This window comes from Pipistrellus hanaki (assembly GCF_964339955.1).
Source record: "Pipistrellus hanaki genome assembly, chromosome: 18".
Lineage (NCBI taxonomy): Eukaryota > Metazoa > Chordata > Mammalia > Chiroptera > Vespertilionidae > Pipistrellus > Pipistrellus hanaki.
In genome coordinates, this window is record NC_140520.1 from 36,765,847 (window position 1) to 36,836,827 (window position 70,981).

The window sequence follows — 70,981 nt, forward strand, 5'->3', positions numbered from 1 at the left end:
TCTCTGATCATTGATGTTTTTATCTCTCTCTCCCTCTCCCTTTCTTTCTCTGAAATCAATAAAGATATATATTTTTAAAGGGTGTTGGATTTTGTCCAATGCTTTTTCTGGATCAATTGATCTGATCATGTGATTTTTGTCTTCCGGTTTGTTTATGTGATGGATCACATTTACTGACTTGTGAATATCACACTAGCCTTGCATCCATTCAGGTTTTTTAATTTGGGTGATGGAGGCCATCTTCACTGAGAGACCCGCTGAATTTCTTTCCTCTCACTTAGTGTCTTTCTTTACTTCCTGATCTTCTCATACACTTCATTCCTCTTTTGTCAGGGTGAAGGACATGAAGCAGATTTCCAGGCTCATCCCTCGCCTGTGCAGGTGGCTGTTCATTCTCAGAGCAGCTAATAGCCAGTCAGCCAGGCTGGGCTGAGAGAGGAAGCAGAGCATGAGAAGTGACAGCCGTCCGTGGTCTGAGTCCGACCTGGATCTGGAGTGTCTCTGAAAGTTATAATCTACGTCAAAGAAAAAAAAAAAAAACAGACTGTAATTAAGAGAAGGGAAAACCATAGGCTTTTACCCAAAGTATTATGTTTTCTATGTAAAGGAAAGCATTCCAGGAAATGAATAAATTGCAAGTCATTGAATAGCAGCCATCACGTCTTACATGACGGTGACAGGGCTTCTGCTTGTTGCTAAGCACCTGGCCTTTACCCAACGCCTGGTTTTTAGCTGGAAAACAGTCACGTGGAAAGAAGACTGCATTGCCCGCCCCTTGCAGCTGAGTTGGGCTGTATGACCACCTTCTGGGCAACCAGCGACAGGAGGTGACCTGGGCAACTTGTGCAAAGTGTCTTCTGGAGAGAACATGGCTTCTGCCCCTCCCCTTCCTGCTGCATGGATGTGGGTGCACGGTGGGGAGCAGAGGTGGGAAGCCTGGGTCAGCAGATGCCACCCCTGCCTGGCCTGCTCCACGCCTGGTTTCGTTGCTGTGAGAAGAGAAAAAGACCTCCCTATTGTAACCACTGTATTTAGGATTAATACTCCTTGGCGATGCACACCTACCACTCAGGGAGAACACCCTGCAGTCACTCAGCAGCCACAGCTGTCACCGTTACCACCAACTAACATGCAGGGTGTTACTCTCCTGGAGTTTCAAAATGTTTGGTGTTTTGGCATCTCAAGGACATCCATACAGAGAGAACTGGGCCATGATTCATTTTAATTCCATGAGCAAAGCAGCCTGAGGGAAGGGCAGATGGATGAACGGATAGATGGGTGGATGGGTGGATGGGTGACATACAGGCATGCATAGCCAGGCAGACAGACAGACAGACAGACAGACAGACAGACAGACACAATATACCATCCAGCAGAAAGGGCGCTGAGCCAGGACTCAAGTACCGGCGGTGTCACTGGCTGGTTAAATTGGAATTTCTTGGAAGCAGTTTGCCAGTGTATATCACAGATGCTCATTCTCTTTTTTACAATGATCCTATTTTTTTCGGAATGTACTCTAAGGGAAGAGTGTGGACAAAGAATCTGTGCAGCTGGGTGTGGACACCGGGTCTGAACCTAAGGCCGCACCGGGTACACGTACCATGAAGGGTCCACAGTGAACCGGTGTCCTTTGCATGAGTGGAATTTCACTGAGGAAAGAGCTTCTCACAGGGACATCAGGCTGGGACACCGAGGCACAGAGATGGGGCGGGAGGGAGGGGGAGCACAGGCAGTGGGTGTCTGCTCCATCCCCGGCCCATGGCTCAGTCCCCAGGGAATGAGGTCCCCACGGAGGCTGTAGGAGCTGTCTCCAGGGAAGAGATGGCCAGACGGCTCTGCCGGTTCTCAGAGCCCTGGGTGCTGGGAGAGCCTGGCTGGGCTCAGCGCAGAGGGCCTGGAGGCACCCTGTCCCCAGGATCAGAAGCCCCAGGTGGAGAGCCGCCTGGAGGCCCTGGTGGCCGCCCCTGCAGTGGTGGCGGGGACGTGCTGCCCCCTCGTGGCTGTGTGGCTTGTCGGCACAGCAGGGGGCAGGAGCTGGGAGGCTTTGTGAGCTCCTCTGAGCTCCCAGTTGCTGAAAGGGTGTGGCTAAGGGGCACCAGGGTTGCTTCCCACAAAGCGTGATTAGCCAGTGGATGCTTTGTATGAGTTGAACCATCATCTCACCTGATTAATCTTATTTATTTCTTTAATAAAATTAACCAATAATAAGATTTTAAAGAAATGCCTGGTAATGATATTTACTATTTTTAGAGTATGACACAGCATTATATATAGTCCAATTTATTTATTTAAATATGTTTCTATTGATTTTAAAGAGAGGGGAAGGGAGAAGGAGAGAGAAACAGAGAATTAATACTGCCAAAATGGGTAACCCTGGAGGAAAATGATGCTTTTAGCTGCTTTTAGTTGAAGATCTGTGCTTGTGAATGTGTGAGCACCTATGAATGTGTGTGAGTTTGAATCCCACTGACCTAAGTTTTCTTTATTTTGCTCTTCTTACATCAGAGTTAATGGTCTTCATCAATACTTCATTATATATATATATATATATATATATATATATATATATATATATATATATATATATATAATGTTGATTTCAAAGAGAAAGGAAGAGGGAGAGAGAGATGGAAACATCAATGATGAGAGACAATCATTGATCAGCTGCCTCCTCCACACCCCCTACTGGGTAAGGATCAAGCCCACAAGCCAGGCATGTGCCCTGATCCGGAATCAAACCATGACCTCCTGATTCATAGGTCGACACTCAAACACTCCAGCTGGGCTCTTCATAACTGTTTAAATTCCTTGAGTTTCTGCATGTCAGCAAGATCAGTGTAGCATAAAAGGAAGTGGTAGCTGTAACATCTTGGCTTCCTACAGTTGCTCCAGCTTTAAGGAGTGCTCCAGCTTTAAGGAGTACTTGATAAGCTGAACTGAACACATTTCAGAAAATTAGAAATTCCCAGCACTTCCATATCTCCAACTCAACATCAAGATGAGAAGGACAGGGATCTGTAAGACAGATGACCCCAGTTCATCACAGACTCTCTCTTCCTCCGGAACACAATATATCACGTCTTCCCAGCAGCCCGGTGATTTATGAGTGCAATCTGAGGAGAGCATTACCTTCGTAAATTGTGTTTTTGCTCAAAAGGTGTACACACAACACAATCAAGGGAAGAATAAAACATGTACTTAATCTAAGCTCATCTCAATATCAAGAGACTGTCTGTACAATTTCCTTTCTTCTATCTCTTCCTTTCTATCTTAGAAACATCCTCCCAATGCTAATGTCCTTACGGACATGGTGATGAAACCAGGATGCTCTGAACATATTAATCAGCTCCGGGGAGACGGGAAGGACCAGAGAGCACGGTGGGTGACGCCTTGGTGATGAGCGTGTGGCCCATCTCTTCTCCTAACGCCCATTAGGAAGCCATTCCCAAGCCCCCTTCAAGTGTCTCTCCCTTTGTAAGTTCTGACCATAGAGACGGTGCCAGATTGCAGATGGCGCTTCTCCAAGGATCACACGCACTGCTCAGAGGGACGAGCAACAACGTCCCCGTCTTCTCTCCCGAGTCGGGGGATGGAGGAGAGGCTGTAGCTAGGAGGCCAGGCTGAGAGCCATCGCCATGGTCACCGGGGAGGGGAGCATAAGTCTCCTGCAGCCACAGCATCTCCATTGCAGAAGGGGACCGACGGAAACCTAAAGGCTACTCAGAGGCAACCATGGCCAAGAGGCAGGAAGCTGGTCCAGTGTCCCGCCCACAGGGGGGCAGCAGAGAGGAGCCCTCCTGTCCTTAGCCTGCAGCTCTCATGACAAAATAGCTTTAAGCCCCAGGCAGTACATTCCTACCCCATCGCCAGGATCCACCCCCCACAGCCAACCCCAGACCTGCTGTGCATCCCGTGGGCCACTGTCAACAGCTCGACTGAGCACCAGCCCTGAAGTCGCTCATGCATCTTTTTCAAAGGAGGAGAAAATGCCTGTATATTTGTGCCTAAAACCACACACCACATGTAGTCGCTGCAGTTAGACGCCATATACTCTCACATGACCCCTGTGGACGGGCCCGCCTGCTCACAAGCCCTCGAGTTAGCTGGGCTACCTGAGCATGGTTTGCCTCCCGTCGTGGGCCACCTTCGAGTCGCCAGAGCTTCAAACACAGTGTTGGCCAGTGTGTCAACAGAGGACGTCAATGCTCTGTAGCTCTGCCTGTAGGTGAGTGACACCCACCCCTCCCGTTTCTGGGGAGCAGATGCCGATCCAGGAGGAAGGAACCAGCTTGTCTCCAGGGCCGGGTGCACCACCGCGCTGCCTTCTAGGGGATAAACCGCCAACCAAGGGCGGTGGGTGTGTTTTGCTGAAAAACTCATTTACGTCTATTCCCACTACAAAAACAATACCCAGTGCAGGAACCCTGAGTGAGGGGCTCCGGCTGGGCTCGCCCTTGGGTTCTGAGAGCCTGGGAGGAGCTGCCCCTCTGTCCTCCCAGGCACATGCTCCTCCAGGTCCCCCTTCCCGCCGCTCACCGGCCTTCTGTTGGCGCTTCCGTGAATCACTGCCAATAATAAGGTTCACGAAAGGACCTTTGTCGGGAGAGGTGTTTGGTTTTGTTTCTTGTTTTCAAGGCGTCAACACAACGTGCCACATGTCCACAGGGTGCGCTTGGATCTTTTTACTTCCATGCAACTGGCCTCCGCGTGCTGACCTTGCCTTTGACAAGATGGATGGAGAAACACTCCTTGGTTAACAGGAAAACAATTTCCAAGCCTTTCATCTTCCCTCTTTAGTGAGGAAGCTATTCATTATCAGAATCGCACAGGTGATTGTGATTAATAGTATAGCAACTCCATGAAATTAATTTTCCAAGGTTTCTGTGAAAAATTATCTTCTTCCATTTCTAGCTGCCCTAAATCTTCCACCTTTAAAACAATCTGCTACCTCTAAATTTTGTCAAATTTAACCCTCTTGTGTCTTAATAAAATCCAGCCTTGCCCTAGCTGGTATGACTCAGTGGATAGAGCTTTGGCCTACAGAATAAAGGATCCTGGGTTTGATTCTAGTCAAGGGCACATGCCCAGGTTTCGGGCTCGATCCCCAGTAGGAGGCATGCAGGAGGCAGCTGTTCAATGGCTCTCTCATCTTTGATGTTTGTATCTCTCTCTCCCTCTCCTTTCCTCTCTGAAATCAATAAAAATATATTTTTTTAAAAAAATCCAGCCTTAACTATAAAAAAGAATGAATGAAGCAATGATAACACGCATATAAGACAAACTAACAGAGGAGAGAATTTTCATGAACTGAACACACCAGTATGATCAAGATTCAGAAGCAGTTTCAACTCTCTCTGGATCTTCAATGCACTCTTTACTAAATCTTATGACCAGTCTGTCACATGGAGTGTAACCCTTTAGGTAGAGTCACATTCAATTATGTGAATATAAGTTTTCATCCAAACTTACAAAAAGAATATTTTAACAAATATCAAAAGATTGTTGTCTCAATGAGGTGTAGCCAGTATAATCACTGGATTCCTCTGTTGTTGTCAGTCAAAATATTTAAATAATTATGATCCTTGGGACACAAGACAACTTCTTTCAAACATGCCACAAATTTTAAAAATGTAACGAAGGCCCTGGCCTGTGTGCTAACTGGTTAGAGGGTCGGTCCGCTCACAGAAGGGTTCAGGTTCGATTCCTGGTCTAGGGCATGTACCTGAGTTGCGGGTTCTATCCCTGGTACCCCAGGGTGTGTGCGGAAGACAACCAATCAATATGGCTCTCTCATATCGATGTTTCTCTCTCTCCTTCCCTCCCTCTCTCTAAAAATCAATGAGGAAAGTATCCTCGGGTGAGGATTAGCAAAACAAACAAACAAAAAACAGTCACAATGTGAGAATCCCACTCAAGGGAGGAAAGCATGACAAACGTGATTGAAACAGTCACAGCAGCACTAATGACCACGTTGCCGGTTGTTTCTGGTGGAGAGTTGTGGACGTGGATATGCACACGCTGGCTTCCCTCACCCATTCTGATAGGGACACCCTCCATGCCCCACAGCACAGCGCTCAGGAGGCGTCCTGAGGAAGGACATGAACCTTCTTCCCACAGCGCACGGCCCTGGAGGCGCCATGAGGACAGAGAAGCAGGCCCCTGCTGCAGGTTCCTGGGCTCTGGCTGGGTCCTGGGTCTGAGCCACTCACAAATGTTCCTCCTGCCTGAGGACTCCCGTTTCCTGCGGGTGCCGGTGCAGGTGTGTGATGTGTCTCTCTCACATCGATGCTCCTCTCTGCCTTCACCGCCCTTCCATTCTCCCTAAAAATTAGTGGGAACAAGACCCTCTGGTGAAGATTTTTTTTCAAAAGCAACAAATTAACAAAACAAAAAACTCACAGATACAGAAAGCAGAACAGTGATTCCAGAGGGGAAGAGGGTGAGAGAAGGACGACAGGGGAAGGGGGTCAGACAACGTGATGAAAGCAGACTAGACTTGGGTGCTGAGCACACAGTGCGCAGGCGCCGTAGCATAGAAATGTGCCTGAAGTGTGTGCCTTATTCACCAAGGGTACCCCGTGCATTTAGTGGAAAAGGGGACCAAGCAAAATAAAGTAAGAGCACAGGCAGCTTCTAGTCCGACTGCAGGGGGCAGTGCGAGCACAGATGGGCGAGGAGCAATTTCCATACAAATTGTTAACTTTCTGGGGAAAGGTGAGTGCAAGGTGTCACAGGTGGACGAGAGGGGTCACAGCCATTCATAAAAAATTAGATGATTGATAGAGATAGATAGATGATAGATAGATAGATAGATAGATACATACATACATACATACATACATACATACATAGATACATAGATACATAAATACATAGATGATAGATAGGTTATGGATAGATAGATAGATAGATAGATACATAGATACATAGATAGATGATAGATAGAGATAGAGACCGACAGAGACAGAGATAGAGACAGACAAGACAGATAGATAGAGAGATATATATGTTTCTTATATCACTTCTTTGAATGGAATTGAATCCATTAACCCACAGGGGTCCAGTGCAGACTCAGGTCCTACCTAAACGAATTAAATACCTCCAGTCAATTCGTCCCACGTCATGCACACTACTTGGTTGAAACCCCTCGGCGTCCCGGATACCACCCTAGAGGACATGAGGCTAACCAGACGTGCAGAGCCCTGCCTTCCGCCTCGGATCATCACCATCTCACGGCATCTCTGGGGTCTGGGAGGCCCATGGAGACACATGCACAGTCCCGTCAGGAGTCCGTTCTCGGCTCCTGTGGCGCTGCTGCTCCGCCCTTACCTGTGTCTTCTTTTTTTTCCTTTTTTCTTTTTTAAAAACATATTTTGTTGATTTTTCACAGAGAGGAAGAGAGAGAGATAGAGAGTTAGAAACATCAATGAGAGAGAAACATAGATCAGCTGTCTCCTGCACACCCCCTACTGGGCCTGTGCCCGCAACCAATGTACATGCCCTTGACCGGAATCGAACCTGGGATCTCTCAGTTCTCAGGCCGACGCTCTATCCACTGAGCCAAACCAGTCAGCTTGCATCTGTGTCCTTCAAACGGTGTGTGTTTCAGACCAGCACTGACAGGGGTCATGGGCAGAGAAGAGCAGAAGGGAGGAACCCACCTTCCACCAGGAGGCAGCCCTTCTGTGGCCTCCTCTCCGGTCCCCTGGCCGGATCACAAGGGAGCTGCCCTCCAAGACCTTCCGCCGGACCCTGACATGGCCGAGGGCTGGACCACAGCTGGTCCTCCTTCCCTTCAGGCCCTCAAGGCCTGTGGTCCTCACTGTGGGTGGCGGGCAGCCGTGCACACACATCACCAACCGCCGGACACAGGGCCACAAGCATGAGCCAACCAGCAGCTTAGTAACCACATAGTGCAGCGCCTGGGCCAGCGGCCAGCTGACCGCCCGACGAAAGCCTCATGCGAATGGGATGGCACTGGCGAAAGGCTGCAGGTGACAGGCAGGGTGCGCAGAGCAGAGGCACGCCCTGGGCGAGGGCCGGGTGGCGGCGGCGCTGCAGGAAGCACAGAGGCAGCGAGAGCATCGCCCACTGGGAAGACCATGATGGCCACGGAGCCTGTACCTTCCCGCCCGAGGCTGGCCTTCGCTGCCCTGACAGAAAAGCACTGACTTGGTGCTTCCTTCCCGGGAGGGCAGATGGAACAGCAAGAGGGCAAACCTGCCGAGGCCCAGCACCTGGGATGCGCCCAGAGAGGGAGCCTCAGTTGGGATCAGTGACGCGGGGTTTCCCCTGGTTCCGTGGAGGGAACTCCAGGAGAAAGATGGGCTGGAAAGGGTCTTGAACTGTTGCCATGTCACAGGGTCACGGGGACTCTGGGGAGGGGACCATTCAAGCTGGAGCCTAGGAGGAGGACTAAGCTTCCCTCTGACAGGGGGACTTAGAATCAGAGCATCTGAAGGAATCTGAAAACTAACCACATTATTTTAAATCTTAGATCACATGTCCTTATGTGACTAGGGCCGTGGTCGGCAAACTCACTAGTCAACAGAGCCAAATATCAACAGTACAACGATGGAAATTTCTTTTGAGAGCCACATTTTAAAATTAAATTTCTTCTAATACCACTTCTTCAAAATAGAGTCGCCCAGGCCATGGTATCTTATGGAAGAGCTGCATGTGGTTCTGTGCCACAGTTTGCAGACCACGGGGCTAGGGGATTAAGATTTTCTTAAGTTTCCTTTTCAAGGCCTGTGTGAAGCAATTAAGGAGGTGATGCCGCCCTGAGTCCAGCAAGCAGAACCGATAAGCAATGGTCAGGCCGACCCACCAGGAGTCAAAACCTGAGCACATCAACATCAACCCATCAACACCCTCCCTTCAACACCCTCTCATCCCTGCTGACTAAGGACCAATAGCTGACATCTGTCCCCTGCCTCAGCCTACCCCTTCCCCGTTATAACCCTGTCCCCTGCACCTTTCGGTAAGACAGGACTTGATGCTTGTAAGCACCCTGTTCCTTGTTGGCCGGCCTTCTCAACAAACACTTCTGTGCTCCAACCCTGCCTTCGAATTGGACACAGCGACAGGCAGCCCGAGCCCATCCAGCGTTCCCAGTAACACATCCCCAGTAAACACCTCTCCACACCTCCCAGCAGGACACCATCAAAGGGAAAACCCGTGGGACCCAAATAGATCATGAGTGACATGTCACCACCCCCATACACAATGAATGACTGTGGGACGCCTCCCATAATAAATATTTATTCATCAAAGCAGCTGAAGGAATAGGAAAACACAAAGAGTAAATATACAAGACAACAACTTCAGAAAAAGTGCTATAATTTAATCAGTCCTTTGAGGGCTTGCAAGAAGACACCAGCCTCTGGCTCGATGGAACGAAGCCACTACCTCGCCCGCGTCAGAGCTGTCCTGGTGGGCTACTGGGCCCCCGTGGGCTTGGTCTGGTTCACGTTCATCCTCCTGGACTTGTCCACAGTCCGCACAGCCTTCTTCACCCAGTTGGCTTGCGGATCTGCGCAAACTTTAATGCCACGTTTGGTGATGAATCTGCGATGTGAGGAAAAGGCAGACAAAGTGAGCCGCGTCCCACAGCCCGGGCCGGGAGTTCAGATCAGACCGGCTCTCAGAGCTCTTGCAGAAACTCCTGGACCGAACAGGTGTTTGGACCCTGAGCGCACACATACAAAGCTCCTCCTACAGCCGTTTTAACACCCAGGAGACCTGTCTCCAGGTAATCCTGTAACCCCAGGCTCCTCTCTCAGCAGAGCCCCGCGGGGCCTGTGACAGCATCTGGTCCAGTGACCACATCCCAGCCCTTCCTTTTCAAACCTAAGCGCATGCATCCCATTTTCTGCACAAAAGCTGCTCTCTTTCTCTTAGTTCTCTGAGCAGCGTTGTAGTTACTATACATTGGGAAGAGCTGCTATTCTGAAAATGAGGTCCCGGGGCAATGCGGGCCAGTTTGGTACACATTGTCTGGAGACATGGCCCCTGGCACCCACGATCCCGCACTCCAAAGAAGGTGAGGGGCCAGAGGATTCCATCGGAGTGCGGCTCAAACTCTCTGAACTTGACCCTCCCCATTGAGCAGTGTCCTCCGGTGCTGCTCGGGCTCCTGTTGAAACTGCCTCAGAGAGGAGGAGGATGGTCCCCCTCTGGTGGCCGCACTTCAGTGACAGCCACTCTGTGGGCTGCGCAGGGCAGGGTGACCGTGGGGAACCCAGGGGCCGCTGGCGTTGGGGAGGTCTCCGCCCACATGGACGTGCTTCCCGGCGGAGGACTTCCACCGCCTGGACACCCAGCCCGGCCCGGGGGACACTCACATGACTGCCTTCATGGGCCCCTCCTTGATGGTGTAGGTCTTGATTCTGCTCACGGGCAGCGGCTGGGTAGTCAGGCTCAGACAGATTTGCTGATCCAGGACCTCAGTCCCCACACCTGGTGAAGAAGCCAAGCAGACAGAGATGCCATGTAACTTCGATGGTACAAGCATTACCGTGTGACTAAGGAAACAACAGAGCGTGGTTTTTGACCAGATAGGGGGAAGGGCACTATTCAATACACGGGGACAGCGTGGTTTTGTTCTCGCTTAAACGGCGAGACGAGAGCCACGGGAAGGAAGTGGTTCAGAGAGCATCGTCCTCAGTGGCACGGCCCACAGGGAGCTGGCAGTTCGGTTTAGGAACCACCTCCCCTGGCGGAGGGGGGGGCTGGGAGAGTGAGTGACATTCCGGTTTGGGGAACTCTCACCCCATTTCCAGGTGCTGCTTTCTCCTCAGCTGAAGGGCCTGGAGTGCTGCCCAGAGAACTATTCAGCTGCAAAGCACCTTAAGTAACAGCTGGGGCTTTCATTTTTAAATATATTTGTGTTTATATCACAGAGGAAAGGAGAGGGGAAAAGAGAGAAACATCACTGATGAGAGAGAATCATCGATGGGCTGCCTCCTGCACGCTCCCTACTGGGGATCCAGACCACAGCCCGGGCATGTGCCCTGACTGGAATCGAACCTGAGACCCTTCTGTCCCGAGGCCTACTCTCTATCCACTGAGCCAAACCAGCTAGGGCCAGCCAAACCTTCTTTTCATATGAACTAAACAAAGGTGTTTGCTACCTTGCCCTCTTGGTCTCTCCTCTCCATCACTTCCTATCGGTCTCAGAACCCATTTCTCTCATCACTTAAGGAACAACATTTTCCTGTGAAATATCCAACGTGGGCTCCCGGGCCCAGTGAGTCCACTGGCCTCTAAGTCCCCACAGCTCCTCCCTCCACCCGGCTGTGCCTGCATGACTGGGGGATCCAAGGTCAGGCCCAAGGCTGCCTCTCCCTGGATGTGCAGCAGCGGCTCAGGGCAGGATGCGAGAGGAACGGGAAACTGGCCAGTGTCCGCAGTCCATCCGCTCCCACAGCGTCTCCCCACCCACACCTGGTCTCCACAGATGGCCCAGCGACTGGACGTAAAACGCCAGAACGTGGCAACATCTGGCCATCGCTAGTAGCCATATATATATATATATATATATATATATATATATATATATATATATATATATATGTAATTTCAGAGAGGAAGGGAGAGGGAGAGAGAGACAGAAACATCAGTGATGAGAGAATCATTGATCTGCTGCCTCCTGCACTCCCTCCAGTGGGAGCAGTATCAGTCACCCCAACTTCTCCCACCCTCTCTAGGGCAACACTGATTTCTCTTAGGAAGGTGTAAGCTTCCAGTCTATTTTTTAAGCAGAAAACCCTGACTCGTTTCAGGACACACACCCTCTAGCCCATCCTTTCCTTCTGGACTAAACTCTCAAAGCTTTTGAGACCTCATCGGGCTCAGTATCAGCCGGACGAAGCTACAAGGCCTCTCCCGTCCTCAGCACCGTCCCACCACCGCGTTCACCCGGGAGAAAACCCAGGAGCGGCCCTCAGAGTGAGTGCACTGTGACCCCAGGGGAGACCTGTTCCTGTCCTCACCCACAAATGGCCGGGCGTGGGCCCAGAGACATGGAGAGATCCCCAACCCCCCTCTCTGAGCCCAGCCCTGAGGCCAACCATGAGGCCCCCTCCACTCACAACTCTCATGCCCGCTCTGCCCCTGGGAAGCCTGACCTGCGGTGGCAGGGCCTCCAGGCCACACCGAGTCCAGACAGAAACCCGTGCCCGCCCCCACCTGCCCCTGCCCCGTGGCAGCCCCGCCACTCACCTTCCACAGCGCGCAGCGCCAGGCAGCAGAGCCCCAGGAGGGCGAGCAGCAGAGGCCTCATGCTGGTGAAGAGCGAGCAGAGCCAGAGGAGGATGAGCCCAGGCTGCTCGCGGGTCTCTTTTATCCCCATGGTCAGCGCTTCCTGTGCGAGAGGGGCTTCCAAGTGGGCAGACCATCGCGGAAAGTCTGGGCAGCACTGAGGCTTTTCTGAAAGTTCCCCTGTCACAGTCCCCCCCACCCTGTGGCCTCCCCTCTTCACCTGTGGTTAATGCGTCAATGAAAGCAAGTGTGCGCTTACAACAAACCAGCGGCCGCACCTCCTGCCCCAGCCTCCACTCAGATCTTCCGCTGTCCCCGCGGCCTGGCCCGTGTCCCTGTCCCCGGCGTGGGACAGCGGAAAGGAAAGGTGGTCCGTGGTGGGGTTCCCACCTGCCTCCCGGGACACGCTGTGACATGGCTTCCGCCATCCGCGGGGACTCCGGAGGGGAGGGCCATGGCTGCCCCTCGGAGCTCTCACTCCTCTGCCTTCTCTCTATTCTCACCCCTCCCCCAACCCCAGACCCTATTCCGGTGACCCCACTTCTTCACACCACCCGCCCAGGGACTCGGAACATTTCGGCCATGGCGCTGGGAGAGTGTCCAGAGGCACCTCCCTTTATGGCAACGGAGTATCCACCTTTTTGCAGTTTCTGAAAGTTGTCCTGACATGAACATCGTTTTGGAAAGAGAAAGAGAGAGAGGACAAAATTGACCATGCTGGCAGTTTTCATTCTTCGTGTTTTCCATGGAGTCTCTATTGGTGTCCATCTGCTTGCATAGTTGCAATAATTATAAACACTGTTTTACAGTCAAGGTAACTCTCTTCCATGTTTCAATCACAGACACATTGAAACACTTCCTTTAGCTTATTGCTGTAGATCCCTTCTCTACGGGATCTTTCTCTACGGGATCTTTGACTTTCACTAAGGACCCTGAGTCGTTTCCCATCAGCAACCAGGTCCAGGATGCTGAGCAAAACCATCCGCTCAGCTCCACAGACTCGGGGTCCCCCGGCAGGTGTAGGGACCCAGCGAGCAATACCTCCAGTAGGACTTGTGTGTTAGCCCTCAATTCATCCTTGTTTTCCTCTTGTCTGGCTCTGCACAGGTATGGATAAGATGTACTACTTAGATACGTGTGTCACTAAAACAGTGTCCCACTGCACCCACACGCTGTTCTCAGCCCTGTGCTGAGTACACCTGCTAATCGCTCTTCGGTGTGCCTCCTCCTCTCTTCCCACCCTGGTCCGGGCAGGCCCTCATCACCCCTTGCTGAGACCAGTGCAGTAGACCAACTGGGGTCCCATTCCCAGTGATGGGGAAAATGAGACATTCTGGGGGTCCAGCAATCTGAACCTGTGCCATTAACCTAATACACATTCTTCTTAGCCTTTTGTCTAGTCTCTGCCCCTTTAATTGTCTGGTTCTCCCATTCCAGAGAGACCATGAACCATCCCCAGATGGAGTTATCAGTCCTGGTGCCAGGCCAGGCCTTTAGTTGTGGTCTCAAGGGCCCAGCACATGGGGCTCTTTAAGAACTTGCAAAGGGGACCAGAAAACCCTAATTTGGGAAACAAAGAACTGGAAAAACTAAAAATAGGGAAAGCTTCCTCCATGCTTTTTGCCCAGAATGTGAAAGACATTTTTCTCTGAGCCCACATGTAATAATAATTCAGTGTAACTCCGTTTCTCTAAGAGTTGCTTGGTTTTCTCTGGTTTTCTGTAACACCAGGTCACCTCCCTGTCCCATCTGCTCTCCAGTCACCGCCCAGGAGTCCCTCTGCAGCCCTCAGGGAGGAGTGCTGCTCCTGCTGGGAACCTCTTCGTCAGTTCCCATTGTCCACACTCTCATGTCCAGACTCTCCTGGTCAGACACCAGGCTATTCAAGAGCTGACCCCGCTCAGCCTTTCAGACTCACTCAGCCCCACCACCCACCCGCCTGCTCCCATGCCTGCACCTCAGCTGATGTGCATGCAGTCAGCCACACATGCCATCCTCCTTCTCACTCCCACGTGCGGCTTCCTTCACCTCAAAGGCCATCCCTGCTCCCGATGTGACTACAAACTGACTGATTTCTCCTCTCTTGGTAACATTCGGGTATGTAACACAAGACTTACTGATCTCCAGAAACTATTCATCTCCATGTCCCACGAGTGTCCCAAATCCTCCAGACAAATAGTAGCTGTGCCACCCTCTGGCCCAGGGTCCTTGGTCTCACCGCTGTCCTATCACTAACTCATCCGACTCCCCCGGGATATCATTCCCACGTCACCCACAGAAGGGCACCCGCTGAGCAGGCAGCGTGCCCACACCCTCCCGGTCCCAGCACAAACCGAAGGTCTGCTAGGGAGTCGTCTCTCCCCAGACCATTTCTGAACAAGCGAGTTCTTCCTGAAGGGCCAGGACCTGGTGACGGAGCAATAGGTGAAGGGGAGCACCTACAAACGTGAACCCTGGAATGCTGCCTGTGGCTCTCCCTTAGTTTTTCAGTCCAACTGACAATCTGACCAGTGGCTCCCTTTTTATGATGGCATCTTGAAATGCAATCTCTCCAGCCCCTGGGCTGCAGGCCTCACTTTCAGTTTTCAGAGCGTGACTAGAGTCTGGTGGAGAAGAACTAAGTCAGAGACAAGAAAGCAGAAACTCACCTCAAAAATGGCATGACCGGCCAATGTGCGGGCATGGGCTGAGGATGTTAGTCAGAACAATGTCTCCAACCCCTGACTCCTCTCTTTCCCTTACAAGCCACAAACACCAGCAAACACCATTGGCTTTCTGTCCTCAAACGGAACCTAAAGTTCTCACCTCTGCAACACTTCCGACTGCAAGCTTTTCCCTGCTTCCGCGCCCCTCCCCCCCCCGTCCTTCTCCCCCTCCCCCACCCCCACAGATTCCTGCCACAGCCTCTCCTGCTTCCTGCTCCATTCTCCTCTGTCCGCCAGCTCACCAACCTGCCAAGGTGACCATTTCAACTGTAAGTCATAGCGTGTCCCTTCTCTGCTCAAAGTCTTCCAATACCTCCCCATTTTTGTCTACTAACTCCAAAGTCCCCCTCTGGTTTATTAAGATACTAGAGGCCCGATGTACGAAAATTCATGCAAGAGTAGGCCTTCCTTCCCCTGGCTGCGGGCACCACTTCCCCCTGGCACCCGGGACCAGGGCTGATTCCCTCCAGCCCCAGCACTCTGGAATGATGTGCAGAAGACACCCCATCTAATTAGCATATTACCCTTTTATTATTATAGACTAGAGGCCCAGTGCACGAAATTCATGCACATGGAAGGGGGGGTGTCCTCCAACCCAGACTATACCCCATAGGATTGGGCCTAAATGGTCAGTTGGACATCCCTCTCACAATCCAGGACTGCTGGCTCCCAACTGCTTGCCTTCCTGCCTTCCTGATTGCCCCTAACCACTTCTGCCTGCCAGCCTGATCACCCCCTAGCCATTCCCCTGCTAGCCTAATTGATGCCTAACTGCTCCCCTGCCAGCCTGATTGCTCCTAAACTCCTTCCCCTGCAGGCCTGAGTCCCCCCCACTCCCCCACTCCCGCTTCAACTGCCCTTCCCTGCAGGCCCAGTTGCTCCCCACTTCCCTCCTCTCCTGGCCTGATCACCCTTAGATCCCCTCTCCTGCAGGCTTGATCAGCCACAACCACCCTCCCTTGCAGGCCTGGTCCCTCCCAACTGCCCTCCCCTGTTGGCCATCTTGTGGCAGCCATCTTCTGTCCACATGGGGCAGCCATCTTGTGTGTTGGAGTGATGCTCAATTGGCATATTACTCTTTTATTAGATAGGATAGATTATTGGCATAAAACATTGTGTAAGTTTAAGGAGTTGGACATTATCATTTGATACTCATATATTTTGCAAAACTATTAACACAATGAGGTTAATTAATACCTCCATCACCTCACATAATTACCTCTTTGTGTGTGTGGTGAGCACATTTAAGATCTCCTCTCTTCCTAACATTCACATATGTAACAAAGAACTTACTGATCCCCAGAAACTATTCATGTCACATTAGCCGATTGTGCCCTTTGACCAACATCTCCGCACTCCTCCCCTCCCCAAACCATGACTGAGAACTTCCATTCTCTCTAGACAATGAGTTTCACTTCAGTGGATTCTACCTCTGGGATCCCATACAGTATCTTTCTCTGCTCTGTCTTAATTCACTTAGCATAATGCCCTCAGGCCCATCCATATTTCATAGATGGCAGTATTTCTTTCTTTTTAAATCTTCACCCGAGGACATTTTTTTTTACTAATTTTAGAGAGAGAGGACCAGAGGATGAGAGGGAAACTTTGGTCTGAGAAGCATTGATTGGTTGCCTCCCATAGTGCCCCGATCAGGGATCAAACCCACCACCCTTTGGGCTGTGGGACAATGCTGCCATCCACTGAGCCACCAGCCCGGCCCTTTCTTTTTACTGTATGAAATTCCATTGTACACACACACACCACAGTTCCTCCCCGTCAGTCGGAGGACCCTCAGGTTGTCTCCCTGTCTTGGCTGTGGTGACTGGAGTCACCGTGAGCACGGAGGTGCTGCTGTCTCATGACAGTGACTTCATTTCCTTCGCACACGTGCCCAGGAGAGTGCTGTTTCCCCATGGCTGCACCAAATTACATCCCCAACAGTGCACAGGTCTCCTTTCGCCACGTATTTGCCAACTCTTATCCCTCGCCTGCTTGTTAACAACTTTACTAACAGGGGTGGGTGTTATCTCACTGTGGTTTGGTTTTCATTCTTTGCCAGATTAGCGATGCTATGGAGATGCCTGTTCAGGTCCTCTGTCTATTTTTACTGGATTATTGTTGTTGTTTTGTTATTAATGTTATATATTAAAAGTATATAATTAGGCCTGGCTGGTTTGGCTCAGTGGGTAGAGCATTGGCCTGGGGACTGAAGAATCCTGAGTTCAATTCCAGCCAAGGTCATATGCCCAGGTTGTAGGCTCAACCCCCAGTAGGGGGTGTGCAGGAGGCAACTGATCAATGATTCTCTCTCGTCATTGATGTTTCTCTCTCTCTCTCTCTTTCTCTCTCTCCTTTTCCTTACCTCTCTGAAATCAATAAAAGTATTTTTTAAACCCAGCCTTAAATATAAAAAGGAATGAATGAAACAACGATTTCCTTTAATTTTTTATTGAAATATAACACACATATAAGACAATTTCAACTCACTCTGGATCTTCAATGCACTCTTCACTAGATCTTACGAGTCTATCAAGTGGAATGTAACCTTTTGGGTACATCACATTCAATTATGTGACTATAAGTTTTCATCCAATCATACGAAAAATCGTTTAACGAATATCAAAGGATTGTTGTCTCAGTGAGGTGTAGCCACTGGATTCCTCTGTTGTTGTCAGTCAAACTACTTAAATAATTCTGGTTCTTGCGACCCAAGACAACTTCTTTCAAACATGCCACAAATTTTAAAAGTGTAACGAAGGCCCTGGCCTGTGTGCTAACTGGTTAGAGTAGGGGTGTCGAACTCAATCAGAGAAGGGGTCAAAATCTAAAATCCAGCCTAAATCGCGGGCCGAATGGTTTACTGAACAGTCATAAACTGACAATGTCATAAACTGACAGCGGAGTGCAGTGATGACAGCGCGGTGCGGGCCACATTGCAAGGCCTGGCGGGCTGGATTTGGCCTGCGGGCCTTGTGTTTGACACATGTGGGTTAGAGGGTCGGCCCGCTCACTGAAGGATTCAGGTTCGATTCCTGGTCTAGGGCATGTACCTGAGTTGTGAGTTCTATCCCTTGCACCCCAGGGTGTGTGCGGAAGGCAACCAATCAATATAGCTCTGTCACATCGATTGTTTCTCTGTTTCTTAAATTATTTCTTTCAATGGAATTGAATCCACTAACCCACAGGGGTCCAGTGCCCAGACTCAGGTCCTACCTAAACGAATTAAATACCTCCAGTCAATTCGTCCCACGTCATGCACACTACTTGGTTGAAACCCCTCGGCGTCCTGGATACCACCCTAGAGGACGTGAGGCTAACCAGACGTGCAGAGCCGTGCCTTCCGCCTCGGATCATCACCATCTCACGGCACCTCTGGGGTCTGGGAGGCCCATGGGAGACACATGCACAGTCCCGTCAGAAGTCGGTTCTCGGCTCCTGTGGCACTGCTGCTCCGCCTCACCAAGTGTCCTTCTTGGTATGTGTTTCAGACCAACACTGACAGGGTCGTGGCCAGAGATGATGAGAAGGGAGGAACCCACTTCCTGCCAGGAGGCAGCCCTTCCGTGGCCTCCTCTCCCGTCCACTGGCTGGATCATGTAAGGGAGCTGCCCTCTGAGACCATCCACCAGATCCTTACATGGCCAAGGGCTGGACCACAGCTGGTCCTCCTTCCCTTCAGGCCCTCGAGGCCTGTGGTCCTCACTGTGGGTGGCAGGCGGCCGTGCAGGCACATCGCCAGCTGCCGGACACAGGGCCACGAGCATGAGCCAATCAGCAACTTAGTAACCTCACAGCGCAGCACCCAACGAAAGCCTCACTGCGGATGGGATGGCGCTGGAGAAAGGCTGCAGGCGACGGGGCTGGGGCGGGGGCGGGGGGGGGGGGTGTTCCTAGCTGACAGCACGCCCTGGGCAAGGGCCGGGTGGCGGCGGCGCTGCAGGAAGCACAGAGGCAGCGAGAGCATCGCCCACTGGGAAGACCATGATGGCCACGGAGCCTGTACCTTCCCGCCCGAGGCTGGTCTTGGCTGCCCTGACAGAAAAGCACTGACTTTGTGCTTCCTTCCCGGGAGGGCAGATGGAACAGCGAGAGGGCAAACCTGCCGAGGCCCAGCACCTGGGATGCGCCCAGAGAGGGAGCCTCAGTTGGGATCAGTGACGCGGGGTTTCCCCTGGTTCCATGGAGGGAACTCCACGAGAAAGACAGGCTGGAAGGGGTCTTGAACTGTTGCCATGGACCAGGGTCACGGGGACCCTGGGGAGGGGACCATTCAAGCTGGAGCCTAGGAGGAGGACTAAGTTTCCCTCTGACAGGGGGACTTAGAATCAGAGCATCTGAAGGAATCTGAAAACTAACCACATTATTTTAAATCTTAGAACACATGTCCTTACGTGACTAGGGCAGTAGTCGGCAAACTCATTAGTCAACAGAGCCAAACATCAACAGTACAACGATAGAAATTTCTTTTGAGAGCCACATTTTTTAAACCTAAACTTCTTCTAACACCACTTCTTCAAAATATGCTCGCCCAGGCCATGGTATTTTGTGGAAGAGCCACACTCAAGGGACCAAAGAGCTGTATGTGGCTCGTGAGCCGCAGTTCGCTGACCACGGGGCTAGGGGGTTAAGATTTTCTTAAGTTTCCTTTGCAAGGCCTGTGTGACGCAATTAAGGAGGTGATATGGCTCTGAGTCCAGCAAACAGAACCGATAAGCAATGGTCAGGCTGACCCACCAGGAGTCAAAACCTGAGCACATCAACATCAACCCATCAACAACCTCCCTTCAACACCCTCTCATCCCTGGTGACTAAGGACCAATAGCTGACATCTGTCCCCTGCCTCAGCCTACCCCTTCCCCGTTATAACCCTGTCCCCTGCACCTTTTGGAAAAACAGGACTTGATGCTTGTAAGCACCCTGTCTCCTTGTTGGCTGATCTTCTCAGTAAGCACTTCTGTGCTCCAACCCTGCCTTCGAATTGGACACAGTGACAGGCAGCCTGAGCCCGCCCAGCGTTCCCAGTAACACATCCCCAGTAAACACCTCTCCACACCTCCCAGCAGGACACCATCCAAAGGAGATCCCGTAGGACCCAAATGGATCATGTCACCCACCCACATACACAATGAATGACTGTGGGACGCCTCCCATAATAAATATTTATTCATCAAAGCAGCTGAAGGAATAGGAAAACACAAAGAGTAAAAATTCAAGACAACAACTTCAGAAAAGGTGCTATAATTTAATCAGTCCTTTGAGGGCTTGCAAGGAGACACCAGCCTCTGGCTCCACGGGACGAGGCCACTACCTCGCCCGGGTCACAGCCGTCCTGGTGGGCTGCTGGGCTCCCGTGGGCTTGGTCTCGTTTATCCTCCTGGACTTGTCCACAGTCCGCACAGCCTTCTTCACCCAGTTGGCATGTGGGTCGGCACAGACTTTAAGGCCACGTTTGGTGATGAATCTGCGATGTGAGGAAAAGGCAGACAAAGTGAGCCGCGTCCCACAGCCCGGGCCGGGAGTTCAGATCCGACCGGCTCTCAGAGCTCTTGCAGAAACTCTAGGATGGAACAGGTGTTTGGACCCCGAGCACACGCACACATGCAAAGCTTCCTCCTACAGCCGTTTTAACACCCAGGAGAGGTGGCTCCAGGTAATCCTGTAACCCCAGGCTCCTCTCTCAGCAGAGCCCCGCGGGGCCTGTGACAGCATCTGGTCCAGTGACCACATCCCAGCCCCTTCCTTTTCAAACCTAAGGCACTCATCCCATTTTCTGTACAAAAGCTGCTCTCTTTCTCTTAGTTTCTCTGAGCAGCGTTGTTGTTACTATACATTGGGAAGAGCTGCTATTCTGAAAATGAGGTCCCAGGGCAATGTGGGCCAGTTTGGTACACATTGTGGGGAGACATGGCCACTGGCCACATGGCACCCACGTTCCCGCACTCCACATAAAAGGGAGGGGCCCAGAGGATTCCATCGGAGTGCAGCTCAAACTCTGAACTTGACCCTCAGCACTGAGCAGTGTCCTCCGGTGCTGCTCGGGCTCCTGCTGAAACTGCCTCGGAGAGGAGGAGGATGGTCCCCCTCTGTGGCCGCACTTTGGTGACAGCCACTCTGTGGGCTGCGCAGGGCAGTGTGACCATGGGGAAACCCAGGGGCCGCTGGCTGAGGGGAGGTCTCCGCCCACGTGGACCTGCTTCCCGGCGGAGGACTTCCACTGCCTGGACACCCAGCCCGGCCCGGGGGACACTCACATGACTGCCTTCATGGGCCCCTCCTTGATGGTGTAGGTCTTGATTCTGTTCGTGGGCAGCTGCCGGGTAGTCAGGCTCACACAGATCCGCTGATCCACGACCTCACTCCCCACACCTGGTGAAGAAGCCAAGCAGAGATGCCATGTAACTGCGATGGTACAAGCATTACCATGTTACCAAGGAAACAACGAAGAGTGGTTTGTCACAGATATGGAGGAAGGCACCATTCAATACGCGGCGACAGCTTGGCGAGACGTGAGCCACGGGAAGGAAGTGGTTCAGAGAGCATCGTCCTCAGTAGCACGGCCCACGGGGAGCTGGCAGTTCGGTTTAGGAACCACCTCCCCTGGCGGAGGGGGGGCTGGGAGAGTGAGTGACATTTCGGTTTGGGGTGATCTCACCCCATTTCCAGGTGCTACTTTCTCCTCAGCTGAAGGGCCTGGTGTGTTGCCCAGAGAACTATTCAGCTGCAAAGCACCTTAAGTAACAGCTGGGGCTTTCATTTTTAAATATATTTGTGTTGATTCAGAGAGGAAGGTAGAGGGGAAGAGAGAGAAACATCACTGATGAGAGAGAATCATCAATGGGCTGCCTCCTGCACGCTCCCTACTGGAGATCCAGACCACAGCCCGGGCATTGCCCTGACCGGAATTGAACCTGGGATCCTTCAGTCCCCAGGCCAAGCTCTATCCACCAAGCCAAACCAGCTAGGGCCAGCCAAACCTTCTTTTCATATGAACCAAACAAAGGTGTTTTGCCCTCTTGGTCTCTCCTCTCCATCACTTCCTATCGGTCTCGGAACCGGAGGAACCTGGGTTTGCTCTCTGTGTCTCTCTCTCCTTAAGGAACAACATTTTCCTGGGACACATCCAACATGGGCTCCAGGCCCAGCGTGTCCACTGGCTCTCAGTCCCCACAGCTCCTCCCTGCTCCCGGCTGTAACTGTGGGATCCAAGGAGACAGCACCTTTAGCGGAGCCGGGTCAGGCCCGGGGCTCTCTCCCCCTGGATGTGCAGCAGCGGCTCAGGCCAGGGTGCGAGAGGAACGGGAACCTGGCCAGTGTCCGCAGTCCGTCTGCTCCCACAGCGTCTCCCCACCCACACCTGGTCTCCACAGATGGCCCAGCGACGAGAGGCAAAATGACAGCCCATGACAACACCAATGAAGAGAGAATCATTGATCATCTGCCTCCAGTGGGGACGGAGCCTGCCACCTGGGCATGTGCCCTGACCGGTCATCGAACCTCCACCTCTTGGTTCATAGGTTGAAGCTCAACCACTGAGCCACACCAGCTGGGCCTTCATCTCATCAATCATTTTCATTCTGCTTACAGTGTCAGGGAGATGCAGACTTTGCCACTCTATCCGTGGCCACCCTTGGGGATCCACCATCAAGCTCCCCTATCCAGTCTAAGTAATCCGCCTGCAGACAAGGAGGCCGAGAGGAGAGTCACACCCCAGGGAGAGTCTCTCCTGCTCCAGAGCCACAGGAGAAATAAAGCCCACGCAGCTAAAAACCAACCTTACGGAAATGGGGCTGGACACAGGGCAGGCTCTGCATCGCGGAGCCTGGCCCGCTGTCTCTGCGGCTTGTCTGACTGCGCAGAAGGCAGTCATCTACTTGCTGACACTTATCAGATGACCTGGCATAAGCTCCAGAGCTTATCCTAAGTGGGAGCAGCATCCGACAGTCACCCCAACTTCTCCCGTCTTCTCAAGGGCAACACTGATTTCTCACAGGAAGGTGTAAGCTTCCAGTCTATTTTTTAAGCAGAAAACACTGACTCGTTCCAGAACACACACCTTCTAGCCCATCCCCACCTTGGGACTAAACTCTCGGAACTGTTGAGACCTCATCGGGCTCAGTATCAGCCGGACGAAGCTACAGGGCCTCTCCCGTCCTCAGCACCGTCCCACCACCGCGTTCACCGGGAGAAAACCCAGGAGCGGCCCTCAGAGTGAGTGCACTGTGACCCCAGGGGAGACCTGTTCCTGTCCTCACCCACAGATGGCCGGGCGTGGGCCCAGAGACATGGAGAGATCCCCAACCCCCCTCTCTGAGCCCAGCCTTGAGGCCAACCATGAGGCCCCCTCCACTCACAACTCTCATGCCCGCTCTGCCCCGGGGAAGCCTGACCTGCGGTGGCAGGGCCTCCAGGCCACACCGAGTCCAGACAGAAACCCGTGCCCGCCCCCACCTGCCCCTGCCCCGTGGCAGCCCCGCCACTCACCTTCCACAGCGCGCAGCGCCAGGCAGCAGAGCCCCAGGAGGGCGAGCAGCAGAGGCCTCATGCTGGTGAAGAGCGAGCAGAGCCAGAGGAGGATGAGCCCAGGCTGCTCGCGGGTCTCTTTTATCCCCATGGTCAGCGCTTCCTGTGCGAGAGGGGCTTCCAAGTGGGCGGGCCATCGCGGAAAGTCTGGGCAGCACTGAGGCTTTTCTGAAAGTTCCCCTGTCACAGTCCCCCCCACCCTGTGGCCTCCCCTCTTCACCTGTGGTTAATGCGTCAATGAAAGCAAGTGTGCGCTTACAACAAACCAGCGGCCGCACCTCCTGCCCCAGCCTCCACTCAGATCTTCCGCTGTCCCCGCGGCCTGGCCCGTGTCCCTGTCCCCGGCGTGGGACAGCGGAAAGGAAAGGTGGTCCGTGGTGGGGTTCCCACCTGCCTCCCGGGACACGCTGTGACATGGCTCCCACCATCCGCGGGGACTCCGGAGGGGAGGGCCACGGCTGCCCCTCGGAGCTCTCACTCCTCTGCCTTCTCTTTCTCCTCACCCCGCTCCCCAGACCCTATTCCGGTGACCCCACTTCTTCACACCACCCGCCCAGGGACTCAGCAACATTTCAGCCACGGCGCTGGGAGAGTGTCCAGAGGCACCTCCCTTTATGGCAACGGAGTATCCACCTTTTTACAGTTTCTGAAAGTTGTCCTGACATGAACATCATTTTGGAAAGGAAGAGAGAACAAAATTGACCATGCTGGCATTTTCCGTTCTTTATGTTTTCCATGGAGTCTCTATTGGTGTCCATCTGCTTGCAGAGTTGCAACAATTGTAAGCACTGTTTTACCATCAAGGTAACTCTCCTCCATGTTTCCATCACAGACACGTTGAAACACTCCCCTTAGCTTATTGCTGTAGATCTCTTCTCTACGGGATCTTTCACTTTCACTAAGGACCCTGAGTCATTTCCCATCAGCCACCAGGACCAGGATACTGAGCAAAACCATCCGCTCAGCTCCACAGACTCAGGGTCCCCCGGCAGGTGCAGGTACCCAACAAGCAATGCCTCCAGCAGGGCTTGGGATCGGCACTCGATACATCCTTGTTTTCGTCTCGTCTGGTTTTGCGCAGGTATGGATAAGATGTACTACTTAGTTACATGTGTAGCTAAAAGAGTGTCCCATTGCTATTAGGGAGAGGAAAATAAGTTCCAACATTTCTCTGAAAAGGACAGGTTAATGGCTGAGACTTCTCATTCATGGAATTTAATTCCAGCCAGACTTCCTTCGGCACCCACAGCGGCTGTGAGTTCTCTCTCCCAGGGACAACTCTCCCTGACATGGGGCAATGGCTCTTCCCTCCACGCTCCAAGGACAGATACCCAGAGTCCCCTTAGCCGCGCTGCTCCTGCACCCACACGCTGCTCTCAGCCCTGTGCTGAGTACACCTGCGAACTGCTCTTCAGTGTGTCTCCTCTTCTCTTCCCACTCTACTCTGGGCAAGTCCTCATCACCCCTGGCTGAGACCAGTGCAGCAGACAAACTGGGGTCCCATTCCCAGTGATGGGGAAAATGAGACATTCTGGGGGTCCAGCAATCTGAACTGGGCCATTAACCTAACACACATTCTTCTTAGCCTATCGTCTAGTCTCTGCCCCTTTAATTGTCTGGTCCTCCCATTCCAGACAGGCCATAAACCATCCCCAGACAGAGTTATCAGTGCTGGTGCCAGGCCAGGCCTTTAGTTGTGGTCTCAAGACCACAGCACATGGGGCTCTTTAAGAACTTGCAAAGGGGACCAGAAAACCCCTATTTGGGAGACAAAGAGCTGGAAAAATTATAAATAGGGAAAGTTTCCTCCATGCTTTTTGCCAAGAATGTGAAAGATTTTTCTCTGAGCCTGCATATAATAATAATTCAGTGTAACTCCATTTCTCTAAGCATTGCTTGGTTTTCTTCGGTTTTCTGTAACACCAGGTCACCTCCCTGTCCCATCTGCTCTCCAGACACCGCCCAGGAGTCCCTCTGCAGCCCTCAGGGAGGAGTGCTGCTCCTGCTGGGAACCTCTTCGTCAGTTCCCATTGCCCACGCTCTCATGTCCGGACTCTCCCCGTCAGACACCGAGCTGCTCAAGAGCTGACCCCGCTCCACCTCTCAGACTCACTCAGCCACCACCCACCCGCCTGCTCCCAGGCCTGCACCTCAGCTGATGTGCATGCAGTCAGCCACACATGCCATCCTCCTTCTCACTCCCACGTGCGGCTTCCTTCACCTCAAAGGCCATCCCTGCTCCCGATGTGACTACAAACTGACTGATTTCTCCTCTCTTGGTAACACTCAGGTATGTAACACAAGACTTACTGATCTCCAGAAACTATTCATCTCCACGTCCCACGAGCGTCCCAACTCCTCCAGACAAATAGTAGCTGTGCCACCCTCTGGCCCAGGGCCCTTGGTCTCACCACCATCCCATCACTAACTCATCCAACTCCCCCAGAATATCATTCCCGCTTCGCCCACTGAACGGCACCTGCTGAGCGGGCATCGTGCCCGCGCCCTCCAGGTCCCAGCAGAACCGAAGGTCTGCTAGGGAGTCGTCTCTCCCCAGACCATTTCTGAACAAGCGAGTTCTTCCTGAAGGGCCAGGACCTGGTGACGGAGCAATAGGTGAAGGGGAGCACCTACAAACGTGAACCCTGGAATGCTACCTGTGGCTCTCCCTTAGTTTTTCAGTCCAACTGACGGTCTGACCAGTGGCTCCCTTTTTATGATGGCATCTTGAAATGCAATCTCTCCAGCCCCTGGGCTGCAGGCCTCACTTTCAGTTTTCAGAGCGTGACTAGAGTCTGGTGGAGAAGAACTAAGTCAGAGACAAGAAAGCAGAAACCCACTTCAACACTGGCGTGACCAGCCAATGTGCTGGCACGGGCTGAGGATGTTAGTCAGAACAATGTCTCCCACCCCTGACTCCTCTCTTTCGCTTACAAGCCACAAATACCAGCAAACACCATTGGCTTTCTGTCCTCAAACGGAACCTAAAGTCTTCTCACCTCTGCAACACTTCCGACTGCAAGCCCTTCCCCTCTTCCGCCCCCCCCCCCACCCCATCCCACCCCCACCCTCCCCCTCACCTGAGTGAGCAGATTCCTGCCACAGCCTCTCCTGCTTCCTGCTCCATTCTCCTCTGTCGGCCAGCTCACCAACCTGCCAAGGTGACCAAATCAACTGTAAGTCATAGCGTGTCCCTTCTCTGCTCAAAATCTTTCAATACCTCCCCATTTTTGTCTACTAACTCCAAAGTCCCCTCCGGTTTATTAAGATACTAGAGGCCCAATGTACGAAAATTCGTGCAAGAGTAGGCCTTCCTTCCCCTGGCGGCGGGCACCAACTTCCCTCTGGCACCCGGGACCAGGGCTGATTCCCTCCAGCCCCAGCTTCAACAGGAAAGACGTCTGGAATGATTTCCAGAAGACACCCAGTCTAATTAGCATATTACCCTTTAATTATTATAGACTAGAGGCCCAGTGCATGAAATTCATGCACATGGGGGGTGTCCTCCAGCCCAGCCTGCACCCCATAGAATTGGGCCTAAACGGGCAGTTGGACATCCCTCTCACAATCCAGGACTGCTGGCTCCTAACTGCTTGCCTGCCTGCCTCCTGATTGCCCCTAACCACTTCTACCTGACAGTTTGATCACCCCCTAGCCACTCCCTTGCCAGCCTGATTGATGCCTAATTGCCCTCCCTTGCTGACCTGCTCACCCCTAACTGCCCTCCCCTGCAGGCCTGGGTCCCTCCCAACTGCCTTCCCCTGTTGGCCATCTTGTGGAGACCATCTTCTGTCCACATGGGGGCAGCCATCTTGTGTGTTGGAGTTATGGTCAATTTGCATATCACTCTTTTATTAGATAGGATAAATAATTGACATAAAACATTGTGTAAGTTTAAAGAGTTAGACGTTATCATTTGATATTCATATATTTTGCAAAACTATTAACACAATGAGGTTAATTAATACCTCCATCACCTCACATAATTACCTCTTTGTGTGTGTGGTAAGCACATTTAAGATCTCCTCTCTTCCTAACATTCACATATGTAACAAAGGACTTACTGATCCCCAGAAACTATTCATGTCACATTAGCCGATTGTGCCCTTTGACCAACATCTCCGCACTCCTCCCCTCCCCAAACCATGACTGAGAACTTCCATTCTCTCTAGACAATGAGTTTCACTTCAGTCTTCAGTCCATTCTACCTCTGGGATGCCATATAGTGTCTTTCTCTGCTCTGCCTTAATTCACTTAGCATGATGCCCTCAAGGACGAGGCCCTCTCTTTTTATTGCATGAAATTCCATTGTCCATACACACCACAGTTCCTCCCCGTCAGCCAGAGGTCCCTCAGGTTGTCTCCCTGTCTTGGCTGTGGTGACTGGTGTTGCCGTGAGCACCAAGGTGCTGCTGTCTCAGGACAGTGACTTCATTTCCTTTGCACACGTGCCCAGGAGAGCAGCTGGGTCACACGAGTGCTGTTTCCCCATGGCTGCACCAAATTACATCCCCAACAGTGCACAGGTCTCCTTTCACCACGTATTTGCCAACTCTTATCCCTCGCCTGCTTGTTAACAACCTTACTAACAGGTGTGGGTGTTATCTCACTGTGGTTTGGTTATCATTCTTAGCCAGATTAGCGATGCTGTGGAGATGCCTGTTCGGGTCCTCTGTCTATTTTTCCTGGATTGTTGTTGTAGTTTTGTTATTAATGTTATATATTAAAAGTATATAATTAGGCCTAGCTGGTAGAGCATTGGTCTGGGGACTGAAGAATCCTGAGTTCGATTCCAGCCAAGGTCATATGCCCAGGTTGTAGGCTCAACCCCCAGGAGGGGGTGTGCAGGAGGCAACTGATCAATGATTCTCTCTCATCATTGATGTTTCTATCTCTCTCTCCCTCTCCCTTACTTACTCTCTAAAATCAATAATAATAAAAAAAGTTAAAATAAATAAGTACAATCATTATATATATATATATATATATATATATATATATATATATATATATATATATCCTCACCTGAGGATATGTTTAGAGAGAGGAAGGAAAAAGAGAGAGAGAGAGAGAGACATTGATTGGTTGCCTCCCATACACACCGTGACCATGGATGGAACCTGTGACATTTCTGGTGTGCAGGACGATGCTCCAACCAAGGGAGCCACGGGCCAGGGCCCTCTATAGTTTTTCTGTTCACCCTCTCAGAGGGAGAGCTTATCCACCTCTCCTCCCAATCCGTGGTTGTCTGCTCATTCTGTTGATCGCTCCCTTTGTTGTGCAGAAGCTTTGGGGTTTGATGAAGTCCCACCATGTGTTTTTCCCTTTGGTGCTGCGCTCTTGGCGTCGCCAGAACCAATGCCAAGGAGCTTCTCCTCTGTCTCCTCCGGGAGGGTCACGGTGTCGGTCTTACATTTAAGTCTTTAGTCCATTTTGCGTGAATTGTTGGGGGTGGTTTTAGACCGGAGTGAACCAGCGTGTCCAAGCTGGACAGCCTCGCAGCGAGAGGCTGGGGAGGTTTTGGTGGGGACCAAGCAGTGCGGCAGAGGGCTGGACGCTGCGAGGAGTCCTGTCAGGTTGCCCATTTTTCAGTCAAATCCCCTGCCTGGGACAAATCTGGGTTCTGTGTATTTTTCTCCACGGTTACCTCTGTATGTCTATTTATCTTCCAATAAGATGTGTAAATGTGCATTCTGTTTGCCTCACAGTTTAAAAAAGTCTAATCTGATGCTGTTTAGGTCCAGAAATGGCTCATAATGAATGGCTTAACTTTTACATGATAGTTGTTTGTTTTTTGTTTTCTTACTTTCACATCAGATACAGGGCAAAGAGAATTGTGTGTTTTTTTCTCAAAAAAAAAAAATCCACCAAGAATTACATATGGGGCAGCGGGGCGGGGGAGGGGAGGGGTAGGGGGTGTGTGTGTAGGGAAAGCCACGCAGAGACGCCTCCTGCAGCCTTGGTGACCCCTGCCCCCCATTAACATGGCCCAGACGGCCACGGGAGGAGGCTGCTGGCTCCATTTGCCACATAAACCTTTCAGGGCAGCGGGCGCCCGCCGTCTGGACTCAGACACCAGTTGGTGACCGAGTATTGGAGAGCCACTGCCTCGGGGACAGGACTGCCGGCTGTGGAATCTAACGCGGACAGAGATAAAACCCATTTTATTGGGCATTGGATGGGGATAAAACCTGCATTGAACCAGGATAAAACCATGATCGGGTTTAAACGCCTTTCCCCACCTTCCTCCCTGCCTCCCAGGACAGGCGGTGTCCTCTCCATCGTAGCCGCCTCCTGAGTTTCTCTCTGTGCACGTCTTCCTCTCTTTCTCTGTGGGGGCTCCTGCCCGGAAGGCCGGAAGTGCCTCTGTCTCTTCACACTGCTCTAGAAACGGTCCCTTCTCGGACTGTTCACTAAGGGCCAGCATGTGCTCACACTCGCCCGGAAGCACAGGCGAGCAAGGCTGGCATGTCTGTGAAGCCCCTGGCACGCCCGCCATGCCCGGGTAGTTCCCTGAGGAGACGCACGGTGGCTGCCCCAGAGCATTCCAGGCGCTGAGCAATCTCCGGAGGTGTTTTTCCAAAGGTTTCCACCATTTGTGGACTCGGACAGTGGGAGGTTCGGGTGGTCCGTTCAGAAATTAGTGGACTTGGCTATTCCAAGAGGAAGTGAGAATGCCAGGCTTAGAGGAACTCCTGCAGCAGGAATTGTGTAAGAGATGAACAGGGAGAAGGAGCCGGGCAAAGAGCAGGGTTGGCTCCGGGAGGGCGGCTGGCAGGAGCGGTGACCGTGTCACTGCAGACCACTGGGACCCACAGGGAGAGCACGTGGCCGGGGCGACAGGGAGAGCGAGTTGTAAACCCAGTGAGGCAGCCAGGAAAGGCAAGAGGACATTGTGGGCATGCAGGTCGTAAAAGGAAGAGGCTGACCAGCCCTTTGAAGGTTTTAGAAGTTGCTCCCATAATGCCAAGTACAGAACGGCAGGAAGTAGGTGAGTAGAGTCCGGTGGGTGTCCCAGGTCACACTGCAGTTTGTAAGTAGTTTCACTCTGAGGCCTGTCTTGGCCGGAGGCACTGAGCTATTAATAGAATCGGCAGGAAAGAAGTCCTGCAGGTGACGGGCAGGGGTCAGGGTGCAGACAGGTGGCCACCACCGAGACTGTCACCTCCCCTTTCCTCATGGGAGCTCTGGTTTGGCAAAGCAAACCAGCAAATGCATTAGTCTCTCTCCCCCGCCCCCACCCCCTGTCTTTTTGTGGAGGCCACTGACAGAAAGGCCTGGGTCTCCTAGTGCTGTTGAAACCATGGTGGATCAGCTAGATCATTTTTAAGGTCTATTCTAGTTCCCCCATCTTTTACCTTTCCCCCCTTATAGTGTTGGTTCTACAGGGACAATCTGTAAAGAAGTTAGCTCCAAGTTACACTGAGCAGCTCTTCTGTTCTTAGTTCCTAGAAAAAGAAGAAAATGATTTTGCTTTCATTTATTTGATCAATAAATATTTACTGAGTCCCTACGCTGTAGGTGATGCTGAGGATTCGGTGGTGACATGGTCTCAGCTCTTCTGGGTGTTGTATTCCGGTGGAGGGAGAAGGACATGTGCACATTGCAGGAAGTGTATCAGGGGGCGATGGTAAGAGCTACGAGTCCACATGAAGCAGTGCCAGAGGTAGGAGTGGCCAGGACAGGCCTCCGGTGAGACGGCATTTCGTCAGGTTGTCTCCACGGGCATCTGGGTCGGTGCAGGCTCCGTCCAGCGCCGCACGCCCTTCAGGGTGAGGCACGAGCTCAGAATCCTCCCAGGATCTGCACAATGGGCTTGGCACTCATGCTAAATGCGTAGCCTGAGAGCGTCATCAGGAGAAAAACACACTGGGGGAAATTTTCAATAAAAAATAAAATAAAAATTTGTACTGGTCCATCAGGAGCCCAGGTCGTCTATAACACTGCTGCACGGACTGTCCCCCAATGAGAGGTCATGTGTCTGGAATTGACCTTGTTGTTGGGAAGGTCAATCTTCTAGCTCTAGGTCAAAGGTGTCTCGTGATGCGTGTGCATCTTCCTCCTGGATTCCAGGTGTGGGGAGGAGCCCGGGTGTGGGAAAGCGGAGACGCAGAGCATGGCTGACTCCAAAAAGATCCATCCTAGTGATCCATAAAAGTAAAGCCAGACTTGGGGTGAAGCCACATATGTTGCTGCCGCACCTAGCGTCCCCGGCGGACCAGGCTCTGTGGCAGGGTTTTGTGATGCTGAGAGTCTGCCTTTGGGCTATACTCCCGCCATGCAGGCCCTGTTCTCCCCTGAGGTTGGGAGGTGGTGGTCTCCAGCCCCCCTCCTGTGGCAGCCGCAGTGTGAGGTGGGATGAGGAGGGTCCGTGGGTGACAGCAGAGCGCGGGTCCCGGTGACAGCGTGTGGCTCCTCTAGAAAGGGCTCCGGGAGGCTGCTGGCTGCTGAGGTCAGGCTCAGGTCCTGGCCAGCGCCCCCTCTTCCCCGGCGTCTGGAGTCTGACCAGCCATGTCCGGTGTAGGGAATCCAGACGTGCCTTGAGTTCCGTGCCACCGAGGATTTCTTTTATGGCAGACGATGCGGCCCCAAAAGTCAACTTTCTGACAACCCTCCCTCCAACCCCCCCCCAAAACAAACAAACAAACAAACAAAGCGCTTCTCTACTCACTGATTGTAATTTTTTGGCCAAGTGATTACCTGGGCCCCATGGAGACCAGGCACCTTTTTTTCTTTCTTTTTTTCTCGCCCAAACTTTTCTGGATTGCTGGTTCCAGCTGGTCCGGTTCTGCTCCGCGGCCCAAGGATCTGCGGGAGGGAGCGGGGCAGCCTAGGTTAAGCCCGTTTTTGAGCGGCTGCGTGGCCGCCCTGAGCCATTTCCTCTGGGCCCAGCCCGAGGCCCCGGGCCCTGAGCGGAGACACTTGCTAAGCAGCACAGAGCAGTGGTTTTACCTTTAGAAAACCGCAAACCATTTTAGAAATTTCTCTGAATTCTGTTTTTGGTGGCGGTGTACCTTATCAAGGAACAAAGGTGAGTACAATCCGCCCCATGAGCAATACCGCACACTTTCACCGGCGGAGAGAGAACAAATTCTCTCCGGTGCGGCTGCAGGAGCCTGGAGGCCAGACGCCAGCGCTTGCTGGGCTTCCTGCTTGCTCTGCTGGCCCGACCATGAACTTGCCAGCTTCCTGGGGAATTCTTGTAGGCGTTTTGCTGTACTTCAGTCTTTCTCCCCTCTCTCTGCCTGTGTTACATAGTGGAAATCCTGCTGAATGTACCTGGTTTTAACACTGTACACTCATCAGGATGGACCCAGAGGCCAGCAAACTGCCTGTCCAGGGCCAGGTGCAAAACAGTCTAGGCTTTGAAGATGGTGCAGCCCATCAGCCCCCTGCTGCACGTGCAGGGAGCCCTCAGTGACATGTAAGCAAACGGGTATGGGTGTGTTTCAATAAAACTTTATCTATAAAAGGAGACAGGGGTGTTGTGCTGATTCCTAGGCTGCACCAGTATCACTCACTTATTATTAACAATATCTGTCAGTTATAGATGATATCTATTGATTCATAGGAATTCACTAATTTAAAAAACCAGTGGTTCAAATGACTAAATATAATTTTGTAAGTTTGACCATCATTACCCGTGTGGCTTTCCCTACACCCATGCCTCAGGCACCGCTCTGGAGCAGGCTGCTGGGTCCCTGTGGTTTATTGAAAGTAAGCGAGTGGCAGTGAACTTGCGTCACCGCGGCAATGAGCACTTTCAAAACCACGAATGCTGAGACGCAGCCCCGCAGGCGCCGCTCGAGGCTGCCCTTGCCCAGAGGCGCTCTTCTCTCTCCCCTCCCTACCCCCCTCGGCCCCCTCCAACGGCAGGGTTCTGACATTTCCCCATCACCCCTTCCCCCAGCGCCTGCAGCCCGACTCCAGACACAGCGGGCTGCCAGGGTATGCCAGTGGAAGTTAAGCTGCCTGTTCAGTGCAAAGATTTGCTTTTGAGAAGGGGACCCTGAAAAGACAAAGGGGGGTGCAGGCTGAGAATGAGCCCTCAGTTGGCATGGGAAGGGGTACAAGACATGGGAGGGGATACGTGTCAAGTGGGTACATGACATGAGAGGGATACATGGCATGGGAGGGGGTACATGTTATGGGAGTGGGGACAGGGCATGGGAGTGGGTACATGTGATGGGAGTGGGGACAGGGCATGGGAGTGGGTACATGTGATGGGAGTGGGGACAGGGCATGGGAGTGGGTACATGTGATGGGAGTGGGGACAGGGCATGGGAGGGGGTACATGTGATGGGAGTGGGGACAGGGCATGGGAGTGGGTACATGTGATGGGAGTGGGGACAGGGCATGGGAGTGGGTCTGTCAGGATCTAACCATTTGCTTTCACTGTGAAACTCCTGAAATGGAGCTGACCTAGACCAGGAAAGGAGCATTTCCCTCGCCTTACTCTTCACTGCCAAGGGGGCAGTGGGCACGGAGCCCCGGGAAGTCCAGGGCAGGGTGTCCCTTCCCCGCTCCCATGGGAGCACGCTGTCTCAGAGGCCTTACGTGTCTCCATGGGAACATGTATCAGAGGGTCATGATGAGAGCATGTCTACAGTGGGTTTGTGCCCAGGAGGCACAAACCAGGAGCCCGAGTGTGAGTGGCTGTCCCTCCTGACAGGCGGGCCCGACGGGCACCTCACCCTTCACCCAGCCAAGACCTGGCGTCTCCTCAAGCTGCAGAGCCAGATGCACAGCTCCCGGCCCAGAACACCGGTTACACTATTTACACGTAACCTGATGGTTTATTTGTGGATCTCTACCTCCGAGAAGTAACACCGTGTGTCCCCCCAAAATGTGCGTGCCCTTTGAATGATTGTAAAGTCAGTGTTTGTTAACATACAGTTCATTTCCAAAACCTACAAGAATCTAGAGAAGTGGATAATTTTGTTGTCAAAGCCTGTTTTCAAACTAGTCCGGGCCCTGCTGATAACAGGAAGCAATGGAATCACAAACATCAAGAATCATTCGTTCAGTGTTTGTGCGCCCTCAATTTGTCAACTCTTGCCGGTTTTGTGCCATAAGCTTTATCTTTCCTGGATCCCCATAAAAAAAAAATCTAGTGCACTTTAGGATAACTTTTCTTTGTTCAAAACTTAGTCTGGCTTCACCCCTTAAGTCAGATCGGTTCAACCTGAAAAGGAGTGAACACAGTGAGCTATGAGCTGTGAAAGGGGGGACACATTTTGGGGGAACACCTTACATCATGGTGGCTCAGGGCCAGCCAGCTGATCACTCAGTGTCTGTGTGACCTTCAGCAAGTCCCTTACTGCCCTCAGCTCTGGCTCCGGCCTCCCAGTCACGCAGGTGAAAGTAACAGCACTCATTGCCTCGTGGGCTGAGGCAAGCATTAATGTTAGCGCAGGTGAGGCACTTAGTAGGATTGTTCCTGGCGTATGTTAAGCACTAAATATACATAGTAAGTATAATAGTAATATATATAGTAATGTATATATAATAATATACATGGTAATGTATATAAAATATACATTGTTAACATAATGTTAATATTTTGCAAAATCTCATGGACCGGGCCGAAACCAGTCTGGCTCAGTGAATAGAGCATCGGCCTGCACACTGAAAGGTCCCAGGTTCAATTCCGGTCAAGGGCATATACCTTGGTTGCGGGCACATCCCCAGTGCAGAGTATGCAAGAGGCAACTGGTCGATATTTCTCTCTCATTGATGTTTCTAACTCTCTATCCCTCTCCCTTCCTCTCTTTGAAAAATCAATAAAATATTTTTTTTTAAATCTCATGGCTCCGAGAGTGAACGTTTTTAAAGGAGTATTTTTAAGTCATGTTAGATGAGGGGACTTGCCTGTTTGAGGCAGCTATGGGGAAGCAAACACTGGCTTTTGCTTAAATAACCCATCGGTTGAATGAGTTTTCCTGGATTTATCCAGATATTTCATCTTCCTTTCTGCTTGTCACGTTTTCAGATTTCGCATTTGAACATGTAACACCGGGCAGGCGGGCGGTGTGGCTCCGGCGAAGCTGCTTTCTGAATGGGCCTCAGTGCGTCCGGGGCAGGAACCGAGCCGCTGCCCCGCAGGGAACAGTCCTGTCCCACCGGGAGCGAATTCCCCGGAGTTTCCCCTAAGCCGGGCCGCTAGGTACAGCACAGGCTGTCCAGCGACACCTGAGTCTTGAATCAACAGCAAAGAATTTTCAGTGCCATGTGCCCGAAACATTGCATGAAGCCACTCATACTGAAAGTCATGAGCCACTTATCCGGTGTTGGAACACACCTGAGCATCCCATCCTTTCATTTCCCAAACCGGGCGGCCCTGCTCCCGCTCGGAGCTGCGATGCGGGCGCCGTGGCGTGGTCTCAGCCTCCAGTGACCAGGGGAAACCAGTTTCCCGGTGGATGCTGACCCCACCCCCAGTCCCACAGTCCTTTCTGAGAGAGGACCTGGCAGACAGGTGGCAACAGCAGAGGGAAGCTGGACGTTTCAGTGGGCCGGCCTCTTGGCCTATGCCAGCCTCTTGCCAACGCCCTGGGCCCGCCCCTTCCCGGTCCCCACAGCGGGCCGTTCCTGCCTGCTTTGTGGACACAGCCCACCTGCCTCACTAGCTCCCCTGGACCTAGAGCCCGGTGTCCAGCACAGCAGGCCGTGCGGCTGGGCCGTGTCCGAGGTAAATGGGGCGCTCTGCCCCCGACCGCAGGAAGCAGGAGGACACGTTTGTCTCCCAGGAGCCTCGGTGCATCAAACATAAACCGAGCGGATCCTTCTCCCTCAGGGTGAGCCTGGGGAGCAATCGGGTGCTTCAGGGACAGACGTCACTCAGCACCGTGGCTGGACCCGGGCTGAGCAGGGAGCAGCCCCTGTAGGGGACAGTGGCACTTGGCTCCGGTGGGCGGAGCTCAGCGGTGGCACTGGCAGCGGCATCTGAGGGAACAGTCCCCGGGCACCACCCCGGTTACCCCGCACCCGCCTGCTCTGTGCCCAGGTTCCCCAGAATCCCTGACAATCCAGTGAGCCACCCTACTGTTCTCTTCTTACATCTTCTGGGGTGCGTTTCTGCATCCTAGACTCCTGACCAGACGACCACCCAGCCCCTGCCCTCCCATCCCGACGTGCCCCAGGTTCCCAAACTCAAAACTCTCCCCAGCGAGGTGTGCGGGTCCTGGGCACCCTGTCCCTGCCTCCCAGGCCTCGGACGAATGAGTGCATCTTCTCCAGAGCTTTCCCTCCGCTCCACGCCCTCCTCCTGAGACAGCCACGCAGCAGACTCTGGGTCCGGCCTGGGCTGGCTCCCCGGGGGGTGTGGTGGGCCTCCTGGGAGCCAGCAGGGCAGGGAAGGGGCATGGAGACATGGGTGGGGTGGGGTGGGGGGCTGCAGGGAGGAAGCAGCCTCAATGTGAAAGTGTCTGTGGAGGGGAGTGAGAGGCAGAGAAAAACCCTGATCCGCCCTCTCCCCCGAGGTTCTCAGCCTCTGCGGCTCAGCCTGGACTCTTACTCATGAGACTTTCCATGGGCGAGTTCTCCCCGAGACGTGGACCACCGGGGTGGCTCTCAGCAGCCTGGGGAGGGGGGGGGGGCGCGTGGAGAGAAGGCGGTGGTGGTCTGCGTGAGCTGCTGGTGCCGGAAAAGCTGACTGTGGTTCCACTTGTCACACCCCTGCGTGTGACACTGTGGTTCTCCTGCACGCGGCTTCGCTGTGCCTCTGGGCCCAGCGCCTGACTTCATGGCTCTGTGCGCCCTGTGTCCTCTGGGTGCACGTGGCCTGGACGCCCACAGGCCCCTGGGTCCCGTCGCTCTCTGTGGCCTTCGCCTGGCCCCTCCGGAGGCACCCATTCCAGTGGGAGGTCCTGGGCACCTTCTAGATCCGCACAGAGAACTTCAGTTCTCCTGGAACAAACAGGGAGGGGGGACTAGAGGTCTTGTTGACAGGAATGTGGCCAACCTCTCAGCCCCTCATTGCAGCCCTGGACCCAGGAGAGGGGGGGAGAGAGGAGAGAGGGAGGGACAGGGGGGAGAGGGAAGGGAGAGGGGGATGAGGAGACCTGTAGGCCCTGTACTCCTCAGCATCTCAGAGTCACAGCCTCAGGGAGGACCAGGAGCCAAGGACAGCTGCTCACACTTTGTTAGGAAAAATCATCTCGGTTTTAACTGATTGGAAACCTAACTCAGCAGGTTGAAGTGACCCTTTTCCCCACCAAGGGCTGTAGCAGCCACTGCCCAGAGGGAGGGAGGGAAAGAGAGAGAGAGAGAGAGAGAGAGAGAGAGAGAGAGAGAGAGAGAGAGAGAGAGAGGGAGGGAGAGGGAGGGAGAGGCTCCCAGAAACTGCTGTCTCATGCCACCCAGCGCCCCCATTTATCTTGGACACGGCCCAAACTGCTGTCCCAAAGCCGGCCTGGCGATCCGGTGCCTGGGCTCTGCCCATGGACCTGCGCGGGTGCTCACGGTGCCCGGCTCCGTGGGTGCAGCTGCTTTCTGCCGCACCAACGGGCCCAGCGGACAGTCTGCCCAGGGCTCAGAGGAGCTGGGAGCTGGCTTCTCAGGGTGAAGCCCTGCTTTACACAGTGCGGAGGCCGGGAAGGGAGCCTCTGCGTCCAGGGGCCTCTGCCCAGGTCAAGGGGACAGACAGGGGATTCTCCCATGGCTGATCCCAGAGAGGCCGCCCTTGTGGGAAGCGGTGTGTGCTGGGCAGGCCTGGGGAGGTGTGAGCTGGGCAGGCCTGGGGAGGTGTGTGCTGGGCAGGCCTGGGGAGGTGTGTGCTGGGCAGGCCTGGGGAGGTGTGAGCTGGGCAGGCCTGGGGGGAGGTGTGCTGGGCAGGCCTGGGGAGGTGTGTGCTGGGCAGGCCTGGGGGGAGGTGTGAGCTGGGCAGGCCTGGGGGGAGGTGTGTGCTGGGCAGGCCTGGGGAGGTGTGTGCTGGGCAGGCCTGGGGGGAGGTGTGTGCTGGGCAGGCCTGGAGAGGTGAGAGCTGGGCAGGCCTGGGGAGGTATGTGCTGGGCAGGCCTGGGGGGAGGTGTGCTGGGCAGGCCTGGGGAGGTGTGAGCTGGGCAGGCCTGGGGAGGTGTGTGCTGGGCAGGCCTGGGGAGGTGTGTGCTGGGCAGGCCTGGGAAGCAGCTGCAGCACCCATGGGCCCAGCAGCCTGTGGAGGCCCAGCACCTGACCTCTGAGGATGTCTGGCCAGGAGAGGCTGCTGCAGGGGGGCGGACAGTGAGGGGACTCTGGGATTCCTGGGGAAACACAGGCTTCTGGGTCTGCAGCCTGGCCTGCCACCCAGAGCCTCTAATTCTGAGGACACCAGGGCAGATGCAGTTCCCCGCAGAGCAGTCTGCCTGGGATGTGTCACCTTCGCACAGGCCAGGGCCACTGTGCCGCCTGGGAAAAGGGCACAGGACACGCAGGGAGAGGAAGGTGGAGAGTCCGTGAATGGCACTGTACACCCCTCTCCCCGCAACCCCCCCTCCCCCGCCTTCCCGCCCAGATCAAGGGGTGACATCGGAAGAGAAAGTGATTTCTCTCATCTTCTGGGTTGGATTACAAGTGAAAGTTCAATCACACAGACCACAGTTCCTGTGGCACACAGAAATGGGTCAGGACAGGGAGAAATCTCAGAGAGGGAGTGTGTGCTTCCTGCGGAGAGACCGGGCCCAGGGCCAGCTGCATGGCACCGCCCGCCCTCCTGTGTCTGAAGCGGAGGATGGGTGGTGGCCCTGGGCCGTTTCATGGCTCCCTCGGCCCCGGTTTGGCCACCTGCGTGGCGGTGAGAACCTCATGGGAACCACGCCGGGACAGAGGTCAGAGGGCCGAGACCGTGATCTCTGCTCGCCTCGGCCTCTGGGCACTCACTCAAAATCACTTCCACCTTCCCCCGAAGTCCCAAAGGTCAAAGTCCTCTTCTCACACAGAAAATTAGATGGTCTAAAGGTCACGTTTTCTAAAGCCCTCGCTCGTGCTGACATTTGAAAGGTTCACACATGCGTGTCCTGAGTCATTGCTCGCTGAGGGGACACAGAGGGTCCCGGAGCTCCACGGGCACCGCTCAGCAAGCGTGTGGGTCGCACTGATCGAGGGGGATGCACGGCCACAGGGCCCCTCCAGCGATGGCCGCCTCCACACCAGCCACAGCCGGGCACCTGGACACCCCGGGAAGGCTGCCCTCGGTGCAGAGGCCCCCCATCGCCAACGGGAGCGTCGGGGGGATTTCAGCCCCCCGGCCACCCCACTGTGCAACTGAGCACGGCAGCCCTGACGGCACCCGGAAATCTGAAGGTAATTGTTCCAAGTCAGACCCATTCTGTCCAGGAAAGTTCTGGAAGGTGATGGCGGGCGGCAGGTAACCCAGGCTCGCTGAGTGGAGCAGAGGTCAGATGATGGATTAAAAGGTGTCCCTGTTTCAATGCTGATGTAGCTATTGGTAAGTGCAGCACCTCCATTGCAGGAATCAAAACACAATCTCGCCTCGCCCTGGCCAGTTTAGCTCAGTGGTCAGAGTGTCAACACAAGGACTGAAGGGTCTCAGGTTTGATTCTGGTCAAGGGCACATACCTTGGTGGCAGGCTCCATGCCCGCAGGTCCTGGTTGGGGTGCATGTGGGAAGCAACCAATCAATGTGTCTCTCTCACATTGATGCTTCTCTCTCTGTGTCTCTCCCCCTCCCTCCCACTCTCTCTAAAAATCAATATACTCGGGTGAGGATTAACACAAAAACCCACAATCTCAAGTGGTCCATGATTGAAACATGAATGTGACTACCTAACCTCCGGAGGCAATAGGCCACCTACACGCTAAGCTTCTTTACAATCCAGTGGTTGGCAAACTCATTAGTCAGCAGAGCCAAATATCAACAGTACAACGCTTGAAATTTCTTGAGAGCCACATTTTTAAAACTTAAACTTCTTCTAACACCACTTCTTCAAATTAGACTCGCCCAGGCCATGGTATTTTGTGGAAGAGCCACACTCAAGGAGCCAAAGAGCCACATGTGGCTCGAGAGCCGCGGTTTGCCGACCATTGCCATAGACTGTGAGTTCCGCAGGACAATCAAATTTCTTGCTCATTTTTATTCCTCCAGAATTGACTTCCAGTGTCAGGCACAACATAGTTGCTCAATAAACAGTTACCAACTGAACTCACTCTCTGAAGTTGATTTGATTCAAATGCCCCCGGACAGGATATTATGGGCATAAAGGAAATGTGATTAATTAACGCAGAATTGGGGAAAGTCTGCCTGGAGCAGGGGTTCTCTACCTCAGGTGTAGTGTTAAATGCCTGGTGATTCTGACACCCCCTTCCCCTCTGTCCCTGCCCCTGTGAGAGCCCCAAAGGGTTGAGACTTTCTAGACCCAAACACCGAAGGTCCCTCCAGCTCACACAGCCTCAGCCAGGAGCAGAGCCCAGGCTTCAGCCCCGGTGGGCCAGGGTGCTGGTCAGGGGACCTGCTGACGCCTGGGACAGACCAGAGCCCTGGGGTGGCATGGTGGCCAATGGCGCTGTCCTGGCTCGCACCTTCCATTGGACAAAACATGCAGAAATCTTGTCTTTCTTTACATATCTTTTTTTAATAGAAAAGGTTTTCAATTTAAGGAAAAGTACAGAGAATAGAACTTGGGTTTTCTCGTAGTAGGTTCTGCTCCTTCACCTTTCTCACTCTGAATTCCGTGTCAACTCTGCACAGTATTGACAAGACACTTACCCCCAAACCCCAGCACTCCACTCACACAGCACCGGGTTTGGGGGGGTGGAGCAGGCTCACACGGGCTCCCAGAAGGTACACCCTGTTTCTGCCTCTTCTCTTTTCACAACCCCCCACCCCAACCCACCCCCTCACCCCCATCCCCGTTCAACAGCAGAACTCACTCCTTGGCATTTAAATTATGATGTGTCTTGGTGTGGTCCTCTTTGGATTCCTCTTGTTTGAGATTCTATGTACTTCCTGAACTTGTAAGTCTATTTCTTTCACCAGGTAGGGAAAGTTTTATGTCATTATTTCTTTCAATAGGCCTTCAATATTCTGCTCTCTCTTCTTCTGGCACCCCAAAAATCCAGATGTTGGTACGGGTAAAGCCATCCCAGAGGCTCCTTACACTATCCTCACACTTTTGGATTCTTCTTTCTTCCTGCCTCTCTGGTTGGGTGCTTTTTGCTTCCTCATATTCCAGATCCTTGGTTTTACTCTTAAGATAAAGAGAGAATCTTGAAAGCAGCAAGAGAAAAACAGTTACCTACAAGGAGTACCCATACGACTGTCAGCTGATTTCTCAACAGAAACTATGCAGGCCAGAAGGGAGTGGCAAGAAATATTCAAAGTGATGAACAGCAAGAACCTACAACTAAGATTACTCTACCCAGCAAAGCTATCATTCAGAATTGAAGGTCAAATAAAGAGCTTCATAGACAAGAAAAAGCTAAAGGAGTTCATCACCACCAAACCAGGAATACATGAAATGCTGAAGGGTGTTCTTGAAGAAGAAGAAAAAGGTAAAGGTAAAAATTATGAACAACAAAAAGATATCAAATACATACCTACCAACAAGTGAATTTAAAAATCAAGTGAATAAAAAGTCTGAAGACAGAATGGACTGGTGAATATAATAGAATCAGAGCAATCTATCCACCTTCCCACGCTGCCCAGAGGCCCGGAGCGGCTGGGGTGGTGCAGAACGCCTGAATCCCACCCTTCCCCTGGCTGCTCGACACCTGTGTATGCAAATTAACCCACCATCTTTGTTGGGTTAATTTGTATACTCACTCCTGATTGGCTGGTGGGTGTCATGAAGGTCAATTAGCATGTTGCTCTTTTATTAAGTAGATAAGCCACCTTATTGGACATTGAGCTCCTGAAGGCTAACTGCAGACCCTCCCCTCCCCTTTCCCTGTACGCTTGCAGCTCACAGCTGCATGTAGCTGTCCCTCCTGTTTGTGTATAACCAGCCCACTGGCAGGGGGAGGGGGGGCGGAGCAGGTTTTTGTGGGTGACCAACTGCCCTCCATGCTGCCGGCAGTATTGGAATGAACATTCACATAGGATTCAACCCTGTCTCTGCTCAGTTGGCTCAATTGACAGGCAGCCTGGACCCCTTGGTTGTCTGGTTTCACTAACAGAAACCTTGGTGAGTCCAACATTTCTCTCCTCATCGCCCTGGAGTCCTGGGTGGAGGGTGACAGGTGCACCCTGTGACCCCAGCTCCCTACAGATGTCCTTCTCCCTCCATCACCTCCCCCTTCCCAGGCAGGAACAGAGAGAGAGAACAAAGCAGGGCTCTCACAGTATTTTGTGAGGAAACGTGTTCCTTTCAGGCCAATGCACTGGACTTAGCAGCCCGGCCTCCGGTCATCCTGAGTGAGGCGGGGGGTGGGGGCCCTGCATCGTTCACCCAGCTCCTGACGTGAAAGCCCACCCATGCGAGGCCCTAAAAGGTCACGGAGGAGGATGAGGGGGAGGCAGCAGGGAGCATGGTGACATTTGAGGGGGCCCAAGGCGAGGCCACAGGGACTGAAATAGAAGAGGTTGGGGGTGAGAGGGAGCCCACCACAGTGAGCGCTGAGCCTGTTGTTCCTCCCGCCCCCAAGGTGACAAATGCTCACGCGGTCCCATCCACTCGGTCAGCCCAAAGCCGCAGCTGGGCTCTCAGGCAGCTCTGCGCCCCCCCCTCACCCCCCGAGGGGGCCCAGCCGAGGAAGCGGTGGGAGGAGCTGCGGCCTGGGCCCTGCTCCCCGGCAGCTTGGAAACCTCTGCCCCGGGAGCTGGCAGAGCAGGGGCACCGAAGCCTCAGGAAGTGAGTTTACCTCTCCACTCCCGGGCTCATCTGTCCCCGAGTGTCAGCCCCACCTGCCTGGGCCCGCAGCAGGAAGGAAGCTGAGGGAGGAGCCGCGGGGAGTCACGCCTTTACCATGTGTCCCCACGGGAAGTCACGCCTGTACCGTGTGTCCCCATGACACTCTCAGCTCGAGGGAGGGTTCAGGACCTGCAGTGAGTGATGAAGAGATGAGAGCGGAGCCTGAGGAGGAAGCAGTGATGGCAAAGGGAGAGAAAAGGCCGAATCCTGGAAATGACCGGGAGACCGTTTCTGTCCTCAGCATTATTTCATTCAGACAACTGGACAACACAACAAGTAATGGAGAGGGGGAGAAGGCAGCATTCATTCCTGGCTGTGAGGCAGCACCCCTCCCGTCAGAGAGAAAGTGCTGAATTAGGTGGAGAAGCAGGAAGGGTGGGGGGGAGACATACCTGGACTCCGGGGCCTGGGGGTGTAGTTAGCTGTGGCTGGAAGGTCGGTGATGAAGACAGAGGGCCCGTGGGGGAGGACTAGACAGAGTGACCCACAGAGCAGAGTGAGACACCACCCGCAGCCTCTGTGGCTAGCTGGGCATTGCTAGGGGTGGGGAAGGATGGACCGTTTCATAGATGATCCTGGAACCGCTGTTCAGCCATGGAGGGGAATGAATAAGACCCTATTTCACAACAATGAAGATTCTGGGTAGATTAACGTCTTAAATGTGGGGGGAAGGAAACATTTAAGAAATACTTTTTGAAGAATATAATGCTAAGCAAAATAAGTCAGGCATAAAAAGCTAAGAACCATAGGACTTCACTCATACGTGGGAAATTGAAACTCACAGACACAGACTCTCCCTCCCTCCCTTCCTCCTCTCTTTCCTTCCTCTTCTCTCCCTCCCCACTCTTTCTGTCCCTCCCTCCTCTCTTTCCTTCGTCCAGATGATTAAACCCCTCACAACTTCCAGCTGCCTGGTGCTGCAGCATTGATGGGCATGTGCTCATGTGAGGAAAGTCCTAGTTCATCAAGTGGCTTCAAGCACCTGCATCCCTGAACACTGGGCCCATGCAGCATGGGAAGGGCTAGGGTTAGGGTTAGGGTTAGGGTTAGGGTCAGGGTCAGAGTTAGGGTTAGGATTTAGGGTCAGGGTTGGGGTCAGGGTTAGGGTTAGGGTCAGGGTTAGGGTCAGGGTTAGAGTTAGGGTTAGGGTTTGGGTCGGATTGAGGTTAGGGTTAGGGTCAGGGTTAGGATTAGGGTTGGGGTTAGGGTCAGGGTCACGGTTGGGGTTAGGGTTGGGGTTAGAGTTAGGATCAGGGTCAGAGTCAGGGTCAGGGTCAGGGTTAGGGTCAGACTTGCCTGGGTTCACGCTGGGAGAGAAAGCCGAGCAGATACCACAAAGGGCTGGAAGCATCCACGCTGGGCCGCCCGGGGTCATGGAATGCAAGTCCATCAGTGTTATCATCGCTCACCTGTCCTGTGCTCATTCCACCTCTACACGTCAAACGGAACATGCTCCATCCAGCTCGGCCATGATGAGACCTGCAGTCACAAGTTAGTGAGTGCCTTGTTCAGAAGGAGGCTGAGAGTTCCCCTGTGAGTTACAAACCTTTTGTGCACGTTGGCATATTGGGACACGGCTGGCAGCTGTGGCCGTCCTCCTTGGCGGGAGACTCCTCTCCGACCCATTGACTCTGCCCTTCCATGTGCCCACCTTCCGCTCCAGTCAGCTGCCACGCCAGCCCGCTCTGCTGGGCTTCCCTGTCGCATTGCTTTCCCTCGGCTCCCAGCGGCAGCCAATTTTAAAGACCCAGGAAGACCTGGCTGGTTAGAGCGTTGTCCCTACATGTCAAGGTTGCAGGTTCGATCTCCAGTGAGGGCATGTGCAAGATACAACCAATAAATGCATCAATAAGTGGAGCAACAAATCAATGTTGCTCTCTCTCTCTCTCTCTCTCTCTCTCTCCTCCCACTCCCCAAAAATCAATACATAAATAAATAAATTTTTTTTAAAGACCCAGATGAAATCGCAGCTGCGAGTCAGTAGAATGTGAACCAGGTAAGCTGCTGACCCTCCCAAGGCCCAATCCCCACTGAGGCAGCGACGGGACCGCTTCTCCCCGGGAGGAGGGGTTTGAAGTTCCAAAGAGCCCACGGCCCGGCGTTCCCAGCTGCTCCATCACAGGAAGCCGCTCTGAGCGGTGGGATGAGCCTCTTCATCTCTCTCGGCCTCACTTCCTGCACCTGGAGAATAAGCAGGCTGGGCTAGACATCTCCGTTCCCTTCTAGAATGTTCCTGGGGTTCTCGGTGCTGTGATTCCACTTCCTGGAAGGTGAACAGCTGCGACATTACTAATGTCCCCTCCTCCTCCATTCCTCCCACCGACTTCGGGCTGCGAATAGTCTCTCGTCTCTCAAGATCTGCCCCAAAAGGAATGAGAAATGGGCCCCTTGGGGATGCTGACCCCCCCCCCCTCGGATTGTTGGTTTCCCGCTATGAAAAGGAAGTGATGGTGTGACCATGCAGCCACACAGCCTCGTGTGCAGATGGAGGAACCAGCTTATTTTATTCCTAATCTTGGTAGCTGAGGGCAGCAAATAGGCCTTGTGATGGCACCCTCCCCGCCCCTCCCCCTCCCCCCCTCACACACACAGGACCCACCGCACAGGGGGAAGAGCCCGCTCCCGCCCAGGCACCATCTCCCACACCCACATGACACGCCTCCCACCTCCCAGCCCATTTCCCCCAGTTCCTCAGCGACCAGCCCAGCACTTGGCTTGTCACCCACCTGCAGAGTGACCTTTCACCTTTGCTCTCTGCTCCTTGTCAGCACGCCCACTGCCCTAGTGCAGCCCACTGCAATGGTTTCCTGGGGCTTGCCAGAGGCCATGGGTATTTCCTGCAGACCCCACCCCAAGCCCCCTCATCACAGATCTCGGGGCCTGTCCTCAGCAGGGGGTGGGAGGCAGGCCTGGGAGCCAGGACAGCAGCCATGGGGCCACGCAGCACCCAGCAGCAAGCCCAGCCCTGCTGCAAGCTCTGCTCAGCGAGGCCCGGCTCGGCGCTGCTCCCTGTGACCAGCTGTGGCATTCAGCCTCTCTGACCACAACAACACTTGCGACTTGGACTTTCCCTGCAGTGACTCAACTCGACTCTGCACCGTCTGGGGGTGGACATGGTGCTATTTTAAGGGCTTCAGTCAGCTTATTGCGGGTTCTGAGCAATGTACAGACTAATGAGACTGTCCTCCAGGCCCAGCCAACATAAGAGCTTGTAGCCAAATTTCCAGAAACTCTACATAAGCACCACGTAGAGGAAAGGAACATTTCAGTTACATTCACCCCAGCCTGGCCGGCGTGGCTCAGTGGTTGAGTGTCAACCTTGAACCAGGAAGTCACAGTTTGATTTCCGGTCAGGGCACATGCCTGGGTTGTGGGTTCAATCGCCAGTGTGGGCATGTAGGAGGCAGCTAATCAATGATTCTCTCTCATCAATGATGCTTTTCTCTCTCTCTCCCTCTCCCTTCCTCACAGAAATCAAGGAAAAAATATATATTAAAAAGTTAATTTAAAATAAATAAATAAATAGCCCTAACTGATTTGGCTCAGTAATCGAGCATCAGCCTGCAAACTAAAAGGTCCCAGGTTCAATTCCGGTCAAGGGCATGTACCTTGGTTGCGGGCACATCCCAAGTAGTGGGTGTGCAGGAGGTAGCTGATCAATGTTTCTCTCTCATTGATGTTCCTAACTCTCTATCCCTCTCCCTTCCTCTCTGTAAAAAATCAATAAAAGCTCTGGCTGGTTTGTCTCAGTGGGTAGAGTGTAAGTCTGCAGACTGAAGGGGTCCAAGTTCGATTCCGATCAAGGGCACATGCCTGGGTTGCAGGCTCAGTCCAACGTGCAGGAGGCAGCCAATCAATGATTCCCTCTTCTCATTGATGTTTCTCTCTCTCTCTCTCTCTCTCCCCTATTTCTTCCTCTCTGAAATTAATTTTTAAAAATATTTTTTTAATCTACAAAATATGTTTTTTAAAAATAATAAATAAATAAATTACATCCCCCCAAACAGTAAGTCCCTGATTAGATGAGAAGTAAAGTAGGAACAGAAAGTTCTGGCACAATACCAACCTATGAAAAGGCACAGAATCAGGAAGGGAGGACAGCCATTTAATTCAGCAGCCTCATGTAGACATCAGCAAGCACCAAGCCAGGACCTGGACCCTCAGCAAGGAGAGGGACAGGGCCGTGCTGCTCACCATCCACACACAGGGACCCTCCCGGGACAAAGGGAAGCAAAACCGACACGGTGAGCTCCTCGGGACCCGGAGACTGTCCTGTGTCCCTGGGCCTGGCCACCCTCAGCGCCAGGCCTTCGGGAGGGGCTCTGTGGGCGGGTCCTGAGGAGGCCTAGGCTGGGTCACTGCCGGTCACTGCTGAGCTGCAGGGAGGCCGGCTGGAGAGCCACAGCCGCTCAGCATCTGCTGGCCTTCCAGAAGGAGGCCATGCCACAGGCTCCTGCCCACACTCTCTCAGCTGCAGGGATCAGGGTCACAGGACAGACAGAAAGCGGTCCAAGGCCCAGGGAGCGAAACTTGTGAAAGACTTGGTGCCATTAAAGCCAGTCTTTTATGGGGTCGAACTCTGGGTTCAAAATAAGACCACCGGAGGCTGATGATTTATTTTAAAAAGCAGGCAAAGATTTATTGAAATATCTGGCCACTATATTTCAGTTTTATCTACGTGTGTTTACTTTTTCCCATGAGAGAGAATCTTGTTGGAAAAGTTAAGGTTTTGGAGAGGAGCAAGGGCAGGGGAGCTGCCTGGCTCCCCGCGGGTGATGTGGGCCAGGGAGAGGCAGGGGCACGAACGCCCAGCCGAACGCTCTTCTGGCCAATACATGCCCGACATCAAAAGCCTGTTTCCAACTCGGATCAATAACAGCATGTTGGCCTGCCCTCTCCTTTACAGAAGCATTCACCCCACCCGTTTCCCTGGGAGCACCAGCCCCAAACGCATGGGGACCCGAGCGGCCGGAGGGCCGCGCCCCCGGGGAGGCCAGGTCTTCCCGCAGAGCCCCGTCCAGTCTCAGGCCGGAGCCCGGTGGCCTCTCTGGCCCAGCTGCAGGTGACATGGTGCCTCACCGGGAGCGGCAGCGGGACCGGACCACAGAAAACAGCGGGGATAGTTCATGGAACAGCCGGACCGCGGGACAGGGGACATCGGGCACCCGTCCCTCTGTGGCGGAGGAGCGGCCGGGCCTGCCCGCCTCCTGCGGGGCGCCTCCTCGGACGCCGGCTTTGCCTCCTCCAGTGGAGAACGTTCCGAGGTCCCGAGCCCCCGAGGTCACCGGCCCTGCTTTGCCACAGAAGATGCCAGGCCCAAGGGGACTCTGGTCTGGTTTCAGGGGGGCTGATAGAATGGTTCTAGGTTTACAGTCACAACTGCATGATTATTTTTAAGTTCCGGAATAAAAGTAAATGTAGTTTATCCGTAACTGCGTGGAATAAAGGACCGGACCCAGGCTGGGGCCCTCTCTGACCTGCAGGGATGGGGCCCGGGGACCATCGCGAGCTGCAGCCTTGTCCCAGGAAGACCTGGGTGCTGGCCCGTGGCCGGGGCCCCCCTGCTGGGCTGGCCTCACCCCTGCTCTCAGCTGACGTGAACCCTCCAGCCTCCCTCCCAACCTTTCCCTGCGCTTCGGTTTTCTCCCTAAGATGCCTCCCCAAACCCAACAGTGTGTTCGCTGAGGTCATTGGGACCAGCTGGCCCATCTCAGACCCGGCAGTAAGCACCCAGAGAGCTCATGAGGAAGATTCCCTCCCCATTGCATGGCACTGCCCAGGATTCTCACCCAGCCTCGACAGGGTGGGCAAGGACCCACCACAATTCGTTTTCTCGAAGCTTCCTTGTCAGAAGTGTCTATTTTTATTTATTTATTTATTTATTTTTACTTCAGCTAATGAAAAGCTAGCTGTTACCTGGACATATGCAGCAGTCCCCCTCAGCCGCAGTTTCACTTTCTATGGTTTGTTACCCACAGCCAACTGTGGTCTGAAAATATGAAATGGAAAATTCCAGAAAGAAACAATTTGTACGTTTAAACTGCCGTCATGCTGAGTAGCGGGGTGAAATCTCACTCCCTCCCTCGCCCCCAAAGGTGACTCCTCTCCTCCCTCCACGTGCACAAAATTCATGCACTGCTAGGGTCTCTAGTGGCTGCTGACTGCTGGCCGGGGCCTCCCTCCCTTCCCCCTGCTGGCCCCACCCCCTGGTCAAACTCCCAGATGACCTCCCGTTTGTGGGACAATTGGCATACTACGCTTTTATTATATAGGATGTTGTTCATCTTTTCCTGTGCCCACTTTATAAATTAAACTTTATCATAGGCACAGATTTAGGAAAAAGCAGCATAGCTAGGGTTTGGTTCTATCCGTGGTGTCAGGCATCCCCCATGGATAATGGAGGATGATTGTAGCGATACACATTCATTTCTTTGTTCAACACATTTATTGTGCCTGCCACTGCTTTAGGGATCAGGGCCCAACAACTGACAAAGTCCTTAGCCTCGTAGAACCTAAATCTGGGGGCAGAGAAAATCAACAAGTGAATAATAACGCAAACACACGTATAAACTGTCCCCTGGGGGTGAGTTCTGTGAGAAAGAGATGAAACCCAGTGCAGGGACAGAGTCTGTGCAGGTATTACTCGATCGGAGTGGGTAACGGCAGCCAAAGGGTGACATTGGCGCTGTATCAGATGAAGTGCAGGAGCAGCCCTTCCGTGGTCGGCATATTTCTCTCTACGTGACTGTGTCTCCCGGCAGACTAGGTATTGTGCAGTGGGACCAAATCTGGCATTTGAATGTAAGGACCCTGGCACAGGCCCCAGATGAATGTTTAGCTGCCTGCATGTTGAAAATACTCAATAAATACTTACGTCTTTGAAAATCTTTTTTTTAATATATTTTATTGATTTTTTACAGAGAGGAAGGGAGAGAGATAGAGAGTTAGAAACATCGATGAGAGAGAGTCATCGATCAGCTGCCTCTTGCACACCCCCTACTGGGGATATGCCCGCAACCAAGGTACATGCCCCTGACCGGACTCGAACCCTGGACCCTTCAGTCCCCAAGCCGACGCTCTATCATTGAGCCAAACCGGTTTCGGCAGGTCTTTGAAAATCTTACTAGAGGAGCTAATGCAGCCTCTGACATTGGGTCACCGCCCTGTGGCGATGCAGATCTTCGACACTGTGTGGTTCCAGCGGAAAAGGACCAGGGAGGCATGATGCTGGCGAAATGCCAAGATGCTCTCGTCGAATTACCTGACTGCACACCTAAGCCTGGTTAGAGAAAACCATGTGGACACAGACTCGCCCGATGACTAGTGGATGTGAGGAAGGAAGGGACCACACTGGGAGCCATGATTTCAGCCCATCAGAACTGATCCCAATTAATCAGGTGAACAAACGGAGGGCTACTAGGTACAGAGGCAGCTGTGTAGCTAGTGAGGGAAGAGAGGGATTCTCTGTCTCCCCCCATCTCAATGTAGCAAAGGCTGTCCTTTGTGGGAGAATGGCGGCCTGAAAAAGGAAAATAACTTAAAAAAGGGTTCTCCAGCTCTAGTTACGGACATCACAAGGTCACGACGGCTGGGTATAAAATCTCAGGCTATTGGCAATATGGCCTCCAGCAGCCGTTTCTCCAGAAGGAACCCTGTCCTCGGGGTCATGGCAGATGGCCCTCCAGTCCCCACCTGGCGTCTCCAGGAGGGGCTCACTTTTCCCAGGGCCTCGGTCTGATTCCTCTCAGTAGACAGCCCTACTGGCTAATCATAGAAAGTGAGCCCATGCCATTTTCTTAATTGAATACCAAGGCATACATCGTGGTGAAATCAGATTATTTTCTAATAGAGATTTTAATAGGAAGAGTATTTCTATTCAATGGATGGCCAATAAAATTGTAGTGGGAACTGAATCTTCTGGGAATGGTGAGGGTGTGATCCATCTGGAGTGGTTGTTTCCCTGCTGCCTCTGCAACAACCTCTCTCAGAACATAAGAACTGAAAGTTGGATTTCAACAACTGTGCCAAGACACTAACTATGGGTTCTGCTTTACAAAAAGACGTGGCATAAAGAATGAGAACAAATGCAAACCTTCAAAGGCAAGTTGTGTGCTATTCTCCATGCTTTTCCAGTAAATCATTAAAAGGTGGGAGTTGGAGTTATTAGTACAATGAGTGAAGAAGACCACCACCAAACATGTGGCATTTGATATAAAATTAAACAGAAGCCACAGAGGGAGGTAAACTATGTTTCTCTCCCCACACCAATGGAAATGCCTCAAGTGCAGTGGCACCATGTTTAATTTTTCCTAGGAACCATAGAAAATAAACTGATTTTAAAGTGTGGCTTTCATGAACAAAGATATTTACTAAAATGCATAAAACCAGGTTAGTAAAACGTTTGAATGACAAAATATTTTTTAAAGGAATAAATTTCATTATTTTCACATACCTGTACATATAAAAGATAGAGTATAATCTTCTAATAGTTCTTAGAAAGTTAACTTTAATTAATAAAGATGAATTGCCATTAGCAAGTTACTACTAACATACAGAGCTTGAGAATATATTTTTCTCTTAAAACCATCATTGTCCCAAATTTTGTTTTCTCTACTAATTTACTTCCACTATGTAATAAGTAAAAAACAAAGCAAAAACAAAAAAAACTATGATTCTTGATCCAAATATCTAAAATCTATAATCACCACCTTTTAAAGCCTCAAACACAGGCTACCCAACGTAATTGACTTCCTTTCATCAAGACAGGTGGTCAAATGGAGACCTTTCTAACCCATTAAATTAGGTGAAGGAAGGAAAATAATGGTGCAAGTAAACTATCTGAAATCGCCCACTCCAACATTGCAATAAAACTAGGGAATCCCCTGACCCGTGTGGCTCAGGTGGTTGTGCATCATCCTGTGCACTGAAAGGCTGCTGGTTCGAATCCAGTCAGGGTGGATACCCAGGTCTCAGGCTCAGTCCTCAGTAAGGGGCATGTCGGAGGCAGCCAATGTTTTGCTCTCACATCAATGTTTCTCTCTCAAAAAAAAAAAATCACTAAAAAAACAACAACCAAGTAACAGTCAGTTTCCCCAAATTCTTTAGAACATTCTTGACCTCATTTGAATACTTTAATCATCCATTATTAAGGATATGCTTGACCTCATTTGAATTACTGGAATTTCAACATAATCTTTCCACAATTATCAGCCAAAGGGTTTCTGTGACTTTTCAACACTAAATATAGAAATGAAATTGGTTGCCACATGGCTTGTATTTTCATTTGTCATTTGTACCAAACTTTAAAACCACTTTAAGTTCCTCTGAATGTTTTATGAGCAGCATATGGTGTCTGAGTATTGCTCAGGAGCTGACTCCAGATTGCCATCCAAATTGCCATCCTGCGTGTGCTTTTGACCTTTCTACTGCTGTTGGTGATAAAGGGAGTCAATTTTCCCTTGTTATCCTGGGAGTGGAGTGATAGTAAGGAGAATAAAACTTCATCTCTTTGAAGCCACTTTGACCTTCATCTTTACAAAATTCCTTATCGGTAAACACAGAGGAGAGATCGTTGGGAGGCTGAGAGATGAAGGAAGTAATGATGAAAATGTGTTTGGAGGGTGAACCTGGGACTCACACCCCCGAGACGGGAAGTACTGGCCATTATCAGGCAGCTCTGCACACACGGTAAGACAAAGCCATGCCGTGTTGCCCAGTCCTGGAGGACCAGGGAGGAGCAGATTTAACCAGGACAGATCTGATTCAGAATCCAAGTGAGCTCCCCTGGTTCCACACGAGGCACCTGGCACAGGAATGATAACTGACAACTCACCCTGTGGTGCTCCCTCTCGTAACCGGTGTGTATTGACTTGCAATGTGTAAGAGAAACCCTTAAGGCAGTGTTTCCCAAAGTGTGGTACGCATACCCCCAGGGGTACGGGAAGAGTTTGGTGGGGGTACGCGTTGCAACGGAGTTTGGTGGGGATATGCACTGCACCGTGCTTAGCTGCGCCTAATTCTACATTCTCATGAGTACGAGGGGTACTCGGCGTTACGAAAATTATAGAAGGGGTTCACATATGTCAAAAGTTTGGGAAACACTGCCCTAAGGAATATCCTCTGATGCCGGAACTGGACAATCAATGGGTCCAGGCTGCCTGTCACCACCTGGGCCAATTCAGCAGAGACAGGGCTGAATCATATTGAGCGTTTATTCCAATACGGCCGGCGTTATGGGAGAGCAGTTTGTCACCCACAAAAATCTGTTCTGCACCCCAACCCATAAACCAGCTGCTTATATGGGTAGAAGGATGAAGATTACATGGGGCAGTGGTTATGCCAAATGGACAGTTTACAGGTCATGTGGGCTGGGGGTTTGCAAAGGCCTGTGGCTACGCAAAGGCTGGGGGTCTTCAAGGAGCTGGCCGCTCTGGTTTCTGCAACAAGTTGGCCATCTTTCCATGCTAACAGGCAGCTCCCTGATGGGGAGAACGAGCTGCATTTCCAGGGGAGCTCCCAGGACCCACCTGCAGCTCCCCGCCAGGTTAGAAAGCGCCTTCTTTAATTAGAACAAAACAATCCGGCTAACAGAGCAGGATTCGTATTTCTTACAATGACAGCTGGTCCCCAACACTCTGTTTCTGCCCCTCTCGATGCTGGGCTATCAGATGTGGAAAAGAGCCCAGCAGGCCTTCCCTAGCTTCCTCACACCACGCCACAGTGCGTCAGCCAGTTCTTGATTGCAAACCACAGAATCCACTCGGTATCATTTAGGGAGAAAAAAAATAATGTATTAAAAGGTATGTTAGCTCACACAGCCATTGAACTAGCTGGAAAAACAGATTCCAGTGGAAGCTTTCGGGAATAATGCCCAAACCACACAGAACTGAGCCGGGGAGACCCCTCCTGCCGCGCATGAGCCCCTGTGACCGGGAGAGCGGGCGCCCTGAGCGCCCTGTGCCAGCAGCTCTGACGCCACAGGCTGGCCGCCGCCTCCTGCTGGCCACGTCTGAACTGAAGTTTTGTGTTTATGTTGGCTGTGGATCCCAGGCCGCATCCTACTCTTACTGGCCAGCGCGTGTGCCAGGCACTGCTCCGAGCTCTTCACAAGAATGAGCTCACTTAACCACCCTGGGAGGTTGGTCCATCATTACCCCTTTTATAGAGGGGGGACTGAGGTGCATAGTGATCGCCCCGCTAGTCTAAGGTGGCACAGCTGAGATTTGAACCCAGACCGTTCAGCCCCATAGCTGGAGACTTCTACATCTGTGTTTTGTTCTGCGTCCCAGCTGCAAGGAGACGGGAAATTGTAGCTCTGTCTATACCCAAACTGGAGCTCCTTTACTCTAATCCAAAAATGTGTTCAAAAGAGCATGACTCTGACAGATACCACCTTCCGAGTTCTAAGATGAGGCCTTCCTTCCCCACGTCAGGGGCCCCTGCTCTCGCGTGGTCCTCACTGGAAGCCGTGAACACAGGGGGTGTCCGTGTCACTCGCTGTGTTCACACACTGGGAGTCTCGGAAGACAATGACATAATTGTTCGCTGCTCCTCCCAGACCCCTTGAGTCTGGGCTGACCGTGTGACCACCTTGGATCAGTGGAACGCAGCAGAATGGAGCTCTGCCTGGCCTTGCAGAGGCTTCTGCCTTTGTACAAAGGGAACCCAGTCACCCAGTCAGAAGCCCTCTGCCCCCCTTCTCCTCCTTCCATCCATCCCCCCAATGCAGTGAGGAGGCCCAAGCTCACCCCTGGAGAGGCCCCTCTCAGACAGAGAGAACTCACACCCTGGGCCTAGGGGAGGGATCAGACTTCTGCTTCTGTAACGCCTCTGCTGACTGCAGTGGCAGCGCCCCCTTTAAATGTATGCATTGCCCATTCAACCCGCAAACTGACCTGGAAGATGTGCATTATTGTTCCCGTCTCACAGGTAAAATGAGGGCGCCCTCCAAATTAAGGAATTTGTTCAAGATTTGAACCCAGATGTCCTTGATGCACATTTTTTTAAATGAAGAGGACAGAAAGACAGTTGTGTCTGTTTTGTCGCCCGCCCCGGCTTATAACTCATTTGCATCTGATTTGCATTCATTTGACGGAGGGAAAAACAATGAAGAGCAGAGAGGGATGAGGCGGTGAGGACGCAGGTGTGAAGCCCGGAGCAGGAAATTAGTCCAGGCTGCAAACTTCACCAAATACCACCTTCGGTGCGCCAGGCTCCGGGCTTCTGGGGGCACATGATGATGAGAGGCTCCCCTGCCTGTGACAGTGAGAGTGTGACTCCCACGGAGAGGTCAGAGGTCGTGGTGGGGACGGGAAGAGGTGGCCAGGAGGGAGGAAGCAGCTTCGCGTTCGGGTGAGCAGGAAGTGAGTGAAGAAAACGAAGCTGCAGCCGAAACCGGTTTGGCTCAGTGGATAGAGCGTCGGCTTGGGGACTGAAGGGTCCCAGGTTCGATTCCGATCAAGGGCATGTGCCTTGGTTGCGGGGTGTGCAGGAGGCAGCTGATCGATGACTCTCTCTCATCGATGTTTCTAGCTCTCTATCTCTCTCCCTTCCTCTCTGTACAAAATCAATAAAATACAATATATTAAAAAAAAAAGAAAGAAAAAGAAAGAAAGAAAGAAAGAAAGAAAGAAGGAAGGAAAGAAAGAAAGAAAGAAAGAAAGAAAGAAAGAAAGAAAGAAAGAAAGGAAGGAAGAAAGAAAGAAAGAAAGAAAAGAAAGAAAGAAAGAAAGAAAGAAAGAAAGAAAGAAAGAAAGAAAGAAAGAAAGAAAGAAAACGAGGCTGCAGAGCAGGAGGCCAGACCCCGGAGGGCTCCCACGCCGGGCCCAGCTCACCCTGTCCCTGGTGCAGAGAATGTGCTTGGCTCGTGGTGGGTTGAGTGGATATCTGTAGAATGACTGAAGAAGGGGGAGGCCATTATCCCCCTAAATCCATCCTTTCCTTCTTCCTGGGCACACGGCACTCCGCCAGCAACTACACGCCCAGCCTCCTTTGCAGCTAGATGTGGCCACGCCTCACGGATGGACGGTGAGCAGAAGCTACGTGTGCCCTGATCCCAAGAAATAGACCAGGCAACCACGCAGCCTCATGCTCACACGTCACTCCGCTGTGGCCGCGGCAACGATAAACCAGGACCCGCCCTGCGAGAAGCTGCTTTCCCCCTGACGGCCAGGCCGTCCTCATCCACGTGAGTAGTGCCGTGGACTCTGGGCTCACGGCTGGCCGTCCTTTGTTGTCCCACGGGCCTGCCTTCATAGTCGCCCACCAGGATAAACCCGCCCTGGTTCGCAACAGCTAAGGGCCCAGTGCCCTTCGTTACCCTTTTCCCAAAGATTTCTAGCGATTCTTGCCTAAGAGACACATTGAAGCCCTTATGTAAAGCTGGCAACGCTGGCTGCTCTGCACCTAGTGCTCGAATTCTCTTTCCCAAATGGCTCCCACTTTCAAGAACCGCCCCCTCACCCGGATTTCATGCAGCTAAACGGTGGCAGGGCAGCAGGCAACAGAATACAACGCAGCCACTGAACATCCCACTGTGGGAAAGTCCTCGCAGCTCGGAAAGGTGCCCGGGCATGTCTCCATCTCCCCAGCTCTCAGCCAGTCTAAGACCAGTCACACATTTTATTCTGGCCACCATTTCCCGGCATGCCCCCCACACCACTTCCTGTGTGAGGCAAGGCCCTGGCCTGGTTCCAGGAACCGCTCACAGGTCATGGCGGCCTGCTTCCTGTCAGCCAGCGGAAAGGCTAGACGAACTGCCCTCTTCCTGGAGACGCAGGGGAGGCGGGCTGACCAGCAGCACGATCAGGGGGCACACCTCTCGCCAGGGCTGGAGGGCATCGTTGGGGAGGTGCTGTCCGCTAACGATTGTTCGGGATGAGAGCTGAGCCCCGGCCGTTGGTGAGGCTGGGACATGTGAACAGTAACACGAGCTCCGAGGCTCGGTTCTGCACTGCAAAGTGGGCGACAGGGATGCTTCGTCCGAAGGCCAGCGGGAAAGTAAACGAGGTGGTATGCAAAGGGTTAGTGCACTGCCGGGTACTCGTGAGCTCTCAGCAACGCCAGCTATTAGCACGTCAGGAGTAGAAGGCCAGCCTTCGCCCCGGTCTTTCTCCCCCAGGAGGGCAGTAAGGGGTGTCATTCCTCTTTGAGGTGTGGTAAGGGGGGGACACCTGAGGGGAGGGGACCTGCTCTGGGCCCAGTCTTAAGGGAAAAGAACGCCCGGGATGGAGTGCGGGGCAGCCGAGAGGAAGAGAGGCAGCCGCTGGGCCCACAGGGCCTGGCAGGGCAGAGGCTCAGACCCACCGGGCACTTGGGCCAAAAGAGCAAATTTAGTACAAGGAAGTGAAAACATTAAGAGTCCTTACGGTGAGAGCGCTGTCTGCAAGCCCTGAGGCAGGACTGCCGGTGGGGGAGCAATTCCAGCTCTGGGAGGAGACACTGCCCCCATACACACACACTCACACACACACTCACACACACACACATACTCACACACACACACTCACACACACACACACACACTCACACACACTCACACACACACTCACACACACACAGAAACTTACACACACACACACACTCACACACACACACACACTCTCTCACACACACTCACACACACAAACTTACACACACACAAACACACACACACTCACACACACACACAAACTTACACACACACACACACTCACACACACACTCACACAAACACACACACACACTCACACATATACACACACACTCACACATACACTCACACACACACGCACACACACACACATACAAACACACACTCACACACACTCACACACACACAAACACACTCACACTCACACACACTCACACACACACACACTCACACTCACACACACACTCACACACACTCACACACACACTCACACACACTCACACACACACAAACACACTCACACTCACACACACTCACACACACACACACTCACACTCACACACACACTCACACACACTCACACACACACTCACACACTCACACACTCACACACACACACACACGCACACACACACACACAGCCCTGCTCTCCTGGAGGCGGAGGCGCCCAGAGCTCTGGGCCTGGCAGGCAGGATGGTGGCCCCGCCCAGAACGGTGAGCCGTGGCAGAGGCTCCAGGGCGAACAAGGCAGTGGGAGGGGAGTGAAGGAGGGAGGATGAACGCAGATCTGCAGGAGCACGTCCCCTCCACCCTGCCGGCCACCGGCTCCCACTGTCGCCTCCTCAGAAACCAAGCAGAGAGCGGTGTCTCTCCCTCCGTCCCACCCTCCCTCGGGCGCCCATCGACCTCCTGCTTCTTCTCCATCCCATTAGGTTCTGCGTCCCATCCCTTTGCACTTTCCAAGAAGTGACAGACGTGGGCTCCATCGAGAACGGGGACCCTCTAACTCAGGCTTGTCTACGCGGGCCTGTGGGCGTCTGCCTGGGGACAGAGGCCCAGCCTGATGGTGTGGGCACGTCCCTCCACTGGCCTGGCCCGGCGGACTCGGCCCCCGCAGTGAGGGGCCAGGGAATTCCATTCCCCAGCTGCCTCCGGCCACCCTTTCCTGCAAAGAGCCTGTGTCTCTGGTCCTGAGGCCACAAAGGTTTGGGTCGCCAAGATGAGGCACTGTCTCATCTCTTTGTGGCCAATAATGTCGTTATTCTAAGAAAGGAGTCTGGAAGGTTCTGCAGATGCTGCTAAACTGCACCCACCTGCAGACTGGAGTCCAGACAGGGGGCTGGGGAGAGGGACCGCGGCCCACTGAGCCTCGGGACACGGAGGAAGGTCCGTGGGTGCCAGGCTGGACACGGAGGACCCCTTCATTCATTCACCTGTTCACATTCAACACTCACCGGCCGTGTCACCACGTGCCAGAGGGACGGAGACGCCGTCCAGGAAGGCGAGGCACCAGAGGGGACTGTGTCCGGTGATGGTTGCCGCCTGATCAGGTCGCCCGGGAGGATGCACTGCGTGCCGTGGGTGGGGAGAGGCTGCCGGGTGGAAGGCAGTGCCCACGGGAAGTGTCCACGGCCACGCCTGGCGTGACCCGGGCTGGAGAGCGGTGCCTCCCGCAGCCAGCACGTCCGTGGCCCGTCGCTGAGAGCATTCACCCCCTTCGCTTTGCTGTCCCAGCTCCTCCAGCTTCTCTTCCCTCGCCGTCTCCCCTCCGGTTTGTGCGTCAGAGCAGTTAGCACGAGGAGCGCAGCAGGAGAGCAGCGAGAGGCTTCGGGGCGGCCCTGCAGAAAGGGGTGCGTCCGCGTGACCCCGAGGGAAGCTGCTGCTGAGCCCCCTGCAGCCCCCACACGGCTGCCTCCCTCTTGTCTCCCTCTCTCTCCCCTGGCCTTGGCAGAGCAGGGGGAGGAAGCTGGGCAGAACCAGGTAAAGGATGACAATGAAGAAAGAGGAATGTCGAGGTGCCGTGCTCTACCACCCTCTCCCCATACCCCCACTCCTCTCCCCACCCCTGCCCTTGTCCAGCCGCCTCCAAGGTCATGGTCCTTGGCAGCTTTCTCCTGCTCTCTGATCCCACTGGGCACTCCCCTCGTCCCTGCAGGGCCGGAGACCCCCGGAGCTGGGGTGGGGGAGCGGGGAGTCTTGGCCAGGGTCCCGTTCCCAGAAGCAGCGGCTCCCGGCTCTCCGCGGCCCCGGGAGCCAGGGCTGCAGAGAGGAGGCAGCTCAGCGCTGGGGGAAACAGAGAGAAATGGAGACACACTGTTCTCCGTCCTCCTAACGGAGACAGCAGGCTTCCTCTCTGGGAGCCTTCCCGCCGCCCCCGACGCTCCCAGGCACTATGGGTCCGCAGTCACAGACACCCTCTTAGAATAGCGGCGATGGCCCCGGCCGGGGCTCAGCGGTTAGAGCACCGGCCCACACCAAAGGGTTGTGAGTTCAATTCCTGATCAAGGACACGTACCTGAGTTGCAAGTTCGCTTCCTGCCCTAGTCAGGGAGAATGCTGAAGGCAACCCGTCAATGTGCAGTCAATGTGCCTCTCACATCTTTCTCTCCTCTCTCTCTCTCTCTCTCTCTCTCTCTCTCACACACACACACACACACACACACACACACACACTTCCTCCTTCCCTCCCCCCCTCTGTTCCACTCTCTCAGAAAAACATTGGGGAAAAAATATCCTCAGGTGAGAATTAACAAAAATAAAATAATAAAATAACAGAGGTCATGCCTTGCAGAGGTCAGACCCTTGCATCTAGCATTGCCCTGTCTCAGAGCCAAGCCGCACAGTAAGGATAATCCTCTCCACTTCACAGACGGTAAAACTGAGGCCGGGGTCAGCCAAAGTGCAGGGCCCACCCGCTCCTCCCCTCAGGTGGCCGCGTCCCCCCTGCACGCTCGCTGGTGGGACTGGTCTCGGGGGTTTCTGTGGCTGACGGAGGAGGGTCGGCCGTGGCGGGGACGGGATGAAGGAGTTACAGGCAGACACGCAGCTGCTTTATGATCGGCGAAGCCAGCCTCCCGCACGCAGCCATCAGCACGGGGCAACATTGAAAGCCGCCACAAAGCAGCCAGTTGCTGAGCAAAGGATAAATCTTCCTCTGTCTGCATTCCGCACCGACAAAGCGCTGAGCACCAGGCGGGCGGGAGGGGACAGAATGAGCCGGCTACACAGGCGTGTGCCGGTCTGTTCAGGCAGTGACCTCCCCGTGACCTTGCGGGGCCGTGAAATCACCAGGGGGCGCCACGTCTCACAGACACCTCCTGCGCAGCGAGGGGCCTCCTGCGGGGCGGGAGATGGACTCCGAAAAGGGAGCTGTTTCTTGTGAATTCCCAAGAATAAAATGTCCAATACAGACGGAGATGCTCTAGAAAATTAATAGGACGCAGAGAAGGAGGCCTCCTTCCAGCCCCTCCCGCTGGCTGACCTCTCCCGCCGGGATGGCATTCCGTACGGACACCGAGGGGCGCGGCCAGGGCTGCCGCCTTCGGGCTGATGACAGCGTTCTCCCCGGACCCTGGTGGGAGCGCTCTCCGGCTGTTTAGGGTCCCTGTGGCCTCCGGGATGTCACATTTCCCTGTAGCAGCAGGAAGCGTTCCCAGGGCTGCCCTCCTGCTGCAGCAAGGAGACTGCGGGTGAGTCAGCAGCTCGCCCTGTGGCAGCTGGGCCTGGGCCTGGGGCCTGGGCCTGGGCCTGGGCCTGGGGCCCGTCCAGCCTGTGCTCCCAATGCTGCCGCCTCCCACCCGATGCTGCCGCCGCCTCCGCGTCACAGCCGGGCCTGCTGGTGGGCACAGAGTGCCTCACTGAGCGGCCTGGAACCCTGTCCCCAGAGCCTCCAGGTGTAGAGTCAGAGCAGGCTCCTGCCAAGCAAAACCCTCACCAGGACAGCCTGGGACCATCTGGTCCGGGGGCAGAGCACCGGCAAGGCTCACATCCCTCCCTCTGCAGAGCGTGCTTCCCCCCCTCCCCCCCAGCTGCCCTGCCCAGGCAGGGGGCTGCCTCGCCCTGAGCCCTCGGAGCTTGTGTTCCTTGTTGGAGTGACTGACGGGAACCACGGGCTCCGTGTCCTCCTGGCAGGTCTGTGAGCTCCTTGAGAGCAGACCCTGCCGGGCTCCGGCACCCCACAGCCTAGCCACACACAGCAGGTGCTCAGTCCGTGTCCGGTGGCTGAGGATGTGGCATCGCACACCGGCCAGCTGCCCGGCTCCTCTCCTCACCTCTGAGGACGCTGCCAGGGCCGGGAGCCGAGCAGGCCTGTCTCCCGTTGGAACGTGGTTGTTGGGATTGTCCCCCACCCCCGAGGCCAGAGAGCTGGCTCCGAGGGGAGGCACGCGGCCATCCCAGCCACGACGGGAAGGTCACGGGCACACGGATGTGGGCTCGGGCACTTCTGGGGGAGCTGCCTCAGCTCCCAGAGGATGAGGATGTGGTCACCGAGCTTCAGTGACTGAAACGGAAATCAGGGAGAGGGACTCCTCACTCCCCAAGATCGCCTGCTTCCATTCTGCCTGTGTGTTGGCCCCTCTCTCCTCTCTCTCTCTCTCTCTCTCTCTCTCTCTCTCTCCTGTCTCTCTCTCTCTCTCTCTCTCTCTCTCTCTCTCTCTCTCTCTCTCTCTCCTGTCTCTCTTTTCTCTTTCTCTCTCTCTCTCTCTCTCTCTCTCTCCTGTCTCTCCCTCTCTCCCTCTCTTCTCTCTTCTCCCTCTCCCTCTCTCTCTCCGTCTCTCTCTCTCCCTTCCCCTCTTCCTTTCTCTCTCTCTCTCTCTCTCTCTCTCTCTCTCTCTCTCTCTCTCTCTCTCTCTCTCTCTCTCTCTCTCTCTCTCTCTCTCTCTCTCACACACACACACACACACACACAGATTACATGCTGTTGAACGTGGTGCTAGCAGAAACACGGGTAGGCCGTTACTCCTGAGATCTCAGCGAGCCTGAGGACCAGAGAGGAGCAGCAGCCTCAGGTCACACCACCAGCTGGCGTACCTGAGCTCCAGTCCATGGCCTCGTCGCTCCATTACGAGGTCAGTGTGTGCTCTGCTCTGGTTTGCTTGCTCACTTCTGTTTATGACTCTTCAGAAGGGACCCAGCGCCAGGTCTTCTCTCTGAGCAGGTGCAGCTTTGCCCTGCAAAGCCCGGCTCCCCCAGCAGGGCTCTCCTCGAACCCTGCTCCCAGGGACAGTCTCAGCCCACAGCGCCCTGGGATAAGTGACAGGCATGCTGACCAAACCCAGAGACCGGAAATGGTGCGAACCCTCCCCCTCTTGTGTTCGGAAGCCCGGAGGGCAGCCAGCGTCTGGGACTCAGAGACACCCCGTTTTGGGTGCAGCAGCAGGTGCCAAGGTCGTAGGGCGGGCTTAGCACGTGCACCGTAGTCACTGTGGCGTCCTGCATGGCGCGTCTGGGGGGGAGGGGGGAGACACACAACAGCTGTCCCTGGAGCAGTCCTGACCAGCCATTCTGCTGCGCCCTTGGTGCCTGCAGACTGCAAAGGCCAGACGTGGCCTGTGTCCTCCACCTGTTCCAGGGCAGGAGCGCCACCTGCTGGCTCTGACGCTCCCTGCAGAAACAGCGTTTTCTGAAACCGCAGTGCTGTTATTGCTAAGCAGCTCAGTGCCTGAGGGCAGCTCCCGCACCAGGAGGGGAAAGGGGCGCCTGTGAAACTGCGCCCCTGCCCCAGGGCAGACCGCAAACCCGTGACCTCTCTGGGGAAACCCGGGTGGAGCCCGCAGCCCAGTGTCTGCTGCCCGCTGCTCGGCCCCACCCACGCAGAGTGCGAAGGAGCCTTAGTGACTGTCTAGCAGCGGAGGACCCGTGGCCAGGGTCTGGCAGGGGCCCATTCGATGCTCACACAGACTTTGCACCAAGTAAGCACGGGCTGCCTCCAGCAGCTCAGAGCCCGTTCTCTTTGCTGCAGGAGAAATTCTGCAGCGAACGGGCTCCCTGCTGCTCCGCCAGCCAGGCTCTCCCGTCTGCCTGTGCTTCGTGCTGCAGCTGCTGAGCTCCAAGGTGACCTCCCCTGGCGGAGCCCAGGCCCAGGAGCGGAGGCTCCATGTCTGAGTCCTGTGCCAGGATCTCCTGCAGTGGAACATCCGGTGAGCTCCCGCCGCCTCTCTCCGGGGCCTCAGAAACCGAAGCCACACCCCTGGTCGGTAAAAGCTTCGGCAGTATATAATTTATAGATACAACGTGCGATATGTAAATGCGCCAAACCAATAGATAATGTACAGATATGTGCAATATTTAAATGTGCCAAACCAACATGGTGTACACCTTACACTTAGACAATTTATACGGCAATTCTATCTCCAAAAAAAAATTTTTTTTATATTGTATTGACTTTTTACAGAGAGGAAGAGAGAGGGATAGAGAGCTAGAAACATCGATGAGAGAGAAACATCAAACAGCTGCCTCTTGCACACCCCCTACTGGGGATGTGCCTGCAACCAATGTATATGTCCTTGACCAGAATCGAACCTGGAACCTTTCAGCCCGCAGACAGAAGCTCTTCCACTGAGCCAAACCGGTTTCGGCTCCAAAAATTTTTTTTTTAGCTGTCACCACCTACTGGTCCCCTGGGGGTCCCATTTCCCCAACGGACTGAGCGGGACGCAGGCCCCGGGCCTCTCTTGGTCTCTCCTTTTCTCGTCACTGCTCCCCCAAATCACATCAGCCTTTCCTAAGAGTTTTCTTTCCAATCACTCCAACACAGAGATGAGAACGCAAACGTAATTTTGCAATTAGCAGAGTTTCCCCGAGATGTTTCTGGAAGGTCACACGTTGGAATAAAGGAGAAAGGCCCTGGTGAACGTCCTTGTCTTTGCTCTCGGCTCACGCCCAGCCAAGCCCCTCGGACGTGTGGCTGCCGGAGCGCGCTGAGTGCCCCGTTCCCGCCCAGGAGGCTCCACAGCCCACAGAGCCGCACACACCTCTGCCTCACTTTCCCCACCTGTAAAATGGGCGCAGTGAGCGTGATCACTGATGGCGAACGTGAGGACGAACTGAGGCAGTGAGGGACTTGGGCCTCACACCCCAGAAGCACCGAGCGACTGTCGACCCAACATGGAACAGCGGCCCCTGGACCAGCCGTCCATGGACTGCGATGGGGGCCACCTGTAGGGTTTGACATTTTCCAGGAGCAACTTTACAAAACGGTGAGAAGAAACCGGTGAAGTCAATGTCAGTCACACATCCTGTCTAACCGAGGTCCAAAATACCGCCATTTCATCACGGACTCGATACCAAAACTTAGTAAGCTGTTTTACATTGTTATCACCCTCGGCTTGGAAATCTGGCCTGGGTCCATGTTGGTAGATCACCTCGGTTCCAGCTAACCACCTCCGGGGCTCAGCAGCCACAGGGGCCAGCGGCCAGCCTGTGGGAAGCCAGCGCTCAGGGCTCCACCCAGTTCTCCTCCCCGTCCTTCCTGAGGTCTCCCGATTGCAGGACCGGAGCCTGGAGGGAGGGAGGGAGATGCTCAGATGGCAGTCCTGCCTCGGGTGGAGGTCTATGTCCTTGCCACATGTGAAGCTTCCAGAACCCCCCCTCCTTGGGCACATGGGCTGCTGCCCCCGCCAGCTTCCCCGGTGTCGCTGCTTCCTCCAGAGAAGGTCCAACCTGGAAAGAGAAGAGGAGAGCGATGGCAGACAAATGTTTGACTCTGTCCCTGCTTGTTCCCTGTGATTTAACGCTAAATCCGGCTCAGTTCGGTTTCTGTGGCAACCGAGAGGCCCAGCTCTCCCAGCTCATCTGCCAGCCTTCTGAACGTGGGGCCCACAGCACACGCCCTGCCCCGACGTCTCGGCCGTGACCTTCTCGGGAGCCTGAAGGGAGGCCCCTTGCGCAGCACAGGGCTGGGGGGGGGGGGGGGGCAGCTCCTGTTGGTCTGTGTCCCACACAGACAACGCAGGAAAGGCGGGGTTCTGGCCGGGACCAGTTTGGCTCAAGTGGATAGAGCGTTGGTCTGTGGCCTGAAAGGTCCCGGGTTCGATTCCAGTCAAGGGCATGTACCTTGGTTGCGGGCGCATCCCCAGTAGGGGGTGTGCAAGAGGCAGCTGGTCGATGATTCTCTCTCATCGATGTTTCTAACTCTCTATCCCTCTCTCTTCCTCTCTGTGAAAAATCAATAAAATATATTTAAAAAAAAAAAAAAAAGAAAGGCGGGGTTCTGGAGCTTTCCATCCCAGGCGTCCTCGGAAATGGGGAGCCCCGGGAGCCCCCCGGGAAGCGGCGGAAGAGGGCGGCCGGAGACAGATGTGGTCGCCGCGAAGCCGGGATGCCTCGGCAGGCGCACCTGCTCGGCACCCGGGCCTGGGGGGTCGTGAGACCTCAGAGCCGGCCTCCTTCCTCTCAGCGATCCGCTCACGTGGAGTCCAGGCAACGGGTTTACTTCCGGCTCCAACATGGACGTGGACGCCGAGACGCTGCTTTGCTTCTGGCTCTGAGATGTGGAACCATCTAGAAAACCCTCTGCCGGCCCGGCCACGGCCTATGGTGGCCGTGACTGAGTTAAGGATCCCCTGATCGTGTCTGCCGCTCCCCATTCAGTGCCGCCTTCCTTCCCGTTGGCCGGGGATCGGGCAGACATTCCTTAGAAGCCATAAGCAGTGACGTCCAGCCCTTTCACGCCCCACAATTCAAAATGCGTCACAGAATGTGCGGGACGCTGGCCTGTGCCCACACTCACTCTATCCAGGAAGATCTTTTCAAGACACACTCTGCCTCTCCTGCAGCCCCTCCGCTGCCTCTCAGGCTCTCGGAGTAAAACTAACCCTCCTTCACAGGGCTGAGGACCCCCTGCCCCTGCGGCCGGGCCTTGCCCTCCCCCTCCAACCTCTCCCCTCACCCCGGGCCGGGCACAGCCCCCTGGCCAACTCCCCTTCACCCTCAGACCCAGCTCCAAGGCTTCTCCGCCCTGATTCCCAGCCAGGTGCTGCAGTGCATGTATGTACCAGCCTGGCTGTTTCCTGGCACACACGTGCCACCGTGTCACCACGCGGTCCAAGGAACACCGGTGGCCGTGAGTCCGGAAGGTCGGCGCCCCAGCACTGGATGACAATGACCTCCGTGGTCACGTGCAGACACGCCTCAGAGAGAAGAGCCCCATTGAGAAGCATGGTTCTGCTGAAACCGGTTTGGCTCAGTGGATAGAGCGTCGGCCTACAGACTGTAAAAGGTCCAGGGTTCGATTCCGGTCAAGGGCATGTACATTGGTTGTGGGCACATCTCCAGTGGGGGGTGTGCAGGAAGTAGCTGATCTATGATTCTCTCTCATCGATGTTTCTAACTCTCTGTCCCTCTCTCTTCCTCTCTGTAAAAAATCAATAAAATATATTGTTTTAAAAGAGAGAAGCATGGTTCTCCATTAAACTGCAAACTCCCGGGATCCGGTGCAGAAAGCACCCTTCCATCTTTAGCTAAATAGGACCTGGACCCAGGGCACGCCTCCTCAGCGGTCCTCCCTCCGAAAGGGCCGGCGGGGTCACCTCCGTCACACTCAGCAGTCAGCACCGAGCTGCGGCGTTCCTGGCGTCAGGACGGAAGTTCAGCCTCCAGCGAAGTGCCTCCGACCCCTGCCCTGCCCGCGCAGCCCGCTCCGGATCCGGAGGCCGTCCCTGGCTCCGCCTTCCGGAGCGAAGCGGCCTTTCCGTGGAACGTGGCTCCATCTCCTCCCGAACGGCTCACTCAGAGCGCCGCGGAGGCTGATGGGAAGATCCCAGCTGCTCTCTCTGCGTGTGGAGGAGGCCATTTGGGAGCCATCGTGAGGTCCTGGCGACCCCGGGCATGTGGGTTGTGAAGGACTTGCTCAGTGACTCAGGTGCCTTTTCAAATCTAGAAAAGGAAGAGACACAGAGGGCCCCTTCTTCCCCACAGACACTGGGTCTCGAGGATGCACCAGCGCCAGGCCCTCCCTCTGAGTCCTGATCGATCGGTGTTAGCTTACAACACGTCTGCTCCTCAGACGAGTCACGACCTTCCGGCGGGAGCTGGCAGACAACGCGGCTGACAGCGACAGCTCTGCAGAGGCAGGAAACCACCGTGAGCCCCACTCCCCGCTCCCCAGCCAACTCCAACGCTGCTCGGTCCTCACAGCATTGCTGTGCAGGAGATGCTAATGCTTCTGGAACTGGGGAAGAACAGAGAGCCTGAACAGAGAGCCAGCCCACGCTGCATCCCATTGAGGATGACAGCATCATGGTTGGCAGCACAGGGAGGTAGAAACAGGGCTGGAGGACAGTGAGCCAGGTAAAAGGGGCCTCCCCGTGCAGCCAGCGTCGCTTTCCCCCGGGTTCGAGGCAGTTCTTAGCAGCTCCCACCAGGAGCGGGGAGCACGTGACTGTCTGCTGGACTGGCACCCACAGTGCTGCATCCTCAGGACTTTAAAAAGCACCTTTCGTCCTCTTGCTCGCCCTGGACATGCCCTGAAAGGGGGGGCGGGAGCCTGTTTTCTGACCGGGACCATTTGGAATCTCAGTGACGGGCCACACAGAAGTGTCACCTTCAGAATCAGCCTGCTGCCTTTGGTCACACGTTTGCCCCCCCTAATGCCGTGGCAGGGCCAGACCAAACGCTGTCCCGGGCCAGACTCTCCCACCCCTGCCTTACAGCGTGCTGACCCCTTTGGCTCAGGCCTGGCCTCTGACAACATGACCCGGAAGCAGAGAAAAACTTCTGACATGGTCATTGGGTATTAACGCTCCAGTGTGGATAAGCTACACACACTTAGAATGGGTTTTGGTAGAAGGAGATACATCAATGAGATACTGACAATATTTATCCATAGTCCATAATATTTCGGGAGGAAATACCTACATCTGGCTTAAGACATGTTGCAATCCATTCTTTCCACCTGAAAAAGAAAAATGGTTATGAGACAAAATGAAAACTATATTTCGGCCTGGATGGTGTGGCTCAGCAGTTAGAGCGTAGGCCCATACACCACACGGTAGCAGGTCTGATTCTTGGTCAAGGACATGTACCTGGGCTGCGGGTTAGGTTAGATCCCTGCCTGCTGTTGGGGTTGTGCGGGAAGCAACCTATGTCTCTCTCACTTGATGTTTCTCTCTCTCCCCATCTTCCTCCCTCTCTTCTACTCTCTCTAAAAAGCAATGGAAAAGTATCCGTGGGTGAGGATTTTTTTTAAATGTTTTTAAGTATATTTCAGATCATTTTTGAAAGGAAAAAAAAAATCCCTTGCTGGTTTTGCTTAGTGGATAGAGCATCAACCTGCAGACTGAAGGGTTCTGGGTTCGATTCCAGTCAAGGGCACATGCCTAGGCTACAGACTCGATCCCCAATAGTGCGGGGGGGGGGGGGGGGGGGCGCATGCAGAAGGCAGTTAATCAATGATTTTCTTTCATCATTGATGTTTCTATCTCTCCCTCTCCCTTCCTCTCTGAAAAATATGCTAAGTGTCCCTCCTACCGGCTGACTGGTCGCTATGACATGCACTGACCACCAGGGAGCAGATGATCAATGAAGGAGCTGCGGAGCTGCAGTGACTTGGCAGCAGCGGTTCTCGGTGACACAGCCTGAAGCCAGAGAGGAGGGAGCCCGGTTCCTCGTAGGCCACACGATTCCACCTTCGGCTGTGGGCTGCGTTGTTGCTGGGCCACTGTTGGCCCTGAATCTGGTTACTACTCACTGTGTCTGCATTCCACGACAGCAGCTTTGCAGAGTGCCCTCTCACACTCTGGGGCCCCTTGCGGGGTGATCGAGTCTGTTCAGGCCCTATCCCCGCAGGCCAGGCCGAGGGACCCCACCCCCTCACTCTGCAGACGCCGGGGAGGGCAGAGGGAGGTTGGCTTTGGGCGGGTCCAGCCCATCTCACCCAGTCCCACCCCGCCGGCCACCTTCTAATTAATTTCCTTTCAAGGTGCACGGATCCGTGCACCGGGTCACTAGTGTATTATAAATAAATAAGAAAAAGTATGATAGTGACTGTGATGGATGGGTGGGAAGACCACGGGGATGCTGGAAGGATGACGGTTAGTGCGTCCCCATAACAGGCTCCAGAACCTACCCTGGTGTCACAGCACCGTTCAAAGTCACTTTCCACCGGCATAGACACCTGGCCGGGTTTGGAAGGAGAAGGCTCGTAGCGCCACACTTACACCCAAAGATCCACCGCAGACAATGCACACCTTTAAACCCTCGTCCAGAGCCTTGGGAGCAGGGAGTGCCATGTCACCACCCTGCACTCTATTTGGGCTGCAATGTGTCCCCCTCGAGAGCCCCGAGCAGGAGTCCTCAGCCCCGGACACTCGGACTCTCACCCTGTGTGGAGTCAGAGCCTCCAAAGGAATGATGAGGTCAAGTGAGGTCATCAGGGTGGCCCTGAAGGCTGCCGTCCTCCTTAAAAGGGGCGATTGGCACAGACATGCACACAACAGAGGGGGGGAGGGGGCGCGTGCGGAGGCACAAGGAGAACAGGGCCGCACGGGCCCCGGAAGAGAGGGAAGAAACCAGCCCCGCTGCCCGCCTGGCCGCAGGCTCGGCCTCCAGCACTGTGAGGAGCGGACGTGCTGTGCAGGCCGCGCAGACTGAGGTGTCGTCTGCGGCAGCCCTGGCAAACGGGCACGCGCTCCGAGGTGCGTGCCCTGCAGGCGTGGGAGGGCCCGGGGAGAGGCCACGGCCAGCGGAGGGTACCAGCCGGAGAGGAAGGCACCGTCCGGTGACATTTCAGGGAAGCGGAGAACGCACGGGGCCGAGAGCACAGGCGACAGCCCTGGGGCTGGGCAGGAAGGTGGCCCACGTGGGACAGAGCAGTCACAGAATAACTGTGCCCGCTGTTAGAGCTCTGCTCTCAGGACTGCTCCATGGCATGGGAAATGCTCCTGACAGAATATTAATTTTTTAAAGCGGCTTTCAAACTAGCGCACTGTGGAACGCCAGTTTTCTGACTTTGTTTAAAAGCGTGCCTGGGAGAAAAAGCAGGAAGAGAGGCCTCAAAATGTTAAGAGCTGCTATCTCTGGGTGGCAGGATCATGATATTTTATTTTCTTCTTTTACAACCCCACATTCTCCACGTGCTCCCCCAGGGCTGTGAATCACTCTTACAATCAGAAAAATCGTTCCAGAGGAAAGGCTGGAAGGGTTTGAACTCAGTATAAAGCACCAGTATCTCTCTCTTTTTTTTTTTTTTCTTTTTTAAATGACCTGGAATATACTTTTTGTTTTGTTACATAGTT

General features: G+C 53.8%; 1 protein-coding gene across 1 annotated transcript; it reads right to left on the reverse strand.

The window, feature by feature from the left end:
* Positions 1 to 9,280: 9,280 nt before the first annotated feature.
* Positions 9,281 to 32,243, reverse strand: LOC311613078 (uncharacterized protein). The gene is made up of 8 exons (XM_084866547.1): positions 32,190 to 32,243; positions 26,570 to 26,642; positions 23,451 to 23,592; positions 21,221 to 21,335; positions 20,283 to 20,430; positions 12,226 to 12,484; positions 10,347 to 10,461; positions 9,281 to 9,570 (listed from the first exon to the last, which is right to left on the reverse strand). The coding sequence occupies exons 1-8, from the start codon at positions 32,198 to 32,200 to the stop codon at positions 9,441 to 9,443; spliced, it is 993 nt and encodes a 330-aa protein (XP_084722673.1). The 5' UTR covers positions 32,201 to 32,243; the 3' UTR covers positions 9,281 to 9,440.
* Positions 32,244 to 70,981: the final 38,738 nt, after the last annotated feature.

What these genes read in the sequence shown, in the direction of transcription:
- LOC311613078 (XM_084866547.1), bottom strand. An exon ending in GCAGGAATCTGCTCACTCAG is followed by an intron (nt 23,593 to 26,569) that starts GTGAGGGGGAGG and finishes CCTCTCGCACAG; the next exon opens with GAAGCGCTGACCATGGGGAT. An exon ending in GGCGCTGCGCGCTGTGGAAG is followed by an intron (nt 10,462 to 12,225) that starts GTGAGTGGCGGG and finishes CTTCTTCACCAG; the next exon opens with GTGTGGGGACTGAGGTCCTG.